Source organism: Tachypleus tridentatus, chromosome 10 (assembly GCF_004210375.1).
Source record: "Tachypleus tridentatus isolate NWPU-2018 chromosome 10, ASM421037v1, whole genome shotgun sequence".
NCBI classification, from domain to species: Eukaryota; Metazoa; Arthropoda; class Merostomata; order Xiphosura; family Limulidae; genus Tachypleus; species Tachypleus tridentatus.
In genome coordinates, this window is record NC_134834.1 from 174,710,487 (window position 1) to 174,782,575 (window position 72,089).

At 33.1% G+C, this 72,089-nt stretch overlaps 1 long non-coding RNA gene across 2 annotated transcripts; it reads left to right on the plus strand.

Annotated features, from left to right (window-relative positions):
* The first annotated feature begins 652 nt into the window (after positions 1–652).
* Positions 653–57,148, plus strand: LOC143230967 (uncharacterized). Of its 2 annotated transcripts, none has more exons than XR_013016719.1 (2): positions 653–952; positions 56,989–57,148. It is a non-coding gene; the product is annotated as an uncharacterized LOC143230967 (long non-coding RNA). The 2 variants fall into 2 exon arrangements; XR_013016718.1 differs by lacking the exon at positions 56,989–57,148 and adding an exon at positions 4,306–4,578.
* Positions 57,149–72,089: the final 14,941 nt, after the last annotated feature.

Below are 72,089 nucleotides of genomic sequence, written 5' to 3' on the forward strand. Positions count from 1 at the left end.
AGGTGGTGTTGACTAGCTGCCTTCCCTCCAATCTATCACTTCAAAGTTAAGGATGGCTAGCACAGGTAAACCTCCAGTTTTATTATAAAAAACCTTTCAGTCATGGACTTCGATTGTTTGTTTGTTATTAAACACTTTGAATAATAGGCTGTCTATACTCTACCAAACGCTGGTATCGAAACCTGATTTTTTTTAGCCTTATTAGCCCTAAGACCTATGGCTGAGCCATCAGTAGGTGTGTGGCAAAGTTAGTATTTCATCAGAAAGAAACTTCACTTGGTAGTCAGAAAAGCTATACTATGCATACATGTTGCGATTAAGAGGTGAAAACAATTTTTTTTTAAATTATTTGTATAGTTTCATGTGCTATGAACGAACGCCATGTCAATATATTTTGTCACGTTTAGACGAATTAAAGCCTCTATATCTTTAGACCTATAAATAAATACTCGTTATTCTAATTGTGGTGTTGAAAAATGCGTTTTATTTAATTTTTGTTTTGTAAGTTACTAGAAAGTACAACACTGACGTTTCAAACCATCCAGAGATCTATTCAGTAAATAACACATACACCAGTTTAAATGTCTTCATTTGTCTTGTATTACAATTAACTCAGAAGATGGCAGCACCCGACAACTCATTAGTTCTGATATTGATAATTGTTAGCATGAGCGTTTTAATTAACAGAGCTGTGTTTCAGTTACCTCATAGGCACGTGACTGGTAACCAGTCAACTTGGCGTTTTCGCGTGAACGCAAATTCAGTGCATACTTAAGGTATTAGTTGTGTTGTCTCGTTCGTGCAGTTTTTAACAATGAACGGGTAACAACGTCAAGAACTTTGAGACTCAAGTAAATCAACAACCTGTTGTAACGTCTACCAACCTTCAACCAGAAATGTTTCAATTAGTAGAGGATGCTGAACCAGTTTAAACATCGACGTGAGACAGATAGTAAGTCGCTCTCGCATGTTACTGTTATATATCGCACACGGTATTAAACGTTAGACTTAGCTGTAGCCGTTTATCGATTTCTTCATACGGCCAAAAATTCTTCATCATATAATGACGGGTATGTGGGTGTGGAATAAGGGTATGAGCAATTGGACTTTGTTGGTGGATATGTGTGAAGTAAGAAATGAATGTTTTAATCTGTATGTATACATGTGTGAAGTAAGAAATGAATGTTTTAATCTGTATGTATACATGTGTGAAGTAAGAAATGAATGTTTTAATCTGTATGTATACATGTGTGAAGTAAGAAATGAATGTTTTAATCTGTTTGTATACATGTGTGAAGTAAGAAATGAATGTTTTAATCTGTTTGTATACATGTGTGAAGTAAGAAATGAATGTTTTAATCTGTTTGTATACATGTGTGAAGTAAGAAATGAATGTTTTAATCTGTTTGTATACATGTGTGAAGTAAGAAATGAATGTTTTAATCTGTTTGTATACATGTGTGAAGTAAGAAATGAATGTTTTAATCTGTTTGTATACATGTGTGAAGTAAGAAATGAATGTTTTAATCTGTTTGTATACATGTGTGAAGTAAGAAATGAATGTTTTAATCTGTTTGTATACATGTGTGAAGTAAGAAATGAATGTTTTAATCTGTTTGTATACATGTGTGAAGTAAGAAATGAATGTTTTAATCTGTTTGTATAGATGTGTGAAGTAAGAAATGAATGTTTTAATCTGTTTGTATACATGTGTGAAGTAAGAAATGAATGTTTTAATCTGTTTGTATACATGTGTGAAGTAAGAAATGAATGTTTTAATCTGTTTGTATACATGTGTGAAGTAAGAAATGAATGTTTTAATCTGTTTGTATACATGTGTGAAGTAAGAAATGAATGTTTTAATCTGTTTGTATACATGTGTGAAGTAAGAAATGAATGTTTTAATCTGTTTGTATACATGTGTGAAGTAAGAAATGAATGTTTTAATCTGTTTGTATACATGTGTGAAGTAAAAATGACGCTTTTAGTCTGTTTATAGATGTTTGTAAAGTAGGAAATGGATGTTTTAGACTGTTTGTAGATATGTGTGAAGTAAAAATAACAATTTTAGTTTGTTTGTATACAAGTGTGAAGTCGAAGATGATAATTTGAGAGTGCTTGTGGTAATTTGTGAAGTGTGCTAGTGAATAACAATGGTAATACTAGAAATGTGTATAAACTCTTTATATGTTTGCACATTTTTTCTTAGACTTAGACAACACTGGCAGCATGAGAATATTTTACTTGGAAATAGTTAGTAGTTTTAAGATGATGCTAATAGAAAGTAGTTTCTTTCAGACCTCCTGCTTTACATCCATATCAGTGTTGTATAGTTTGTAGTTTTAAGATGATGCTAATAGAAAGTAGTTTCTTTCAGACCTCCTGCTTTACATCCATATCAGTGTTGTATAGTTTGTGGTTTTAAGATGATGCTAGTAGAAAGTAGTTTCTTTCAGACCTCCTGCTTTACATCCATATCAGTGTTGTATAGTTTGTAGTTTTAAGACGATGCTAGTAGAAAGTAGTTTCTTTCAGACCTCCTGCTTTACAACCATATCAGTGTTGTATATGGAACTCTCTCAATACTTTTTACAGATCTTACTCAAACAGTCACTGTCTTCCACCACACCTATTTGAAATCTTCTTTAGGACATTCAACCAGATGCTGCTATCTTGAACATCATGTCTTCATCACTTTCTTTAAGAAAATCAACCAGTCACTTTCGTGAACCTGTATAGAAAAGTTATAAACCATTATTTTGATTACTTTTCTTTTATCTCAGTAATCGAACTTAAACGGAACAAAAAAAAATAAAAATTGCTATTAGCAGACTGAATACAAAAGCATTAAAACGTTCAGTCAATACTTTAGTTTGTAAACACTAGTTTTCATCAATGTTTTGACTTCATTTCGTCTTGGTCAAGATGGTTGACAAATCAAAAGACGATATAGCGTCAGTGCCAGATATAAACAACATTTTAAGTCCTGATACATCCATGTTACATTAATGCGTAACAATTTTTACGACAGAAACGAAAGAACATAATTTTCGTATCAAAACATGAAACTACAAAACGTAAGACTATATAATAATATAACAGCACATTAGACCTTAAAGTGCCCAGCACTATATAACAATATAACAGCACATTAGACCTTAAAGTGCCCAGCACTATATAACAATATAACAGCACATCAGACCTTAAGGTGCCCAGCACTATATTACAATATGACAGCACATCAGACCTTAAGGTGCCCAACACTATACGACAATATAACAGCACATCAGACCTTAAGGTGTCAGCACTATAATGCAATATCATAACATATCAATGCTTACATCAGGCAACAATATAATAACATATATATGCCAATAAGAAGCAAGGACTATGTAATAATATAACAGTACATCAAGTCCACAAGGTCTCAACACTGTATAACATTATAACAGCATATACCAAGGTCATAAATACCAGCACTGTGTAACTACATAAATGTTAGCAATATGCAACAATATAACAGCATATTAAAGCCCTAAGGATGTTCATGGATAGGTTATGACAGCTCATAGCTATATTGTTTCCTATAATTTGCTCTGAACTCTGGTTTCTATACAGCAAATAGTTTGTGTTAGTTCACACCTTCAATATTTCCTGTACTTTGTTCTTAAATCCGGATTATCTACAGTAATAACCACCACATTAACTTAACAGACTTATCTGTAAACAGTCTGTGTCAGTTCGCACTTCCAATATTTCCTGTAATATGTTCTTAAATCCAGTTTATCTGGAATATTACCCACAACATTCATAGAAAAATTATCCTTTACCCTCTCTAAAGTAAATGTATTCATTTCGCAGTTAATATTGGATTAGTTTCTCTACAGTATTAACCGTCACATTATACTAGTCCAATATTAACTGCGGAATGAACATGTCTGTTTAGGGTCGAGAATAACTGTTCTGTGAATGTTGTGGATAATGTTCTAGAAAAACTGGATTTAAGAACATATTACAGGAAATATTGGAAGTGTGAGCTGACACAAACTGTTTACAGATAAGCATGTTAAGTTAATGTGGTGGTTATTACTGTAGAAAACCGGGCTTAAAGACATATTATAGGAAATATTGGACGTGTGAACTGACATAAACTGTTTACAGATAAACCTGTTAAGATAATTAGTATAAGTTACTTGATATTTTATATAAAAAGTACTGTGCTGCACAGTTATTTATTTTCAAATACCGTATTTATACACAGTGTATTTTCCCTCTTATTTAATTTTTTTTTTTTTTTTACTCAAGTCGAGTTACGATGAGTTCTCAGTGACATTCCCAGGGATTGCGTCGGCATGCTCTTACCCTTCATGTGGAGGCCGACAGTCTCGCCAAGGGTAGAAGAGAGCTCCTTCACTGTTGTTACCAGTGGCTTTCCAACTGTGTCATTGATACACCATATTGCGTAATTTTGATAGTTTGTCTTCCAGCAGTTTAAATGCCCGAAGAATATCCTCCATGGTTACCGCTTTCACTTTGCTCATATAACTTAATAATAAAGGTTAAGAATATCTATTTTAACATTTTGTGCAATTGATTCAAACCTTAAACATAACGTGAAACATTTTAGTAGCGATGCAAAAGACTTTAGCATACCCATATTGTTAATATAACACTGACGTTTTTTATCCAAACCTTAGACATTTTGTGAATAATTTTCATTTAAATAAACTGAAATTTTATATGTATATTATATATGAAACGAACTCAGATATTAAATATATTGTGAAAATATTTTAACTGAGATGGGTAAAACAAACTAAATTTTTATGGATATGAGAAAATATTTAATCTAATATAGTTGAAACATACTCAAACTTTAAATATATTATGTGGAGATTTAATATAATAAGGATAAAAAAAAACAACTTTTAGATGTATTGTGAAAAGATTTAATCTAATATGAATGAAACAAACTAAATGCCATAAATATTAGAAAAATATTTAATCCAGTATCGGTGAAACAAATTCAATCTTTAGATGTATTATAAATACACTTAATTTAACACTGATTGTTTTATATGTGAAGAAGCAAGGCTACTTTTGTGTGTGTGTGTGTGTGTGTTTTTTTTTTCAAATTATCCTTATAAATAAGTCTTTTCAAATCAGCTTTTGTACTACAGTATGTGCACCACATAAGTCGAAATATTAGTGTAAAGAATCGCCCTTTTCTCAAATTGAAATTAATTTCTTTTTTTTTAAATGTGTGATTTTCTTATAAAACTTTGACTAACTTATCTTCAGACCCAGCTGTATATTTGATACTCAGGTATCAATGTGAGTTCTAAAATTTCACTGCGCTTATTCTCAATGTTATGTTTGTACTGAAGCCAGCAGGATTAAGGATTTCGACTAACAGGACGTTCAGTAGGTTTATAGTAGAGGAATTCGGCTAACAGGACGTTCAGTAGGTTTATAGTAGAGGAATTCGACTAACAGAACGTTCACTAGGTTTATAGTAGAGGAATTCGGCTAACAGGACGTTCAGTAGGTTTATAGTAGAGGAATTCGACTAACAGGACGTTCAGTAGGTTTATAGTAGAGGAATTAGGCTAACAGGACGTTCAGTAGGTTTATAGTAGAGGAATTAGGCTAACAGGACGTTCAGTAGGTTTATAGTAGAGGAATTAGGCTAACAGGACGTTCAGTAGGTTTATAGTAGAGGAATTCGACTAACAGGACGTTCAGTAGGTTTATAGTAGAGGAATTAGGCTAACAGGACGTTCAGTAGGTTTATAGTAGAGGAATTAGGCTAACAGGACGTTCAGTAGGTTTATGGTAAAGGAATAAGGCTAACAGGAATATTATTATGTTTATGGAGTGAAGTTCGATTAAGAATAATCGAATTACCATGAATTCAGGTTAATAGTTAATTTTCGAATTTGTTGACTTTTCTTTTTTGGGAAAGAGAATAGTAAACTATTCGAAAGCGCTTGAGTTTTGGGTATCGTTTTGAAAATTTAACTCTTACTATGTTTACTGTATGGAAGCCAATAGGACGTAAACTTGTTTGTTTGTTTATTTTTGAATTTCGCAGAAAGCTACTCGAGGGCTATCTGTGCTAGCCGTCCCTAATTTAGCAGTGTAAGACTAGAGGGAAGGCAGCTAGTCGTCACCACCCGCCGCCAACTCTTGGGCTACTCTTTTACCAACGAATAGTGGGACTTACCGTCACATTATACCGACCTCACGGCTGGGAGGGCGAGCATGTTTGACGCGACAGGGATGCGAACCCGCGACCCTCGGATTACGAGTCGCACGCCTTAACACGCTTGGCCATGCCGGGCCAGGACGTAAACTACATTTATATTGTGACGATTGAAACTAATACATCTTTTAGTAGGTTTCTGATGTAGTGAGGCTAACAGGACGTTTACTGAGGAGAGAGGTGAGACTGAGGTTAAGAACGCCATTTCTGGGTTAATAGAAGAGAGTAGTTGAAAATTGTACGCCAATCGTTATTTCAGCTCTGAAAATATGTTTTACTAGTGTATTACAGCTATTCAATGTGTTGTCGTATTTGTGTCACATGTATAGATCGTGACACGTCAGTTTAGTACTGTCTTCAGTACTGTATCTCGTGAATAGAACTAGGTTTATAAGTAATGTTTTGAATTTTAAAAAATGTAAAACCTAATATTTTACTCATTGAAATACTTTTTGATGATAATTAAAATCATAAACAAATTGTAATTAAAAAAAAAAGTACAAGATGGTCATCTATACATATAAATCATTTTCGAAAGGAAAACCCGATACACGGCGAAGAAAAATAAACCGAAAGGAATTTCAATGAGACAAACCGATTTCCCGAACATATTCCTGTATAAAAACAAATGCTTGAATACTTACAAATTAAAGTACAGAAGTAGGCTTTATGCTTTTGTTTGTAGATCTTACTTTATCACAGTATTGTATGACCACTGAAACGGTTCTGTGGATTTTAAGCAGAAGATTACGTTTGTTTAGAATTAAGCATAAAGCTACACAACGGGCAACTTGTGCTCTGCCCACCACGGGTATTAAAACCCGGTTTCAGCGGTGTGAGTCCGTAGACATGACGTTGTATCACTGAGGGTGCAGAAGGTGGCAGTGACTTGTAATTTATGCTCCAGTACAACGTAAAATTAAGTTTTCTATGTAAGGGGTCACAGAGGTCATAAGGCATCTGATTTACACTCAGTAGAGAGTTCGAGTTGCTATGAAACCTTTCTAAAGATCCTCTTATAGTTAATCTAGTGGATTTATATTTTACTTGTGTTGTTCTACAGTTAACAATACTGTTGATGTTGTTGTTTTTTTTTTCTTTTGGCATAAAGGCCCGGAATGGCCAGGTGGTTAAGGCACGCGACTCGTAATCTGAGGATTGCGGGTTTGAATCCACTCCCACCAAACATGCTCGCCTCTTTCAGCCATGGGGGCGTTATAATGTGACGGCAAATCTCACTATTCGTTGTAAAAGAGTAGCTCAAGAGTTGGTGGTGGGTGGTGATGATTAGTTCATTTCCCTCTAGTCTTACACTGCAAAATTAGGGACAGTTAGCACGGATAGCCCTCGTGTAGCTTTGTGCGAAATTAAAACAAACAAACAAACTTTAGGCATGAAGTTACAAAGTAACCTCATGCGCTTTTCCCACTGTGGGGAATCTAACCATTATTTTAACACCATAAGTACTAACACTAAAAATGTATTCTTCTTCATCTTTTCCTGTAGTATCAGTTTCGTATTTGTAGATCAAGCAATGAAATCTTTAAAGAGAGATCTTTGCATTCCAAAACACCTCGAGATTGGTATATTAAAGTAACACCACAAGAAAATAATGTGATAATCTGTTTTCTAGCTTGTTTAAAAAACAGCGACAAGGATAGTCTTTTAAAAAATGTATAGCAAGCATCTGACGTTTTTCTATCTATATTCAATTTTCCTTAAAATGATTAACCCTAATTATTTTAAACAAACAGAATAAAATATGTTTTAAGGCTATTATATGATTCATAAATTTTAAGTAAATATTATAATTCTTCTTCATGTTTAAATCTTCTTCACATTTGAAATGTAAACATTAGTGTTTGTCTTTCAGTTTAAACCTTCTTATCGAAGACATGAATACGATATTTGTTATTTAATCCTAATTTTATTATAAAAAGTAACCATTAAGACTATTTAAACTTAATTCTCCATAACATGCTGATTATGTTAATAAATTGATTAGGTAAATATAGAATTATTTAATTATAGCTTCCCATTTAACAAATAGTTAGTATTATGGTTATTTCACTCTATGTTTTCTTAACTTACCCAACAATTAAGTATTAACGTTTTTAACTCTATGTTTTTTATAGGACATGTATTTTTATTAATATTTTAGAACTATTTGTATTGAATTTCAATTCAGTTTTGTTTTACTAAAATTGAATTTTATTAATCGTATGTACTTCTATTAATACTAACTCTAATAAATATCCATGATAGGTGAATGTTAAGATTTTTTTACCTTAAGTTTTCACACCATTTGAAACCTAAGTAACTTAAAGTCTTCCTAATATAGTTAACTGTCTAGGTTCCTTAATGATAGGTTTTCTTGACAAACAAAGCGAGAAAATATTAAGGTTGTTTAATTCTCAGTCTTTTAAATTAGGGAAATGAACGGAAGAATTTTTTTTCAGTGGTTTTTAAGAGCTTATTTTTTATATCGTAGTAGTTTATTAAGAAATTAATGCCCTGGTATTTTTTCGAAACTACACAGCTTAAAAGTGGCCCTACATATTCATTTACTTTTCACACCTTGCAAAGGTTTAAAAAACATATATCTGTGAGTAATTTTCACAGAGGAGATTCTGCTGTTGCAAAAGACATAAGGATGTGAAATAAAAACTGCATCAGGTGCAATGATCGACGATTAAAGTAGTTTCATCAGGCTGTAATAAACTACATTCACTATCAGCATGTGCACTAGAACAGACTGCTGAATATTGTCACGACATGATGAGTATTATGAAGTATCGACAATGCAGGAAACTCTCAATTTCTTAGTTAAAGAACCGCCATTAAAATCTATCAAGGGATCAACTGTGGAGATAAGTGAAAAGGTACAATAATGAGATATATGCATTATTTGTCAGTGTTACGTTTTGCATAATTGCTGTGTCACATTGCTCGGTTTCAAGGCGTACATAATAATTATACATAAACATATAACACTGATTAGCTTGTAGTAGTGCGCAGTAGTTATATATGCATAACATATAGCATTTGTCAGTATATCTGTACAGTAGGTACAATAAGTACATAATTAACGACTGTGGTTGCTTTATAGATATAAAATTATATAGCACTACGTTGTTTGTTGTCCTATACATTTGGTAAATATGTCTTTAATATTGGTTAAGTACGTGCATCTAGCCTAAACGCCAAATTGTTCTGCTACAATTATTGTACGTAAATAATATGTACTCGATTTCGACAGTAAATACATTTTGCTGAAGCAGTTTGAATTAATGTAAATACTACTTGAACTAATATATACTGTTAGAGTATAAAGTGTTACTGTTAGAGTATAGCCAGCTTGATGTTCTAGTTGATAAAGTGCTACTGTTAGAGTACAGCCAGCTTGATGTTCTAGTTGATAAAGTGTTACTGTTAGAGTATATCTAGCTTGATATTCAAGTTGATAAAGTGTTACTGTTAGAGTATAGCTAGCTTGATATTCTAGTTCATAAAGTGTTACTGTTAGAGTATAGCCAGCATGATTTTATAATTGATAACACTGTTGATTGACGTTGTGGTTCAAAATGTTTGTATCTTTTCCGCTTCATGAGCGTAGTTTTTAATGCTGGTTTAAGAAATATAAATTCAAATTTGGAGAAATGAAAATAAACTTATTTTATTTGAGTTACGAAATAAATGACTACTTTTAGTATTACAGATGTATCTATGTGTCTAAAAAAGAACTACAATACATCAGGACAAAGCACCTAGCGACAAAGTAACAAATTCAATGTGAAAATTAAATTCAGAAATGTTCTTAAATACATGATTGGAGAGATGATCAGTTTCGTGCCTACGACACCAAACGAATTCTCAGAGGTACGAGTCAGTCATGTTACGATTGTTTCCACAATGTCGCTCGTTTCGTCTCTAAACCACATTCCAAGGCTGTCAATCTAATGCTGATTTCAGAAATATAAATTAAAACGTAGAGAACTGATTTTTCAAGTGAAATAATTGGAAAAAATTTATTTTTTAAAATAATTTATTTAATTAAATGTATTTTTATTTAAATAAACATATAATTACTTGCTAATTGGTGTAAACTTGATGATTAAACCTCACATAAACTGACTTAAACTAACAAAAATGTTCATTTCTCCAAATTTTAATTTGTGTTACTGAAATCAACATTAAAAGCGACATTAATATATATATTTCCCGTTTGAACATCGTGCAACATACAGACATTTTTAGTGTTGAGTTATATAACCAGCTAATTTACAAACGTCGTGGCATGATAATCTTAAAAAAACGTTTAAAGTAAACTAATTCTGGAAACATGTTTAAAATGATTAGTTGTTTTACATTAGAGATAAGCAGTTACATAACAGGAGTACGAACTTTTTTGAATGCTGTAATGGGGGACATTTTATATCGATCTGTAGCTATATGTATTAGTATGTAAGCGTTCATGGTTGGCTAACAATCTGGGATGCAGTTTCTATTTACTTGTTTTTTCACGTGTTCTAAAAGCTTGGCTTTTCTCTTGACGTAGCCAATTTTGATAGACAACACTTAGAAACAGTAAGAAAAATAAATTAATTTATTATTTTCCTACAGATTTAGTGGAAGCTGTAGTCAGAAAGGTTTTGCTGAATCCTAAAAAAACAACAACAGTAAAAAACGTGAGCCCGAAGCCATTTTGTTGTGAGATCAGTGAGTCACAAGAAAAGGGTTGATAAAGCATGCTGGGGTAGCAGAAAGGGTCTAGTCAGAACAGAGAGGGAGAAAAAGGGCAGGAATTCATCGCGTGCTACACAGCTCAGTCAGTTCAAGAGAACTCGCTTCCATGTTCACGATGTGCGCATGCTCACTCTATCTTTCAAGTCAAGGCGCATGCAAATTAGCTTGGAACTGAGAAGGTTCAGCAGGATGGAGAGCTGCTTGGCTTGATTGTGTAACGCAAGAGTTGCATCAGAGCTAGACGGTCGAGGGAAGAAGTTGGAATAGCTACAGAAAATGTTAATGAACGTATTTCATTCATACCATACATGTATATGTACTAATAAACTATTTAATATGATACAGTAAAACTAATGTAGAACAACGTGCTTAATTAAGAACTGGATCGAACCAGTCAGATAGGAATAATTCGTGTTCTTTACAAACGTATAGTAAATATGTTTCTTACAAAACCAGTGAATCAGTTTAAAAAAAATGTTTAATTTAAAAATATAACGGTTCGGGTTGTTAGACAGAAAGAGAAATAACCAGATCATGAAACACACATGTATACACACACATATATATATATATATCACGTTTTTCTTTGTATCTCATGCATTGTTTACTTGTAGGTAAACTAAAAATTAATGGTCGTGTAGCTAAACTATATACAACCCTCGTACATTACAATAAGTTAAGCCTTTGTTTTAAAACACTACCTACTTATGATGCAACGCCTTTTACTGCTAATGATGATAGTGTAAAACTACCGAAACCTATTGATGGTTATATAAAACTACCGAAACCTAGTGACGGTTTAGTTTTGACGGTAATCGCACAAAGCTACTCGAGGGCTATCTGTGCTAAATTAGCGAGACTAGAGGGAAGGCATAGTCATCACCACCCACCGTGGGCTACTCTTTACCAACGAATAGTGGGATTGACCGTCACATTATACACCCCAAAGCATGTTTAGCACGACGCGGGCGCGAACCCGCGACCGAATACGCGCTAGGCCATGCCGGGCCGAGCTAGTGACGGTAATGTAAAATCGAAACATAGTGACGGTAATGTAAAGCTACCGAATGGTAATGTAAAAGTATCGAAACCTAGTGGTGGTAATGCAAAACTACCGAAACCTAGTGATGGTAATATAAAACTACCGAAACCTAGTGATGGTAATGCAAAATTATCGAAACCCAGTGACGGTAGTGTTAAACTACCGAAACCTAGTGATGGTAATGTAAAGTGAGCGAAAACTAGTGATGATAGTGTAAAACTACCAAAATGTAGTGACGGTAATGCAAAACTACCGAAACCTAGCGACGGTAATGTAAAACTACCGAAACCTAGTGATGGTAATGTAAAATTATCGAAACCTAATGACGGTAATGTAAAACTACAGAAACTTAGTGATGGTAATATAAAATTATCGAAACCTAGTGATGGTAATGCAAAAGTACCGAAACCTAGTAAAGGGAATGTAAAAGTATCGAAACCTAGTGATGGTAATGTAAAATACCGAAACCTATTCATGGTTTTATAAAACTATCGAAACGTAGTGTTACCGTTTCGGTAGTGTAAAACTACAGAAACCTAGCGATGGTAATGTAAAACTATCAAAACCTAGTGATGGTAGTGTAAAAATACCGAAACCTAGTGATGGCTGGTGACCTTAATGATATTTTTATTGTGCATTTTAAACATTGATTGTGTTTATTAAAACTTCCTAGTTTCTTATCGAACTTCTAATTTAATTAAAAAGTGTAAGACATCATTCTGTAGGAATTCTTTCGCTTCGAAATTTTTTGAAGAAATTTATACTCATGTGAAATCTTCATAAACATACTGATGTTTAAGATATTCAAGTATACACATCGTTTCTAAATCGTTTGAAATTCTCTTCCAAATTAACTTATGTAAAACTAATATATAAGTATTTCCAAGAAGAAAAATGTTAATGATACACAAGTGCATCTATCACAGCAATGTGATCACTTGAAAGTTGAATATTCTAATGAGTGCATCTATCACAGCAATGTGATCACTTGAAAGTTGAATATTCTAATGAGTGCATCTAGTCCAGCGATGTCATTACTCGAATATAATAACGAATATGTCTGGTCCAGTACTGTGTTTATTTGAATATACTAATGAATGTGGTTAGTCCAAAGATGAGGTCACTTTAATATGCCAACGAGTGCTACTGTTCAGAGACATGGTGATTTGAATATCTATTTAGGATTAAACAATGTTTAATATTTCATGATTTTACAAAGAAGGAGAGAAATTAAATTAGTTTTATGTTTTATGTTGAATTAGTTGGTATGTTAAGTTCATATCAAACTCTGCTACTCACTAAAGCAAAAAACGTGGACGTATAGGCGTTTTATAGCAATGCACGGGTTCGAAGTAAAGCAGTAACCACTAGCCTAATTCTTCCAATGGGAAGATAAAAATAACATCAACCACGACAACGTCTGTCGTTTTTAATCATGATGACAAGGTTCTTCATGAGGCCAGATGAAGAAAACTCTAATATTCTAACTACAGTATCTAACAGTGTGTTGGGTGTGTGAAGAGAAAATGAAGTGTGTTGAGTGAACGAATGAAAGGGAAGAAGTGTGTTGAGTGAACGAATGAAAAGGAATACACAGGGAAAGTTAAACCCATTTATTCAGTGAGTGATATTGGTAAAAAAAAAAAAAAAGTTTTGATTTCAAATTTTATTTTCGCCATTTCTTACAAGAGACGAAATTCTTTGTCAGAAACAGGATTGAAACCGTTTGGTTCCTGTAAACTAACTTGCAGAACCCAAGATTTGGTTTTGTAACCACAAACTACCTGCTAGAACCTAAGGATTGGTCGTGTAAAGTAGTGTGCAGATCAAGGTGTGATTCCTATAAACTAACTTTTAGAACCTAAGGTTTGATCTTCTAATTAGTGTGCAGATCAAGGTGTGATTGCTATAAACTAACTTGTAGAACCTGAGGTTTGAGTTTTTTAACTGGTGTGGTTCCTATGGACAAAAACGTAGATTTGGTTTTGTACACTAGAATGCAGATCAAAGTGTAGTTCCTATAAAATACCTTGTAGAACCTAAGGTTTGGTCTTGTAACTAGTGTGCAGATCAAGGTATGGTTCCTGTAAACTACCTTGTAGAACCTAAGGTTTGGTCTTGTAAAGTAGCATACAGATCAAGGTGTGGTTTCTATATACTAACCTACTGATCAATATGTGATTCCTATAAACGATATTTACAGAAACTTCTGCTTTACGTCTACACATTTACCTGCTTTTAAGTGTCTGGTGCATTCACAAACAGTATGTATACCTGATGTTATAAGATATTCGATTTCTACAATTTTGATTAAAAGTGAAAGAAGGGTAAAGCCTCAAACAAATATTTTGATCAGATCTGCGTTTCTAACAAACTTGTTAAGTTTATGAAAATTAGAAACACAACAAGAACAATCAGTAAATATATTGAATTCTGTTACACTCTAATTAAAACACGATTTTCTTTTGATAATCACGAAGAGTTGAAACAAATAAATTGGAGAACTATTCTACCTCAGGAAAGATGGTTCCTAAAATTCATTTAAAATCGATTAGAATGAATATAAAGTTGAGAACGATTATTGATCAAATTGTTTGTCTGTAGTTATTATAGTTAATGAAAAATAGCTGTGTTTGTACCAATTCACTTACATAAAATGTAATATACAAATTAAATTTGTTTGGTGAGTTTAATGCTGCATACCGTCTGGAATTGTTTGGTTATTTAGTCCTGCATATGGTACAGAATTGTTAAGTTATTTAGTCCTGCATATGGTATAGAATTGTTTGGTGATTTAGTTCTGCATATCTAGAATTGTTTTGTTATTTAGTTCTGCATATCGTCAAGAATTGTTTGGTTATTTAGTTCTGCATACCGTTTAGAATTGTTTGATGATTCAATCCTTCGTACCGTCTATGGAGAGTTATTTAAACCAGTGCTTTAGTTTTAAACATCACTGAGATATTTCAGAAATCATCTGGCTTTATGCAGAGATATTGATATTTTAGTTATGTTATTGCTTTTACTTTTTTAATACATTTTTTTTATAAATATATATATATATATGTAAGCAAATATGTTTTCTAGTTACCAACTCGGAAAATGAAAAACTTTAGTTACAAAGTTCGTGCACTATTTTATTTATCACTGTGAGTATAAAATAAGAACAACAACAAAAAATGCATTCCTAGGTGTCAGTGTCACGAGAGTGGTGACGTGTACACGCCCCGAGAAAACACGCGCGTAATTGCACTTAATTAAAGACAAGGCCAACAATGACAGCATCCAAGGTGCTGCCGTATCATTGTGTGGCGACGCTGATAATTGCTTAAACTGCGTAAAACTTTGTCAGTAGCTGAGTCTACAGCCAAATAGGTTGTAAAAGATTACAGAACGTTCTCTCCACCAATCAAAGCGCAGAATTTTCTTACCATATCAGATAATAAAACACTCATGTCTGCATAGACAGATTCGAAAACCTTTCTCAAGTGAACGGTTACTTTTATGTTTAAAAATAATAAAATAAGAAATGTACCAGGTTTTAAGCAAACTAGAGTTCATGTTCATGTGTTTTCAAACGTTCTATTTTTATGCATCTACAGGAAGTCCGTAAGATTTTTATGCCCACTGCAAGAATGAACTTTGAATTTTGTCACATATTATGGCCAGGCGTGTTAAGGCGTGCAACTCGTAATCTGAGGGTCACGGGTTCGCATCCCCGTCGCGCCAAACATGCTCGCCCTTTCAGCCGTGGGGGCGTTATAATGTGATGGTCAATCTCACTATTCGTTGGTAGAAGAGAAGCCCAAGAGTTGGCGGTGGGTGGTGATGACTAGCTGCCTTCCCTCTAGTCTTACACTACTAAATTAGGACGGCTAGCACTGATAGCCCTCGAGTAGCTTTGTGCGAAATTCAAAAAACAAACAAAGAAATTTCTGTCAGTTAGCTTATGTTCATAAAATGGTGCGGTAAAGTATTATGTTATAATTTGTAAAGCCCTTATTTTATTTTATTTTTATAATTAAACTAATAGCATTATATTAGAAAATAGGGTTATGGATTATGGAGAGTCAATCACAGTTTCTTGATCACATTAAGGGGTTTGTAACCTACTTAACCTCGAGGATTTGTAGAACATTTCAAACTACTTTCATGGTTACAAGCAGTTTTTAAAACTGTAACCAGTAATAGTTTACACAACTCAAGACTAAATGAGAATTTTGAAGTAATTAAGAAAGCAGTTTTACTGATTTAATTATATATATCTATAGGATTGGGGTGTTGCTTGGCATCAACTGGGGTTTACATTTAACAATCTAAAAATGCTTGCTGCCTTAACAGAAGCTAAAGTGATAACGGTTGAATCATAGAGAAGAGAATCATTTGATTTCAACTGTAGAGGTTATATGTGTAGCGAAATTTATTATTGGTTTTAACTGTAGATGTTATATGTGTAGCTAAATTCATTTTTGGTTTCAACTGTAGAGGTTATATGTATAGTTAAATTCACTTTTGGTTTCAACTATAGAGGTTATATGCATAGTTAAATTCACTTTTGGTTTCAACTGTAGAGGTTATATGTGTAGTTTAATTTTTTTGCTTGTTTGGAATTAAGCAAAAAAGTACACAACAGGCTATCTTTGGATTGCTAGCCAGGAGTATCGAAACCTGGTTTTTAGCGGTGTGAGTCCGCAGACGTACCGCTTTGCTACTAGGGTGGTGCAGTTAAATTAATTATTGGTTTAAACTGAACAGTTAAATATGTAGTTAAATTCATCATTAGGTTTAAATCTTACATTTTAAGGTTGCATTTCTAAATGTAGAGCATAAATTCATTTCTGTAGAGTTAAACTAAGAAAACAAATAAATATAATAAGTTTCAATAAACGAAATTAAAAACCGACATATTAAGTTACCAAAACATCTTATTCCTCCCTACTCATAAACATGTGAGAGTTAACTAATATTTCCATAGATTTCTCGAATAACAAACATAACATACTACAGTATTACGTTCTAAGGAAATTGTGGGACTAATAATCAACGTTTGTTTTATCATTAACGCTTTTCCTAAGTGTGGAAGCGCCAGTTTTTGACGTTATGTTTTGGTTATGTAAATTTAAAAATATTTTTAACTCACTGTATCTATCTACCATATAGCACGTGCACTTCGAAAGATAAATAGTTAAAGGGTTAGGTTTCCCTGTCTGACAGTGAGCTTTCATCGTGTTCTCTTTTTTGTTTACGTTGTAACTCTCTCCCGTTCATCGTCAAACTAAAGCATTGACGCAACTGTTAAGCTATTAGCTTGTGACGTGTACCAGCTAGACAATTAATGTTAATTAGGAAAACGCAGTAGTAGAGGGAAGAGCGGATGTAAAATCCAGGTGGCTGACAATATTTTCCATTCAGTTACGAGGCAACACATAGCAATATAAACCTCATAACCTCTAATAAAAGGGGTAACTGCCTAAACGCCGGTGTCTCGTTACCTCCATGGCGTGTTGATTTTTTTTTTTTTTGCTACATTTGTGCATGGGAACAACCAGGATTCTGCTTGAGTGTTCACCTGATGGTGGGGTAAACGGGGCCTCTTTCGTTCGGAGTGGCGAGAGGTGGGGAGAGAGAAAGGGGATAGCCTTTGTTCCCGTGAATACAAAGAGGTAGAGGTAGAAACCGTACCTTCCCACCAGTCCTTCTCTTTGTTTATATCTCACATCCATTACCTGCCCAACCGTCGAAGAAAAAAATATGTGTATAAAAAACTGTAACAAGACCATAATAATAAAAGAAGGCAATGGTTTTAAAGGAACGCAAGTGAAAGGAATTAGGCTTCCAGTTCCCTGCCCTTCAAGAAGTGAAGTTGTCGTCTGAGAAGCTGGCAGAAAGGCTGAGATTTTTATAGCAGAAAATACCCTTTCACCTCCAACCTAACCCGTTACAGTGTCACAAAGAGGGATTCTGAATGTGACATCTCGTAATCATGTGAACTGTGCTTCGATACTGCGGGTATGGTGATTCAAGCCGTTCTTGGTCGGTTCGTGCATGAACCACAGAAAATATTATGATTGATCTGTTCATTAGTAACTTAATGGTGTTGCTGAAACAGAGGAAAAGTTAAAACTCTAACTAGTTTACGTTATAGACACCAGATGGCTTTAATCGCCTCGTTGAAACCTTGGTGTCACCAACAATACAGAATAATATAAAAATGTAGATATTGCTGATTAACTTAACTTATGAAGTTTATGGATATAGAATGGTATTATTTATAACAATAAGACTCTATCCGGAAAATATACCCTATATAGAAATATGTTAGTACTCTACACATTTTTCAGAAACCGAATTCAGTAAGAAAAACACGAAACGTCTAATAAATGCTTCATCTAATTATGTTCGTGTTTTTCTTTATTATTATATAGAGATTGATCTAAATGCACAACATATTATGTTTCCGGATTACATTTTATTTTTATAGTCTTACTAAACACTAGCAAAATATTTATAGAATATTGATAAGGTTCATTAAGTCCTAAGTAACTCATTAGATGATTATTATCACATGATTTTCCGCTCAGACAGTGTTACATATAACTGTATTGAACGTTCTCTCGCAGTAACGTTTCTACAACCTATACTCACACAATATTAAAACACAACAGTAACGGTACATGAAGAATCGATTTTTGTCTTCCAACTCTTTTTCTTGGATAAACATCGATTGAACATTTTGAACGCAGTATCCAATAAGTCTTCTTCTGACCACAAAACGCTAGAAAATATATATTTGAATAATACGCATGAAGAAAAGCCCTATTCATCAGTGAAAAGATAAAAAAAAACTTTATATGTATTTAACTAAAAGTTTTATGTACCCAACGTACATTAATACAGCTGGTTTCTTTTCCTGCACTAAATTCGAAGTTAACCGCAATGGAAAACCGAGGTAATTGTAATAGCTGTAATGTTTAAACCTACTAGATCATGAAAAAAACGTGATTAGAGTTAACTATTAAGCCATAGTTTTGTACTCGATATGCGATATGTATCGCTGACAACAATTTGAAGGAAACAAAACTGCTGTTTTCACTAATATGAGTCTCTTAGCAATGCGATATTTTTGGGAAGAGCAATCTAATGTCTGGTTTAATACGATTAAATTAGAAAGCATGTCTGGCGAGGCCAATAGCCTAAAATATATATCGTCGAAAAACGTAAAAAAAAAATACATCTTTGACACCAGTTACAATCGGTTCAACAGAAAGAAAATGGCGGACTTTTAAATTTTATTCAGAAGAAGTGTTTTTATGTACAATAAAACAAGTATGGAGTAATATGATTACAATAATTATTTCATGGTTTTTAACACTATAATTATAAAAGAGTTTCATGTCGATTCAAATTATATTCGAATATTTTGATTTTTAAGTTATTTTGTCGAACACGCATAAAAAAGGCTTATGACTGAAAAAATAAATAAAATCGAAGTTTTCTCATCACTTACAGTAATGGTAAAGTCACATTACTGAATTTTACAAGTTTTTCTAAAACGTATTCATGATATATCAATATATCTAAGCTATACGAGTTAAGAAGTGCAGAGTTCAAATTCGGGAGTCATAGGTCAAGAAACTTTTGTGACCATAACTAGGAAGCATGGTATATATTACTGTGAACTGGACTGTTTAAGAAGTATTTTGATATATACAGCTTTCTTTTATTATTGCTTTACAGTAAATCGAAAGTGGGCTATTTGTTGCGTCTTCACCGCAGGGAATAGAACCCCGGATTTTAGCGATACAACTGTGTAAACTTACTGCTGTTCCACCGCCAGAGGACGTTTGATTCTTGTTGCATTTTGTACGATGTTTAAAAAAGATAATCTTGACGGATATCTTTGATGATCATAAACGAATGATCGTTTTATTATTACCCTTATGTTAGAGTACTTTTCATTCGTTGTTTATATATTCAGTTATTTAATTGTTATACAGCTTAAAACAATAAACATTTATTTTTGTATCTTTCGTATATCATGGTCAAAAAGTAGATATTTTTATATTCGTGTATAACAGTCAAACATTAAATAATAACAAAAAAGGCCTACACAGTAGTAATAATTAAGTATTCATTTGAAGCATAATTTATAACCTAAAAGTACTGAGATCAAGTTTACTACATTAGAAATGTAGAATTTCTAAGCGCGCTGACATCTATACATATAAAGGTAAAACATATGTTTATTTTCACCCTAACTCCTCTCACGAATCTCCGTCACACCAAACATGCTTACCCTTTCAGCCGTGGGGTGTTATAAAGTGACGGTCAATCATACTATTCGTTAGTGAAAGAGTAGCCCAATAATTGCAAAAGTAGGGACGGCTAGCGCAGATAACCCTCGTGTAGCTTTGCGCTAAATTCAAAAACAAACAAACAAAACTGCTCTGAACCTGTTGAGCCAACCTCAATTAAAATTTGTATATGAACACTATGAACTATAGGGAATATCCTAAGGGAGCGAAAACTGAACTTAACTGTATTTTTATGAACAACCTGTTATAATTTTAAGATAAAGATTATGTTCTTTATTACTTTGAAATGGTTGCTGTTAAACTCACATGGTTTTAATTAGTGCAAATATTCCCCGTCAGTTGACGCATATTTCAGGTTGTTGGTTTATAAAGATAAAGATAAACTTTGAGAGCTACTGAGAACGTTCTTACAAATTCTGTTATCGATTTTTCGTATCAATCAATGTTACACTGGCTATGTGTTTGATACCGGTAAATTTTTCACACGGTATCACATTTATTTTAAAATAACAGCAATACGCTGAGGGACGAGAGTTTTGTATTAATATAACCCGTACTCTGAATGTTTTGTATTAGTATAACCCGTACTCTGAGAGTTTTGTATTAGTATAACCCGTACTCTGAGAGTTTTGCTTTTAAATAATTGTACACCGAGAGCCGAGATTTTTATTATAATATAACCAGTAGACTGAGAGTTTTAATTTAAAATAACCAGTACACTAAGGGGAGAGAGTTTTATTATAATATGACTAGTAGGCTGAGAGTTTTATTTTCACATAACCAGTACACACAGTAATATAACCAGTAGACTGAGAGTTTTAAGTTAAAATAACCAGTACACTAAGGGGAGAGAGTTTTATTATAATATGACTAGTAGGCTGAGAGTTTTATTTTCACATAACCAGTACACACAGTAATATAACCAGTAGAGTGAGAGTTTTATTTTCACATAACCAGTACACACAGTAATATAACCAGTAGACTGAGAGTTTTAATTTAAAATAACCAGTACACTAAGGGGAGAGAGTTTTATTATAATATAACCAGTAGACTGAGAGTTTTATTTTCACATAACCAGTACACACAGTAATATAACCAGTAGACTGAGAGTTTTATTTTCACATAACCAGTACACTAAGGGGAGAGAGTTTTATTATAATATAACCAGTAGACTGAGAGTTTTATTTTCACATAACCAGTACACACAGTAATATAACCAGTAGGCTGAGAGTTTTATTTTCACATAACCAGTACACACAGTAATATAACCAGTAGACTGAGAGTTTTATTTTCACATAACCAGTACACACAGTAATATAACCAGTAGACTGAGAGTTTTGTTTTCACATAACCAGTACACACAGTAATATAACCAGTAGACTGAGAGTTTTATTTTCACATAACCAGTACACACAGGGGCTACAGACCTTGGAACTGTGGACGAGCTATAACGGTGACGGTAAAATTTCCACTAGTCGATCAGAATAGTTGGTGGTTATCTATCTAGCTGTTTTATCCCTAGTTTGTCTGTTTAAAGTTATTGACGGTTATGAACCACTGCATAGCTTTTGTTTATATTTTTCGGAAATTCGTGAAAGAACCACCCAAGTTGTCTTAATATTGAACGGTAAAATTTGATCGTTGTTGTTATAATGTTTGTACGAATTGCGTTGTTGAAGCAAAAGGACGCGAAGCACAAACCCTCTAATATCGGAGCGTAACAAATCGTTCATACCCAGCTCACCAAATTTTGAAGCAAGCATTTTACGTTAATCACGATAATAGAAGTAGGGTTAAGGTTTGCGTAGTATAAAACTTTCTACTTTCACGGTTTCTGTCTGAAAAATAATTAAAGAAATTGGTCTGTGTGTTTTCCTTATAGCAAAGCCACATCGGGCTATCTGCTGAGGACACCGACGGAAATCGAGCCCCTGATTTTAGCGTTGTAAATCCACAGACATACCGCTGTACTAGCGGGAGACTGGGCTCTGGGGTTCAAAACAGTGTTTAACAATGTTAGTGAAATACAACTTTAGGTTTTTAACAATTATTCTTCGTACATATCAACTGTATTTTTTAATATTTTAGTAAACTGACTGTAAGTAACTGATAACTGATTTTCAACATTGTTTTTAAAATAACTACGTAAGTAATAGTTGATTTACATAATAATATTGTGAATGAAATAACTGTTATAAGACATTATCATGGGGATATGAATTTATTTTAAATAAAGTTGATGATTCTTATTAAATTACTCCTTATTCATAGAAGTGATTGGAAATTTCACTTTTTTGTTATGTTGCGCCACTTTACTTTGTTTGGTTTTGTTCTGAATTTCGCGCAATGCTACACGAGGGCTGTGTGTGCTAGCCGTCCCTAATTCAGCAGTGTAAGACTAGAGGAAAGATAGCTAGTTATCACCACCCATCGCCAATTCTTGGGCTACACTTTTACCAATGAATAGTGGGATTGACCATAACGTTATAACAACCCCCCCCCCGGGTGAAAGGGCGAGCACGTTTGGTGTGGCGGAGATTTGAACCTGCGACCTTCAGATTACAAGTCCAGTGCCTTAACCACCTGGCCATGCCGGAACGCGCCACTTTATCACGATCCATAAACATTTGCAAAATAGATTGATCATGTGATGTGCCAAGTAGTTGCTTGGGATATATAGAAACTGATATATAGTCTTGTCATAAGTACTCTGCCTGACAGTGAGTAAGACCAAAGATCTTCTGACTACTTGATATTAGGTCCCCGTTTATTAGGAGTACCTTTAATAAGTGTTTTTAGTTTGACAAATGTCTATTAACAGTGGCAATTTATCCGTAATACCAAATAAGAAATTCAAAGAATTGTAACCATTCTTATCACACCGAGAAAAAGGAATTTGTTAAGCGCATTACAATAAAGTTAATAAATTTACCAATTTCTTCAATAATAAAGATAACTTCAAGCTTGCTATCCATAATAATAAAACTTTTACACAGTAGTCGAAAACCAGCCCGAAATTATTTGAGGTACGAAGAGGAATACAGTGATGACGGAAATGTAACTTGAGAACACTAAACAACTAGAAGATTCACATGTGGACTGATGGTTATATTTTTTTCTTCGTTTTTTGTATAATGACTTTACCTGTGGTAAGGATATGGAGAAAGGCAAATGAAACATTAAACTTGCATTAGTTTGATGATGTAAGCTGCTAGAGGTGGTGTAATAGTTTTGGAATGTTTTAGTAACAAGAATTGGTTGAAACCTTTGATTAATTTAAAACAAAAGTGATTAGAAATTCACTTCCTTAGCATATAGAACGTTGCATAGAGATATGTAATCTTATCATAATTTCTTCACCAGTGATGACGAGAAAACCCATTTGAAGAGAAAAATATATATATAAAAACGGCTGATATGGATAGAGAAAATTCTATGTAGAGGAGCAAACAACGTTTTGACCTTCTTCGGTTATCGTCAGGTTCACAAAGAAAGAAAGAGGTATCTGACCTATAGCTGACCACATGTTTGAAGGGGTTGTATAACTGAGCGTAGAAATGTAGAGGGCGTGCTTAGATGTTTGATTATATTTATTAATATAGATATAAAGGTGTTTCTTTGTATTGGTTTATTTTGGGCTTGAGTTGTTGTATAAGTAAGGCTTCTTTAATTTTGCGTTTGTTTATGTTTGTTTCTTTATTTATTATTTATTATTTTATGGTTATGTTGTGTTTACTTGATTTGCAGTGTTTGAAAACGTGTAAAGGTGACTTTTCGTGTTCTGTGAATCTGGTTTCCATTTTTCTACTTGTTTCTCTAATATAGAAGTCGTGCAGTTATCACATTTATTTTATAAATAATGTTGGTGTTGTGTTTGTTAGTGGAGTTGTACATAGTATAGACCTTAGTTTTGTACCTGGATTTTGAATAAATTTGGTATTAACTAGAATGTCATATTTTGTTACTAGTTTTTGCCAAATGTTGGTTATTTTTCTGCTGATATAGGGTATATATGGTATGCAGCAGTATATGATTTCGTGATTTTTGATTCGTGAGATATATTTACTTTTGTTGGTTGATTTTGCTTTCTGTCTAGATGTGTGCGTATAATGTTTTCTACGGTTTGTGGAGGAAACTTATTGATGTTGATGAAGTACTGTTTTATTTTGTCTAACGCATCGTTAATTTTATCTGGTGAACATAGTTTTATGGCTGTGTTTATTTGGTTTCTTAGTATGTTGAGTTTTTGTTTTGTTTCATGTGCTGAGTCCCAAGGAATGTATAGTCCAGTATGGGTGATTTTTCGGTGGATTTCTGTTTTAAATTGTGTATCGGTTCTTGTAATTTTGAGGTTAAGAAATGATATTTGATTGCTTTCTTCCTGTTTACATACGAAGTTAATGTTGTGATGTATAGAGTTAATGTGATTGAAAAATTAAGTGTATATTCTGTAGATATGAATCCGCAATCGTGTCGTCTACATATCTGTACCTGAATAGTGGTGGATGTAATGTTGTGTTATTTGCTTGTGTTTCAACTTGTGTCATAAAAATATTGGCTAGAACTGGTGATACTGAGTTGCCCATGCTTAGGCCATTTCTTTGTATATACATTAACCCCTAATAGCCAGTGTAGGTAACAGTGATGATACAGATCTGGTCAAGTATTTTGTCCATAACTTGCTTTATCCGATATTAGGTGAAGTGACCAACTAGTATAGGTAATAATAATGGTACAGATCTGACCGAGTATTTCGTCCATAACTTGCTTAAAATCGCTTTAACTTTCAGTGGGAAATAGATTATAAATATATTCCGTTTTATGAGAATACATTAAATCAATATATTGGAAGAATTATGTGATTATTTTCCTGAAGTTTAATAGAGTCAGTGATCCCACTATAACGTCACAATTAGTGTATAGCGTATTTTTGTAAGGCTCGGAGACTTGGTTCACATATTCATCCTGTCTCTTTTGTGATATAATCACGAAACCCAGTTTAATATCACAGGTTACCGACTAATTTCATGCTTGAACTTGTTCAGAGCTTAAGCCTTTTTTTTAGGCTTCGTTATATTTACAAGTATATGTGTTGCCTGTGCCGGATATGGATTATAAACCGAGTTTACCGCCTACATTATCTGGGAACCGAAGGGAGCGCATCTTCGAGCTTAACTCTGGCGGTATTGTGGCCCTGATCGTAAAGAAGCTAACTAATAACACCCGTGTGTTAATAACATAGTTAGTCGCCGAATATTACGAGAAATAGTTTAGTTCAATGAAGATAATAACCAGGTTGGGGCGCTTCATTGATAGAAGACATGTTCTTAGAGTCTTAAGAGAGGCCTATTTGAAATCATGTACCATGTGGTTTTATTCAAGATGTACTAAAGAAAACATAAGACAGACAGTTCCATTAACAATACCGCCTTGGCAACAGTTACTGTGCTGTAACAATGGAAGACCACACAGTGAGTGTGTGTTTATTTTAATGTATACTTTAATTATGATTGATCCAAACATAAAATTTGTACATCTCATGTATTTCGATTCGTCTTTCCTTGTATGACTTGTTTGAATGAAACTTTTATCTTTTTAAATACTTGGTTTAATTCATATAATTTTTTCTGCAAATCTCACATTAATAAAGAAAATGTTTTAAATAAACACTTCAATCACGTTACTTTTTAGGAATAAAAATATTTAACTTAGAACTTGTAAGTAAGTTTCACCTTTCTCTTTTCTCACAATAATATCTATTAACATATACCGCTATTAGGTTTGTCATCCTGTTTACAGTGGTATGTTACTACTATGGTATAGCCATCTTAGGTTTGTCATCCTGTTTACACTGGTATGTTACTACTATGGTATAACCATCTAAGGTTTATTATACTGTTTACACTGGTATGTTAGTATTATGGTATAGCCATCTTACGTTTATTATACTGTTTACACTGGTATGTTAGTATTATGGTATAGCCATCTTACGTTTATTATACTGTTTACACTGGTATGTTACTACTATGGTATAGCCATCTTAGGTTTATTATACTGTTTACACTGGTATGTTACTACTATGGTATAGCCATCTTAGGTTTGTCATCCTGTTTACACTGGTATGTTACTACTATGGTATAGCCATCTTACGTTTATTATACTGTTTACACTGGTATGTTACTACTATGGTATAACCATCTAAGGTTTATTATACTGTTTACACTGGTATGTTAGTATTATGGTATAGCCGTCTTAGGTTTATTATACTGTTTACACTGGTATGTTAGTATTATGGTATAGCCGTCTTAGGTTTATTATACTGTTTACACTGGTATGTTAGTATTATGGTATAGCCGTCTTAGGTTTATTATACTGTTTACACTGGTATGTTACTACTATGGTATAGCCATCTTAGGTTTATTATACTGTTTACACTGGTATGTTACTACTATGGTATAGCCATCTTAGGTTTATTATACTGTTTACACTGGTATGTTACTACTATGGTATAACCATCTAAGGTTTATTATACTGTTTACACTGGTATGTTAGTATTATGGTATAGCCGTCTTAGGTTTATTATACTGTTTACACTGGTATGTTAGTATTATGGTATAGCCGTCTTAGGTTTATTATACTGTTTACACTGGTATGTTAGTATTATGGTATAGCCGTCTAAGGTTTATTATACTGTTTACACTGGTATGTGATTATTAGAGGAAGGATGAGGCTGGAATATCAATGTTTGGAGAAGAAAAAACGATCATCCTAGTTTTGTGCTTGTAGTTCATTATTTTATGTATTATTTATCTTAGTTTCTAGGGACAACAAAGCTTCCAATAACTTGCTGTAGGTGGTGAACTGAAGTTTTAGATACGTGTTTGAAAACTCGTAACTACTCTTTTTTTAATTTATTTAACGTTTTAGTTAATAATTTTACTTCACTTCTCAATCTTGCAAATAGATGTTGTTTTATTTATGTATCGCCAATTCTGAGTTGGTCCTACTTCCTCAGACATTCTTTTTCAAATGTTACATTTTACGTTGTTAACAGTGTGTAAGTTTATTCTTAATAAACTTTATATGTGATGCTTCTTGTTTTGGTTTTGTTTCTCTGAATTTACTTTACTTTTAAATATCGTCGAAAATAAAGAGACTAATGTTTTAAACTTTCTTTTCAGTAAATAAGAAACGTAGTTGTTTAATAATTAAATTATATTGTTAGTAAACAGTGATCAAAAGGAACATGTACATTATTGAGGTAGTTGTGAATGAAAAGAACCTTGATAAACATTGTTATCTCAAAACATGAACTACATGAAGATATACATGTTGCTTTATTAGGATTGTTAATGTACATGATAATATGTTCTTTTGATATACGTAATGATATATATGTTGCTGTGTTAGAGATCTTAAAGTACATAAAAAACGTCTTTACCTAATGATACACATGTTGCTGTATTAGGATCCTTAATGCACACGTTGAAACATATAGCACCTAATCTGAGTTACCAATTTATATTTTTAGATAGATAAAATTTTTTTGGGTTTTTGGTGTACATCTTAACACGCGATATATACTTCGATTTACATACTTGAAGTACTCGTTTGCACGTGGTACTTCCATTTAGATTCCACTAGATGTAATTCCTTGAATAGTGAGCGGGTGTCAAAGGATTGGAAGTTAGTAAATATCACTCCTCAATCAAGGGAGATAATAAAATATGTCCCAGTAATTATAGGCCCATCAGTTGTAGAAAAAGCTTTGGAAAGTCTGATAAAAGAGGCTTTGTACAGTGAATTAACAAAGTTTATAATTATATTAGATAGTAAGCATGGTTTCACAAAAGGAAAATCTTGTATTACACATCTGTTGGAATTCATTGAAAAGGTTACTGCTTATGTTGATTAGGGTAAGAGATTTAGTGTATCTGGGTTTTTAGAAAGCATAATATGCTTGTAAAAATTGTTTCTATAGGTGTAAGAGAAAAGTTAGGAAGCTGGATAGAAGAGAGCTGGTTGGAAAAAAATGGAAAGGGTTATTTTAAAGTTCAGTCAAACTGGATTAATGTCACAAGTTGGGTACCTCAGGGCTTAGTCTTAAGACCTTTGCTCCTTTTCATATATATGCCAATGATACTGACGAAGAAGTGATCAGTAAATTGCTTTAGTTTGCTGAAGATACTAAGTTCTTGGGTGTTGCTGATTTACAAAATGATTTAGATCATTCAGTGAGTTAGGGAAATAAATGGAAAATTAGTTTTAATTATAATGCAAGATAATGCATGTGGGTTATCATAATTTGAATTATAATTATAATTAGATGAGAATAACCGTGCCATGAAGAAAAGGAATCTTGGTATAATTGTTGAACAGTATCTAAAGCCATCCAAGTGTGCAATTGTTAGTGGTAGGGCAAATAGAATTTTAGGTTGTATCTATAGAAATATTGAATACAAGTCTAGGGAGGTTATAATTTCATTATACAGGTCACTAATTAAGCCACATTTGGAATAATGTGTTCAGTCTTGGGCACTTTATCTTAGGAAAGACATCGAATTGTTGGAAAAGGTTCAGTGGAGGATAACTGAATCACTGGGATGGAGGGGTTGTTATACGAGGAGAGGCTGGGATCTCTAAAACCGGTTTATCTTGAAAAAAACAAAGAGTAACAGGGGATATGGTTGTGATGTTTAAGATGGTAAAGGGACTTGATGCCCTGTTTTTATATTTAACCATGAGAACAGTAGGACTATGGGATACAAGTATAAATTTTGGAAAGGTAGGAGTAATCTTTAGCTAAGACAGTTTAATTTTTTCCAACAGGATGATTGGCCTTTGGAATGAATTGCTTTCGGATGTTGTAGAGGCAAGAAATTTAAGTGGATTTAAGAAAATGCTTGATAAGTATATGAATGATAAAGGTTGGCTTTAAGATATTTTTTCTTTGATTTGTAGTAGTTTAGGAGCTGAGACAGCTGAGATGGACAAATATTGTTCCTTGTTGTCTCTCAAAATATGTTTTCTTACCTCTATTTCGATCCTTGACGTACACGTTAACATGTGATACGTTTTGTTTCTTGACGTACAAATTAACACGTTCTTAACGTAACGCGTGATACTTCCATGTAGATTCTTAATGGATATTTTGATACATCTTCCTTAATTTGTTTTTTAATGTACATGTTAACATATACCCATATTTGGATTATTGTTTGAATATGTTTACACATATAAATATGTTAGCGCACATATTTATTTGGAAGTGAAGTGTTTTACTAAAAATCTGGTTATAGTTTCGTTTACGACGAGAAATGTTTACTCTATAGAGTATAGAAGGTATGGCAAATCTTCTAGGAGTTTTAATAACATTCGAAATAGTTTTATTTATAAAAAAAAATACATGCACATTTTAAAGGTTGCAATCACAATTACAATAATCGCCTCTTCGTCAGGTTTGTAGTAAAGAATGGACCTCTTCCTGTAAATGTCAATCGAACATCTTTCTGTAGATGTCAGTCAAACATCTTGATGTAGATATTTGTTTGTTTTCGTATAGCAAAGCCACGTCGAGCTATCTGCTGTATCCACCGAGGGGAATCGGACACCTGATTTTAGTGTTGTAATTCCAACAATTTACCGCTGTGCCAGCGAGTGACTCTGTAGATGTCAATCAAACAACTTGTAAATGTCAGTCGAACATCCTTCTGTAGATGTTAATCAAACATCATTCTGTAGCTGTCATTCGAACATCTTTTTAATAAATAAAACATAATAAGAAATAAAAACAGAACAATTAAATTAATATTTTAATTTACATCAACACATTTGAGGTCTAGACCTTTTAGACGTTTTCTTTTCAAAGATATTTTTACATGTTTTAGAATAGCCACAAATAGTATCAAAAAGTTGTCTAAAAGAGTAAATTTTTGTATTTATTACAAAATTCAGGCTTTTCTTAATACATTGAAATAAACATAGAACTCTATTAATATAATTTTGTATATACGCAGGGTAATCAAAACCTGTTACTATGTGAACGTGAAAGTCGGTTTTTCACATGGAAATAAGCACAACAGAAGTTAGATCCGGTAGCTAGGGAAATCGGTTTTGAATATCATGCCCGCCGCTGTCTGCGCGCTACAACTGTTCGAAGGTTATCGCACATGAGAATGGTCCTTTTTCAGGTCATATTCAGCAATGTACAAAAGTAGTTTTTTTGTTCAGAAAATATTTAATTTTATTTATATTTAATATAAACATTTAATCTTGTTCATACAAACAGTTCCACAGATAAGGACAGAAAAGTATGCAGTACTATACCTTATACTTACATAAAACCTTCTTTAACTATATCTAGTTACCGGTTTGCCCAGTAGTACATGGTTAAAGGTTACAAAACGAACCTCCTGGATTTAGTGGTAAGAGATACGTAGGTATGTCTATATCACGTACTATAAATTCTTTTCAAGGTTCTTAGTGAAGTATTATTCAAGTATTTTATGGAAGTAACCTATTGGTATGTTTAGTGGTTTGTCTGACAAATGACAAGAGTGTTTTTTTAGTTGTGTTTGTGGATCTGGGCATTCTGTATGTTTTAGTTTTGGACTATGTGTAGTTTGTTTATTTGTGATTTAATTATGTTTAACCATTCTGGGTGAGCATATTCTGCCACCGGACCTATGTAGGTTTTGATTTTTTATGCTGATCGAGATATGAATATTTTAGAGATCGGGGAGGGTCAGGTGCCATGTAGACGCCTTCCTTCTGTAGAGTGTTGTCTTCTTCCTCATCAGGATTCGATCCAGGGTCAGGTTCAACGTTGGTATCTGCTTCTCTGAAAGGAATTGCTGTTTTATTTACACTATTACTTAATCTATGTAGTAACCCTTGTTACATTGTTCTATTATTCACAGTTTTGTTCATTGTCCACAATTTTAATAAACATACCCTATTCGTATCATGTTCATTTCATGGAGTAATATTAACGCATATATATTCACTAGCTTCATTTACATGTGATTGCTCTATTAGTCGGTGTTCACAATACAGTTTCATTTAACAGTCATATATATGTATATACACATAGAATCCTATTTTCACATACAGACCCTTTTAAAACAGGGCTAACTTTGCGCCTTCGATTCAGTCAGTGTAGCACTGTTTCGTCTACAAATATCTTATTCTCGATGTTTTGCTGGGAAAGGTACTTAGAACTTGGTTCATCATGTATTATGTAGCTTCTAGTTTGTTCATCAGCTCATTTTTATTAATATTTTTCTTGCTACACTTAGCCTGAAAGCCAGTTGGAAACCGCGATACTTCCCACGTGACATCAACAACCAATAGGAATGCAACAACGTAGCTATGGCGATGCGTCTTGATTTCCGTAAAGATAAAAGCCGTACGATTGCAATCTTACAAAAAATTAATAATTCGCTTGGCAGAAGTGAAACAAAACAATTGGATGAGTGAACTAAGAAAAGTCTTTCATGAACGAAAATGATATTATAGATGTTATTCAACTAAATATGAACAATATATATATATCACAAAATATATCACATGGTAGGTAAAAGATACATTATAGAGTTAAATATTTGATAATAAATATATGTAATACAACTAAATTTCTCAACGTAAGTAATAAAGATATTATTCAATAAAATATCCTATCATAAGTGATACAGCATTATAAAACTAAATATATCGTAATCAGTGATACAAATAAAGTAGTTTGCATGTCTTAAAAGATTGTATAACAAAAAATAAATTATTCGAAAACATTATGAAATAAACATCAAAAGAGTAAAAGGAAAGAGTCTGTTGGATTTACAGAGATGGAAACTATTAAATAATTCTTAGCTTGTTGATAACTTATTAACATAAACTTGTTTATGAAGAAATACGGTACAAATATTTAGTTGTTTTATTTAAAGAAAGTCCATATAAGATATGTTCTATTCATTTAGGTGTAACTGTTCAAGTAATATATTTCAAGGGGGTATTTTGGAAACGGCTAATGCTGTTTTTTGTCTCTTTTTTTTTTGCCGTGGATAAAACTTGAACTACCTGACTTTGGAAATCAAGTAGCGAAGGGTAGGCAGAGGGGTTCGTCACCCCTTTTACACCAGAAAGCAAGAGGCGTAATAAAAAACAGCAGATGGTCGGTAAGAAGCCTCTGTAGCTTGCATTGACAGTAGCATTCACATGACGTAACGCTTATCAGGGTACGACAACGGTAACAAAGGGTTATATAGAGCTGAGCGCATGTGGTCTCATGTTTCTCTACCACTCATGAAAGGGTTCAAAACAGAAATGCATGCTACGAGTCGGGGCCTAAAATAGGCTTAGAAACGTTGATTTATTCGTTAGATACAAGAGAACAAACACAGTATTCAAATTTACAGGTAATGTTGAATATTTTCGGTTTTTCGGACGTTAAATGATATCTATGTCTATGTATATGGATATAATATGACATTGTTCTATATCTGACTTTTATATGATTCACTTATATGAAGTATTGTTACTGAGTATTAATACCTATATAAGTATGACTTATGACATAAATACATTGCCATGTCTATGAAAATACAATCTTCAATCCGATAATGTTGTTTTGTCTATGAAGCTGTTACCTTCCACAAAATAAAGTTGATTTATTTATAAATTATTTTTCATCGAATAATCTCGAATATGTGTTATTAAGAATAATCTTCCTTTGATAATGATAATGTATGATCTGTTAACTCACATTTCTGACCCATTGTTAGTGAATAAAGCAAAATTCAGTGAATGCTTTCAGTACATTTATAAATTTTGGAAAGGTAGGAGTAATCTTTAGCTAAGACAGTTTAATTTTTTCTAACAGGGTGATTGGCCTTTGGTAATACATATGTGAATGATAAGTTAATAATAGGTAACACATGTGTGGATGGTAAGTTAATAACAAGTAATCTGTTTACCCCTTACAGAGTTTCCGCACTTTCTTCCCATCTCAACTTGCAGTCATGAAACATTTAAGTAGGTCTTTATATTTAGAATATACAAAATCTACACCTAAATTGAGAAAGCTAAAAATGAAGGCTGATATTATGTAAGTTAGATTTTCAAAGAAAATTAGAATATTCTCAATTGCATAAGTATTCAACCCCTTTGCAACTCTAAATCAGTTCAGGTGTGAAAGACTGGCTTGAAAGGTTACAAAGTTACTGTAATGATTTCTGTCTGTGTGTAATCAAAGTGGTTTAACTTGTCTCCAGAGTAAATGTATCTGTTCAAGCAACAACTGGCGTAGTGGTATAGCAAACAAAACATGAAGACCAAGGGGCTTTCTAAACAAGTCATGAATAAAGTAATAGAGAAGCACAGATCGGGAAAAAACTAAAAGAAAATTTCAGAGTCACTGATTATCCTTTTGGGCATGATAATTTCGTCATTAAGAACCAATATATGGTTCAGGTGCTCAGTCACTACTCAGTTCAGGTTTCCCTTCCAAGTTAAGCAGCTAAACAATCAGAAAACTGGTTATGGATTCCAATGGTGACTTTAAAAGATTTACAAAACTCCATATCTGAGATGTGAGCTTGTGTTCATACATTGACAATCTCTTGGTTTTTACACAAAACTTGTCTGTATAGGTGAATGGCAAGAGAGAAGCCATTACAGATAAAGAATAATCTTAACTCTTGTATGGAGTTTATGACATCATAAAGTATGTAAATAATGCTGCAAACATGTAGCACAAGGTTTTATGATAAGATGAGTCAACAGCATTTAAATTATCAAACGTGGTGGCAGCGTCACATAATAACAGGGAAGGTGGGTGGTATACAAGGTACTGGTGAATTCTGAAAAACCTGTTTGAGCCAGCCAAGAATCTAAAACTGGGCCTAAAATTCACATTTCAGCTGGACAGTGATCCGTAGAACAAGTCTAAAACTTCACTTTCAAAAGAAGAAAGGGAATGTTATGGAATGGCCCAGTCAAAGTCTTAACTAGAATCCAATATAAAATGTATAGCAAAGCTTGAATACTGTAGTCCATCAACATACCTCGAATAACTCATCATAATTGAAGAAATTTTGCCAGGAAGAATGGTTAAAAATTACACTATCTGACTGTGTAAAGCTGGTAAAGGTTTATCCAAAAAGACTCACAGCAGCAATTGCTTCCAAAGTACTGACATAGGGGGCTGAATACTTAAACAATCATGAAATTTCAATTTAGGTTGTTTTGTTTTTTTTGCTGGTTTTGTTGACATTCAACCTGCTTCACACATAACAGTTTAATCATATTACAGTTTTGATTTAAAACAAGTTCATTAAAATTATGTTCATTATTGGTATTTTATGATATTTCACATTACTGGTATGAGTTGAACACTTTTGTAACCAATGTAAGTGGGAATGACAAGTTAATAATAGTTAATGTATTAAATGAGAATGACAAGTTAATAATAGTTAATGTATTAAATGAGAATGACAAGTTAATAATAGTTAATGTATTAAATGAGAATGACAAGTTAATAATAGTTAATGTATTAAATGAGAATGACAAGTTAATAATAGTTAATGTATTAAATGAGAATGACAAGTTAGTAATAGTTAATGTATTAAATGAGAATGACAAGTTAGAAATAGTTAATGCATTAAATGAGAATGACAAGTTAATAATAGTTAATGTATTAAATGAGAATGACAAGTTAATAATAGTTAATGTATTAAATGAGAATGACAAGTTAATAATAGTTAATGTATTAAATGAGAATGACAAGTTAATAATAGTTAATGTATTAAATGAGAATGACAAGTTAGTAATAGTTAATGTATTAAATGAGAATGACAAGTTAATAATAGTTAATGTATTAAACGAGAATGACAAGTTAATAATAGTTAATGTATTAAACGAGAACGACAAGTTAGTAATAGTTAATGTATTAAATGAGAATGACAAGTTAGTAATAGTTAATGTATTAAAACGAGAACGACAAGTTAGTAATAGTTAATGTATTAAACGAGAACGACAAGTTAATAATAGTTAATGTATTAAATGAGAATGACAAGTTAATAATAGTTAATGTATTAAATGAGAATGACAAGTTAGTAATAGTTAATGTATTAAATGAGAATGACAAGTTAATAATAGTTAATGTATTAAATGAGAATGACAAGTTAGAAATAGTTAATGTATTAAATGAGAATGACAAGTTAGTAATAGTTAATGTATGAAATGAGAATGACAAGTTAATAATAGTTAATGTATTAAATGAGAATGACAAGTTAATAATAGTTAATGTATTAAATGAGAATGACAAGTTAGTAATAGTTAATGTATGAAATGAGAATGACAAGTTAATAATAGTTAATGTATTAAATGAGAATGACAAGTTAATAATAGTTAATGTATTAAATGGGAATGACAAGTTAATAATAGTTAATGTATTAAATGAGAATGACAAGTTAGTAATAGTTAATGTATGAAATGAGAATGACAAGTTATTAATAGTTAATGTATTAAATGGGAATGACAAGTTAATAATAGTTAATGTATTAAATGAGAATGACAAGTTAGTAATAGTTAATGTATTAAGTGGCAATAACTAATTATTTTTGTTTTCACATTGCTTTCTAGCTACAATATCTTTGCCGTCACTAATTTTGAATTGATAAAGAGATGAGATGTGTTTTCAAAGTGTATGGCGCGAGTTTATAGCAGTCTGACGTAAACCATGAGCTTTCAGGTCCCTAATCAAGCATGTTAACCACTAGGATACTCCACAGTTAGCCAGTTTAACATTTCAGTGTATATACTGAAATACATAAGTTGGTGTTAACCACTAGGATACTCCAGAGTTAGCCAGTTTAACATTTCAGTGTATATATTGAAATACATAAGTTGATGTTAACCACTAGGATACCCAGAGTTAGCCAGTTTAACATTTCAGTGTATATATTGAAATACATAAGTTGCTGTTAACCACTAGGATACTCCAGAGTTAGCCAGTTTAACATTTCAGTGTATATATTGAAATACATAAGTTGATGTTAACCACTAGGATACTCCAGAGTTAGCCAGTTTAACATTTCAGTGTATATATTGAAATACATAAGTTGATGTTAACCACTAGGATACTCCAGAGTTAGCCAGTTTAACATTTCAGTGTATATATTGAAATACATAAGTTGCTGTTAACCACTAGGATACTCCAGAGTTAGCCAGTTTAACATTTCAGTGTATATATTGAAATACATAAGTTGTTGTTAACCACTAGGATACTCCATAGTTAGCCAGTTTAACATTTCAGTGTATATATTGAAATACATAAGTTGATGTTAAGATTTGTCTCTTAATTCTTCCGAAATATGTTTAAATTCATCGCCTGAAATAGTTTCAAAATTTCCCATTTGTTACCCGAGTGTGTACGTTTTCAACTAATGATTGAGTAGTAAGTTTACGGACTTAACCCTAAATTCTGAAGTTCGATTCTACGTGGTAGATATAGCGAAACTAGCCTATTGTGTAATTTTGCGCTATATATTGTTTCTATATTTAAGTCCCATAGTCTTTGATATGTGGACATTTCTCAGTTTATACTAAACTGGGTGTATGTGTTGACTTTACTTGTCGGTTTTAGTCTATGATGTTTACCTATGTATATAATTAATCACTAGGCTAATTTATTGAGAAGTAAACATACCTACGTCATATATTTAATTCAATAATGCATTACCTCGTTCTGAAAAAATAAGCAGCTAAAGCTAAATATTTAACCGTTTACTTTTATTTTAGATAATTATAGAGTATGATTTTTTGTTAATGTATGAAACGTACGGATGTAATCAGCTCTATTCTAAAAATTAGCTCTGAATTTCACAGAAGTAACTTTACAAAAGTTATATTTAGGAGTGTGCAGGTACTGAAAATATTTACAGAAGTTTTCTTTTGTAACTGTAAGTTCTAGCACTGAAGATGGAAACAAGAGGTCGAACTGTCTTATAAAACTAAGACAAGTTACAAATAATACATTAAACGTGCTTAGCAGTTAACTTCCTTCAAGTTTCAGAACGATCATTAGGTAACATCACAACAGATATAACACTCAACTCTTAACTCCATAATATATGTAACACCTGACAATTAACTCCACAACACACAGAACACTCGCTAGTTAGCTCCATAATAGACAAAACACTTGCTAATTAACTCCATCACACAGAGAACGATCAGTAATTAACACCAACATATAGAACGATCAGTAATTAACACCAACATATAGAACGATCAGTAGGTAACTCCACAACAAACAGATGAGTAGTTAACTCCACAACAAGCAGAACGATCAGTAATTAACTCTACAACAAACAAAACGATCAGTAGTTAACAGCACAATAAACAGAACGATCAGTAGTTAACTTCATAATAAACAAAATAACTAATAGTTAACTTCACAAAAAACAGAAAATCAACGACTATACATTGCTCTTGCAAACGAAAGAGGAGAATGCTTACTGATTTATTTAGTATTATCAGAGCGCCATCTATACGATTCGTTTTTAAACGAATACAGTAAAAATAATGTTCGCCGGCCATCTTCTTGTCCCATTTGTGATCCTCATTTGAGTCGGATGCAGTGAAATAATCAATACCAAGGCTACGTGTCAATAACCGTATTTTAACATTCGCTTTGTATTGCATGAAGAAAAAGATATCAACAACAATAATAATCAAACTGCTGGGTTGTTGAAGATGAATTACATAGTGTTTGTATAATAGAAATTATAGTTTATTATACGTTACAGTCTCTAAGTTTGTTTTCTGTGTAATCTAACTTCTAACGCCTTAAGAATCTAAACGTTTTAAAGTCTGTTTTTTAGTTTTTGTCTATGAAAAGAGTCTTCCCATTGATCTTTGCGAAAGATCTTAAGAAAGTGTAAGAAAGGAAGTGACTTCTCACTGTACAACATATATAATTATGTTACAAGTTATTTCTTTTGTTCATTCACACTTTTATTCTGTTAAATTCAATATTCACAATTTCTTCAGTCTTTCATATGCCAGTATGTTAACTATGTTTGTGGAATACAGATTAAAATGTTAGGTATAAGTTAGGTGGTGTAGAGGTGAAGTTGTAACTACCCTGTCTGGTTTAGGTTAGTCAGGTGGTGTAGAGGTGAAGTTGTAACTACCCTGTCTGGTTTAGGTTAGTCAGGTGGTGTAGAGGTGAAGTTGTAACTACCCTGTCTGGTTTAGGTTAGTCAGGTGGTGTAGAGGTGAAGTTGTAACTACCCTGTCTGGTTTAGGTTAGTCAGGTGGTGTAGAGGTGAAGTTGTAACTACCCTGTCTGGTTTAGGTTAGTCAGGTGGTGTAGAGGTGAAGTTGTAACTACCCTGTCTGGTTTAGGTTAGTCAGGTGGTGTAGAGGTGAAGTTGTAACTACTCTGTCTGGTTTAGATTAGTTAGGTGGTGTAGAGGTGAAGTTGTAACTACCCTGTCTGGTTTATATTAGTCAGGTGGTGTAGAGGTGAAGTTGTAACTACTCTGTCTGGTTTAGGTTAGTCAGGTGGTGTAGAGGTGAAGTTGTAACTACCCTGTCTGGTTCAGGTTAGTCAGGTAGTGTAGAGGTGAAGTTGTAACTACCCTGTGTGGTTTATATTAGTCAGGTGGTGTAGAGGTGAAGTTGTAACTACCCTGTCTGGTTTATATTAGTCAGGTAGTGTAGAGGTGAAGTTGTAACTACCCTGTCTGGTTTAGGTTAGTCAGGTGGTGTAGAGGTGAAGTTGTAACTACCCTGTCTGGTTTAGGTTAGTCAGGTGGTGTAGAGGTGAAGTTGTAACTACCCTGTCTGGTTTAGGTTAGTCAGGTGGTGTAAAGGTGAAGTTGTAACTACCCTGTCTGGTTTAGGTTAGTCAGGTAGTGTAGAGGTGAAGTTGTAACTACCCTGTCTGGTTTATATTAGTCAGGTAGTGTAGAGGTGAAGTTGTAATTACCCTGTCTGGTTTATATTAGTCAGGTAGTGTAGAGGTGAAGTTGTAACTACCCTGTCTGGTTTATATTAGTCAGGTGGTGTAGAGGTGAAGTTGTAACTACCCTGTCTGATTTAGGTTAGTCAGGTAGTGTAGAGGTGAAGTTGTAACTACCCTGTCTGGTTTAGGTTAGTCAGGTGGTATAGAGGTGAAGTTGTAACTACCCTGTCTGGTTTATATTAGTCAGGTGGTGTAGAGGTGAAGTTGTAACTACTCTGTCTGGTTTAGATTAGTTAGGTGGTGTAGAGGTGAAGTTGTAACCACCCTGTCTGGTTTATATTAGTCAGGTGGTGTAGAGGTGAAGTTGTAACTACTCTGTCTGGTTTAGGTTAGTCAGGTGGTGTAGAGGTGAAGTTGTAACTACCCTGTCTGGTTCAGGTTAGTCAGGTAGTGTAGAGGTGAAGTTGTAACTACCCTGTGTGGTTTATATTAGTCAGGTGGTGTAGAGGTGAAGTTGTAATTACCCTGTCTGGTTTATATTAGTCAGGTAGTGTAGAGGTGAAGTTGTAACTACCCTGTCTGGTTTAGGTTAGTCAGGTGGTGTAGAGGTGAAGTTGTAACTACCCTGTCTGGTTTAGGTTAGTCAGGTGGTGTAGAGGTGAAGTTGTAACTACCCTGTCTGGTTTATATTAGTCAGGTGGTGTAGAGGTGAAGTTGTAACTACCCTGTCTGGTTTATATTAGTCAGGTGGTGTAGAGGTGAAGTTGTAACTACCCTGTCTGGTTTATATTAGTCAGGTGGTGTAGAGGTGAAGTTGTAACTACCCTGTCTGGTTTATATTAGTCAGGTAGTGTAGAGGTGAAGTTGTAACTACCCTGTCTGGTTCAGGTTAGTCAGGTAGTGTAGAGGTGAAGTTGTAACTACCCTGTGTGGTTTATATTAGTCAGGTGGTGTAGAGGTGAAGTTGTAACTACCCTGTCTGGTTTATATTAGTCAGGTAGTGTAGAGGTGAAGTTGTAACTACCCTGTCTGGTTTAGGTTAGTCAGGTGGTGTAGAGGTGAAGTTGTAACTACCCTGTCTGGTTTAGGTTAGTCAGGTGGTGTAGAGGTGAAGTTGTAACTACCCTGTCTGGTTTAGGTTAGTCAGGTGGTGTAAAGGTGAAGTTGTAACTACCCTGTCTGGTTTAGGTTAGTCAGGTAGTGTAGAGGTGAAGTTGTAACTACCCTGTCTGGTTTATATTAGTCAGGTAGTGTAGAGGTGAAGTTGTAATTACCCTGTCTGGTTTATATTAGTCAGGTAGTGTAGAGGTGAAGTTGTAACTACCCTGTCTGGTTTATATTAGTCAGGTGGTGTAGAGGTGAAGTTGTAACTACCCTGTCTGATTTAGGTTAGTCAGGTAGTGTAGAGGTGAAGTTGTAACTACCCTGTCTGGTTTAGGTTAGTCAGGTGGTATAGAGGTGAAGTTGTAACTACCCTGTCTGGTTTATATTAGTCAGGTGGTGTAGAGGTGAAGTTGTAACTACTCTGTCTGGTTTAGATTAGTTAGGTGGTGTAGAGGTGAAGTTGTAACTACCCTGTCTGGTTTATATTAGTCAGGTGGTGTAGAGGTGAAGTTGTAACTACTCTGTCTGGTTTAGGTTAGTCAGGTGGTGTAGAGGTGAAGTTGTAACTACCCTGTCTGGTTCAGGTTAGTCAGGTAGTGTAGAGGTGAAGTTGTAACTACCCTGTGTGGTTTATATTAGTCAGGTGGTGTAGAGGTGAAGTTGTAATTACCCTGTCTGGTTTATATTAGTCAGGTAGTGTAGAGGTGAAGTTGTAACTACCCTGTCTGGTTTAGGTTAGTCAGGTGGTGTAGAGGTGAAGTTGTAACTACCCTGTCTGGTTTAGGTTAGTCAGGTGGTGTAGAGGTGAAGTTGTAACTACCCTGTCTGGTTTATATTAGTCAGGTGGTGTAGAGGTGAAGTTGTAACTACCCTGTCTGGTTTATATTAGTCAGGTGGTGTAGAGGTGAAGTTGTAACTACCCTGTCTGGTTTATATTAGTCAGGTGGTGTAGAGGTGAAGTTGTAACTACCCTGTCTGGTTTATATTAGTCAGGTAGTGTAGAGGTGAAGTTGTAACTACCCTGTCTGATTTAGGTTAGTCAGGTGGTGTAGAGGTGAAGTTGTAACTACCCTGTCTGGTTTAGGTTAGTTAAGGTGTGTAGAAGTGAAAATTTATAAACTCTAAACATTTCTTTTGACTGGAGACTCATTTCAGCCTCCCTTTCTGTTAGAAATGGATCTAGCTATGTGGATGGAGGTGTAGTCTCTACCAATGAATATTGTAATTGACCGATACATTGTAACCCCACATAATTGACAGAGCTGGTACGTTTTATAATGGAATTCGAATCTGCAACACATATATTGCAAGCCAAACATTTTAATCATTGAGCTAGTTCAAGCCTGTGTAAATCACCACAGATAATGACACTTCTCAATCGACTTTATATGGAAACTTCTGTTAGATTTATTTACATGTGTAGCTGCCATAGAAAAGCCACCAAGTTAGATGTATAAAGAGAATCGTAAGATACAATATGGATTAGGTTTCGATCAGTTGGAAGGTCCTGCCTATGAATAAATGGATTAGCAAATTCCACACGATTCTATGTAATAGGACCCGTACAGATAGATCCTTCAATTATTCATTTTAGAATACTGTACATTGAATCTGAGATATTTCATTAGCTCATGATAAAATGTCTTGGATCAAAAGGACTATTTTGTTTTCTATCACAGTCACTCTGTTCAATATCTTTACACAAAATAACAGTGATGTCGAGAAAACCCACTTGTAGAGAAAAATATATATGTAAAAACCGCTCGTTTGGGTTGAGAAAATATTTTACGTAGAGGAGCGAACAATGTTTTGACCTTCTTCGGTCATCGAAAGAAAGAAAGAGGTAACTGACCGGAAGCTAATCACATGTTTGAAAGGGGTTGTGTAACTGAGTGTCGGAATGTAGAGGGCGGTGTTAGATGTTTGAATATATAATTTTATATTATTTATTTTATTATTTTTAATATAGGTATAAAGGTATTCCTTTGTATTGGTTTATTTTGGGTTTAAGTTGTTGTATAAGTAAGGCTTCTTTAATTTTGCGTTTGTTTATGTTTGTTTTTTTTATTTAGTATTTGAGTGTTTTTTATTGTTATGTTGTGTTTATTTGATCTGCAGTGTTCGAAAACGTGTGAAGGTGACTTTTTACGTTCTTTGAATCTGGTTTCCATTTTTCTACTTGTTTCTCCAATACAGAAGTTGTGGCAGTTATCACATTGTATTTTATAAATAATGTTGGTGTTGTGTTTGTCAGTGTGGTTTTTACATAGTATAGACCTTAGTTTTGTGCCTGATTTTTGAATAAATTTGGTATTAACTGGAATGTCATATTTTGTTACTAGTTTTTGCCAAATGTTGGTTATTTTTCTGCTGATATAGGGAATATACGGTATGCAGCAGTATATGGTTTCGTTATTTTTGATTCGTGAGATATATTTACTTTTGTTGGTTGATTTTGCTTTCTGTCTAGGTGTGTGCGTATAATGTTTTCTACGGTTTATGGAGGAAACTTATTGATGTTGATGAAGTATTGTTTTATTTTGTCTAATTCGTTGTTAATTTTATCTGGTGAGCATAGTTTTATGGCTGTGTTTATTTGGTTTCTTAGTATGTTGAGTTTTTGTTTTGTTTCATGTGCTGAGTCCCAAGAAATCTGTAGTCCAGTATAGGTGATTTTTCGGTGGATTTCTGTTTTAAATTGTGTATCGGTTCTTGTAATTTTGAGGTTAAGAAATGATATTTGATTGCTTTCTTCCTGTTCACATGTAAAGTTAATGTTGAGATATATAGAGTTAATGTGATTGAAGGTATTAAGTGTGTGTTCTGTAGATCTGAATCTTGCAACAGTGTCATCTACATATCTGTACCAGTATAGTGGTGGACGTAATGCTGTGTTAATTGCTTGTGTTTCAACTTGTATCATAAAAATATTGGCTAGAACTGGTGATACTGGGTTGCCCATGCTTAGGCCATTTCTTTGTATATAGTTGTGGTTGTTGAATATGAAGTTTGTCTTTATCGTGGTGAATTCTATGAGGGTTGCTAATTGATTGCTCGGAATGCCTATTGATGGGTTAGGGTCTCGAATATAGAGTTCTAAGGCTATCTTGCAGGCTTCAGTGGTTGAAACTTCTATAAAGAGGGATATAACATTGAAACTGGCCATTTAGGCTTTATGATTAAGTTGATTTAGATTAGACTTGAAATTAAAAGAGTCTTTGATGAATGATGTCTGGCTGATGTTACATATTTGGAGAATGCCCATGCTATGTATTTACCAAGATTGTAATTAAACGATTCACATGTAGACAAAAGTAAATATATTTCACGAATCAAAAAATCACGAAACCATATATTGCTGCATACCATATATTCCCGACATCAGCAGAAAAATAACCAACATTTAAAACTAGTAACAAAATATGACATTCCAGTTAATACCAAATTTATTCAAAAGCCAGGCACAAAACTGAGGTCTATTATATGTAAAAACTACACTGACACACACAACACCAACATTATTTATAAAATACAATGTGATAACTGCCACGACTTCTATGTTGGAGAAACAAGTAGAAAAATGGAAACCAGATTCAAAGAACGTAAAAAGTCACCTTCACACGTTTTCGAACACTGCAAGTGAAATAAACACAACATAACCATAGAAAACACTCAGATACTAAATAAAGAAACAAAAATAAAGAAACGCAAAATTAAAGAAGCCTTACTTATACAACAACTTAAACCCAAAATAAACCAATACAAAGGAACACCTTTATACCTATATTAAAAATAATAAAATAAATAATATAAATTATATATTCAAACATCTAACACCGCCCTCTACGTTCGGACACTCAGCTACACAACCCCTTTCTAACGTGTTGGCAGCTTCAGGTCAGTTTCCTCTTTCTTTGTGAACCTGACGATGACCGAAGAAGGTCGAAACGTTGTTCGCTCCTCTGCGTAAAATATTTTCTCAACCCAAACGAGCCGTTTTTACATATATATTTTACACAAAATAGTTTAGCTGTAGATTTAGACTGGATCAACATGGATAGTGTGTAATGAGTCACAGTAATTTTGTTCAATGTTTTTTTCTACATAAAACAGTTTAACAGTAGACTTAAACTGGATCAACTTTAATATATTCCAAGAATTTAACCACATCTAACTCATTTTAAGGTGCATAAGACCTTTTTTAGTATATTAACTGTATGAAACGTCAAGGAATAAAGATGTTATGCATCTGGCTAATATTCATAGTTTTTTTTTCTTGAGAAGATAGCACACTTCAGGCTGATTTTACTGGTAAATCAGCTGTGGTACATATTAGGGTGTTTTGTGATATCAATTTAGGTTTAATATAACATCGATTGACGTTGACAGACCATGAGAAAGCGACCTGACTTTAGTCAAGCTCTTAAGAGATCAGGGAATAATATTATTTTAAGTCATTAGAAAATGGTTTAAGGGAACGGGTATAGAGGTCACTTTTCTAATTTCGACCAGTATGAAGGCTGAAAGACTTCAGATGATTATGAAACTTTATAAAACTGAAATACGGGAACAGGTGCAACGCTTAAAGAGAAGGAGAATGATTTTACGTGTGGATTAAGAAAGGAATATAACAGAGAGGTGTTCAATGGAAGACCTGTAAGAGTGAGTGAAAACGAATAAACCCAAAACCGAGAGAGGCGAAGGAAGAAAGTAATATGCTTCCAGTAAGAAACAAAACCTATTTCTAAATCTGTATGTGGTTGATTACCAATAATAAACAACAGTTTGAATAATACATAACTTACAATCAATTTGTTAGTATATCAGTTATGGACGATACTTTGGTTTTAATCTTTTGATTTGTGAATTGTAAATGATAATTAGCCTCCAGCCTATTGGTTTATCAGCTAGTAATGGTACTTCCCCTCCAACTGATAGGAAGGATAAACTGTTATACTATTACAGATTTTTGAATATGATTTGATGTTAATGTTATTACTTGTAGTAGTTTGGATTAAAGAAAAATCGAATAACTGCTTTAAGTAAAACTGGTAAGTAAAAATAGTTAGATTTTAAGTTAGGGCTTATTAATGTAATTTATGCCACAACGTTAGATTAATCGTAGGACATGTAACGGTACTTTTAGACTTATCTGTAACTCTTCTTACTGGTAAATTGTAAAACAGGTTAAATACAATATAAAGACTAACTAACTGTCTCTTCATGGTTTAATGATTATTTTGTTTAAATTGAGTTTATAGGTACGTTATAAATCATAATAAACACATTAAATTATTGTATTTATTAATTATAATAATATTAATACTAGATAGACATCAAAGAAGGTAAAGACTGGCTATTTGTCACTTCTATAAAATTATTTTCCTTAGTGTGAACCTAAAGTAGTGATAAAAACTATAATATATTTGACTCTAAAACTTTAGGCTTAAGAGTAGTGCAATGTGGTATTTAGATTTAGCATTGAGAACTTATTTTCAGGCTACAAATATAATGGTTAAGACTACTGTTTACGCTAAACGTTTAGAATTTCTCCAGTGTGATTGGTGCAATGAGTGGATTTTATTTAGAAACTCGGAACTGGTACATACTTTTAAGGAAACTAGCAGTAATAGTGAAGATGTTCAATTTGTATATATAGTTTATTGATTGGAACAGAAGTTTGGAGACTTTGCTGACTAAAGCATAGGCAGTTGACAAAGAGAAGTGTAGACTGGCAGCAGGATTTCATGGATACATCTACTAACAATGATTTTCAGGACTTTATAAAGAGTACTGTTGGAGCTAAAAATAGAAGTTTAATTGTAATGATCTGTCTATTGAGCAACAAATTTAATTCCTAGGTTTGTGCAGATAAGGAACTGTTGGATTTGGAGGGAAGGAAAACAAGGAGCAAGAAAAGAGTGTGGATGAGATACAGTTATAGGCGATACACTGACAAGGCATGTGAATAGAATATTTTGTGGGGCAAAAAGGGAAGAAGAATCATATTGCTTTACCTTGGGCTACAGGTGGAGGATATAACTAACAGAGCAGGAGATATAATAAAGGGGGCTAGCAGAGGTGCAGTTTATATTGTGCATGTAGGGGCTAATCTTGTAGGGGAAGGTAGGTCAAAGGAGCTAATTAATGAGCACAAGGGCGTTTAAAGGAAAAGGTTATATCTTAATTTTGTCAGAGATACTGCCGATAATTAACTGTGCGAATGAAGTTATAAGGTCACTAAGGCTAAATGCTAGGTTTAGGTTGATATGTATGGATGAACAAATTGGCTAAAAACCCATTTCTAATACAAGTTTTCCATACAAGGACAAATATCTATGATATAAATTAATTTTTAAAACATTTAAGGCTAAAGCTTCAGGTGTTTTTGTGAAAAAAATTGTTTTAATTTTCGATATAAGTGTGTACTTTAATGTAGCATTAAAGTGTAATTTCAGATAACCTAAAGATCTGTGGTAAACTAAAAGGTTTAGAGAATTAGAGTTTAATCAAAACAAAATATTTTTCCCCAAATCCATATTTCCTTAAACAACAAGCTAAGTAAAATAAACACCAAAATTTTCTAATAGTTTCTTTTCTCTGTAGATGTAGCGTGAAATCGAAGATGGACAAAGTTTTCATGAAAGATGAAGCTTAAATATGCGAATTTTCACAGTAAAACTCTGTTTTTGTAAAGTCCATATTGAGTGCATGATCTCCCTTGATTAAAACGTAAATCTTTGCTACAGAAATATTTTCCAAAAAACAGAGGCCTTAGGGATTAATTGTGGGAATGAAATTATGAGTAGGTCACTAGGGTTAAATGTTAGACTTAGGTCAGTGTGTAAGGATGAGCAGATAGACTAGTTGGACGTATGGAATAAATGCAATGAAAAAGGGAGTTTTTTAGAATGGATGGTTTGTATATAAATGTAGAAGGGTATGTATTGTTTACAACAGCCATTAACTCGCCTGTAAGGGAAGTTTTAAATTAAAACTAGACAGTGGTCAGTGACATGATAAACTACATGTAGAAAAGATAGGAGGTAGAGAATAGTTTAGCATATAAAATGAATATAGATGTCGTTATGTGTGTGTTTTCATATAGTAAAGCCAGATCGGGCTGTCTGCTGAGTCCACCGAGGGAAATTGAACCCTGATTTTTGCGTTGTAAATCCATAGACTTACCGCTGTATCGGTGGGAGAAAGATGTTGTTATAAGAATAAACTTAATTGTTATTGTTGTAATGCTAGAACTATTAGAAATAAAGCAGGTGAGTTTAGAACAATGATAGAAATGGAAAATTTTGATGCAGTGAAAATAACTGAAATATAATTAAATCTAGATGATTTTGATGACAGAAATTTCTTTGAAATACAAGATTTCAGGCTATTTAATAGGGATAGAGTAGGAAAGAATGTAAAACGTAAGTTCGATCCTGTTGGAATTGATGATATCAGTGATAATAGCAAAGATCCATTTGGGTTTATATTAGTGGATTTAAAGGGAAAAGCTTTTAGTGAAAATTTATTTCAGATCACCAAATGATAATGATGAAATTAATTAGAAATTTTACAATGAAATTAAGATTTCATCTGTTAATCTTGTCATAATTATAGATGAATAAATCTATTAGGAAGAAAGTTTATTTCAAGGCGGTTTTCATCAATAGTTTTTCAAGGAACCTACAAGAAACAATTCTATTTTAGATTTATTGTTAATTTCTAAAGTAGAAATTGTTGAGAGGGTGGAATGGGAACATCGGGATTAGGTTCAATGTTTTACTGCATCTGGAGAAAGGGAATAATGATATTTTGGTTACAAAATTCAAAACAGGAAATTTTGAAAAGATGCGACAAAAATTATCTGTAATGAAATGAGAAGCTTAATTATTTGTAAACTGATCAGATGTAGAAAATTTATAAAGATAAGTCTTTAAATATTGAAGATAAACATGTTCCTTTTGAAAGAAAAGGATGGTTACAACGAAAGAACTTGGTTGGCTCACAAAGGATATAAGAGACAAGTCCCCCCAGTGGTACAGCGGTTTGTCTGCGGACTTAAAATGAAATTGGGTTTCAATACCCGTAATGGGCAGAGCACAGATAGCTCATTGTGTAGTTTTGGGCTTAGCTTCAAATAAAAAAACAATATAAGAGACAAAATTAAAGAAAAGCATCATAAGTTTAAGAAATATACATTTATTGATATGACAGGAGACTTAGAAGACTATAGAAGATTGAGAAAGTTGGCCAAACAGGAAAATAAAACATAAAAAAATAATGTATGAAAACATTTGGCTGTAAATGTAAAACTTGACAGTAAGTATTTCTTTAAGTACATTAAAGATAACCAAATATTAGGATGATAAATGGAGACTTGTATCTAATGATTGTGAAATGGCTGGGTTATTCTTGTTTTTCTTCTGTTATCCAGTGAATATTTAGGCAGTATTCATCATATTGAACAATTGATAGATTGTTTCATTAATTCCGAACTTGTTAAGAATAATTGGAGAAATTTTAGAAATGATAAAGTTTCTGGACTGGACAATAATATCCCAAAGGGTTTTCAAGAAGGTTAAGAATTAGATATACAATTCATTTGCTTCTGTTTTTGTCAGTTCGTGAATAGGGGGCAGTTAGAGTGGATGGAATTTAGTTGATGTCACTTCTATAATAAAATTGTCCCAGTAATTATATACATATTTATCTGTTGTGGGAAACGTTTTAGAAAGACTGATAAAAAATGTTTTGCAAATTCATTTAACAAAGTTTAGAATTACATTATATAGTCAGCATGGTTTCACTAAGGGCAAATATTACCCTGCAAATCTTTTTACATTGTTCGAAGTGGTTACTAGTTAAGTAAATGAAGGTAAAGATGCAGATTTGGTGTATCTGGATTTTCAGAAAGCATTTGTCAAGGCGCTACAGTTCAATCAAACTGGATTAATGTCACGAGTGGAGCTCTTTAAGGCTCAGTCTTACTAAGTTTGCTCATTTTGATTTATGTCAATTGTATAGATGAAGGAATGGTCAATAAATTACTTAAATCTGCTGATGACATTAAGGTATTGGGTGTTGCTAATTATGAAGAGGATACTGCTGATTTACAAAAGGATTTAAATCATTTTGTGAGGTGGGCAAATAAACATAAAACAGGTTTTAATTATAATAAATGCATGTGGGTTATCATAATTTGAACTACAAATATAATTTAGATGGAAATACCCTTAAAAGTGTCATGACGGAAAGAAATCTTGGCGTAGTGGTTGATCAGTCTCTCAAGCCATACATACAGTTTGCAGCTAATGGTAGGGCAAATAGGATTTTAGGTTACATCTACTGAAATATTGAATACAAGTCTAAAGAGATCATAATTTTATTGTATAGATCACTGGCTAGTCCAGATTTAGAGTATTGTGTTCAGTGTTGTGCTCTTTACCTTAGGAGAAGCTTTGAATTGTTGGAAAGGGTGTCTGGAATTGTGTGTGTGTTTTCTTATAGCAAAGCCACATCGGGCTATCTGCTGAGTCTACCGAGGGGAATCGAACCCATGATTTTAGCTTTGTAAATACGTATACTTACCGCTGTACAAGCAGTGGGCGCCTGGACTGGAGGGTTTGTGATGTGAAGAGAGTTAAGGTATCTAAAATGGTTTCTCTTGGAAACAGGAGTCAGAGTGGATCTAATTGAGGTCTTTAAACTTATAAAGGGAATTGATAGTGTTGATGTATAATATTTTTTCATGTTTAACAGTGAGAACAGTAGTACAAGGGGGCACAAACATACATTTTGGTAAGGTAGGAGTCATCTTCAGCTAAAACATTTTTATTTTTCTATCAGAGTGGTTGGTCTTTGGAAAGGGTTGCCTTCGGATGTTGTGGAAGCAGAAAATTTAAGTTAATTTAAAGGAAAACCTGATAGGTATATAAATGATAAAGGTTGGTTTTAAGACTTCTTTCCTTAATAGCTTTAGTTTAGTTTATAGGATGGAACAGTTGAGATGAATCAGTAGGTTTATTGTTGTCCCTAAATGTTATGTTAATATGCTTGTATATCAGATACGGATGCTACTTCGCTTCCAATTCGTCGGTATGTCATTTGTGTTCTGAGGGTCGCGAGTTCGATTCCCCGTCACACCGAATGTGCTCGCTCTTTCAGTTGTGGGGGCGTTATAATGTGACGTTCAATTCCACTATTCGTTGGCAAAAGAGTAGCTCTAAAGTTGGCGGTGAGTGGTGATGACTAGCTGCCTTACCTCTAGTCTTACACTGCTAAATTAGGGACGGATAGCGCAGATAGCCCTCGAGTAGCTTTGCGCGAAATGAAAACAATCATATATGTTGTTTGTTTTACGGTCATTCGCCTGTTATATTTTTTTTTGTTATTTTTCTCTTGCAAAGGAATAATCGTCTACTATATTAAGAATCATTGGCAGTTTTTTACAATGCAAGACAACTGTGGGCTAGTAATGTAAATATTTTTAAATTGCTGTTCAACGTCTGACACACCAAAAGCAAGAATAAAAACATTCACTGTTCATTTGTTCCACGGGTGAAAGAGAAAGTATGTTCAGTGACGTAGATTTGAACCCGTAGACTGCGAGTGGAGCGCCCTAATCGCCAGGTCATGCCAGGCCCTGAAGTTAGAAATGAGTAGATTTGAAATGACGTCAGACCATCGCTGATAAACATGTCTAAAATTTTCTCTTGATACACATCTGAACTTGAGCTAACAACAATACAGAGTCGTTACTGTTAATTATACACGATTGTTTAAGGTTAATGGAAGTGTTATGATATAGATATTCTTATAGTTTGGCACAATGTTAAATTTAGTTATTTTTAGAAGCGATAATTTATTGCAGGTTTATTTACGTAACTCGGTACATAGTGTAGGTACATTGTTGTGATTTGTAGTTCGTATTATTACTTCATGGTAGTAGAAAGTTTTGAGATTTTCTTATTTTGACGTCATTATTACATCATAAGATTTCGTAGTGTGTAGAAAGTTCTAGGTCTTGATTAGGGTATTAACACGCGAACAAAATGTAGTTCGATTCAGTAAGAGAAAGCCACTTAATTAGATAGCTAGAGATAGATTTTATGTTTGTAAATATAGCCGTACAGAATGCATAGTGGTACTTACTTGATAAAGTGAAATTATCGCAGGTTTATTATAATAACGGATTAGAGACTTTTTTTCAAATTTGTTCTAACGTAACTAAACAATACCGGGTGAATTTTGAATTTTTAGTAAACAGTTCCTTAGATGGTTTTAATAAACAGCGCTAAATCGTGTTAGTAAGCGGTACTGTAAATGGTTTTAGTTAACCGCAAATAGTATGATATTATCGTTGAGTTCATTGATACAAACAAATAAATATTTGTAAAATGCGACTTAAAAATGCTGTTAAAAGCTTTTATGCGTTTGCTAAACGTCAACTAGCGTAGCGGTTCGACGTTACGTTTGAAGGCTCATGCTGCTAGAAACTGGATTTAGAAGCGAGAGACGGGCAGATCACAGATAACACGTTAGATAACTTGTTTGAACAACAAAGAAATTTTTACTACATTGTGGTGTCGATTACGAAACACAGTAATTTAAGATACTGTTAGAAGTTTCACAAAATACACACTGTGTTGATTAAGGAAGCAAAATACGAATTTTTAATAAAATAAAGAAAAAAATTTATAGTTTACGTTCCGTACATTTATCATGCTTTGAGAAATAACTTGTGTTTAGTGTTAAAAATCACCCTTAAACTGTCAACTGTCATACTAAACTAGACTGTTATATGTCGCACTAAACTAGACTGTCATCTGTCGCACTAAACTAAACTGTCAACTGTCATTCCGAACTAGATTGTGAAATCTCGCACTAAACTAGACTGTCAACCGTCATACTAAACTAGACTGTCAACTGTCGAACAATACTAGACTATAAATTGTCGTATTAAACCAGACTGTAAACTTTTGTACTAAACTAGACTGTGAATTGTCGTACTAAATTAGACCGTCAACTGTCTTACTAAATTAAACTGTCAACTGTCGTACCAGAGTAGGCCAAAGAACTCTGTTGTTTGTATTTGATATTTGCTTTTCGCTGCAAAAACTGTTCGTCATAGTGTTTGTTAAAAGTATGACCACTTAAAAAATTACAATAAGTCTATCCGGGTTATTTTAATACCCAAACTATATAGTGGGCCATCCGTTCAAAGTCCACTACAGGGTTAGAGAACAATTCTAACGTTAAAAGGTGTCAAGCTTCCGCTGATCCATCGGTGGACAAAAAATAAAGTGTTTCTTATTGAAACCAAAAATACTTTTGATTTAGTGTCGTGCTTTTGATATGTTAAAATATCCTTAAATAAATTACGAGACAAAATCGTCACAAGTTCTAAGAGAAAGGAAGGCCGCAAGAAGTCCTGAATTAAACAGAAGTAGGCTCCAACACACTATGAATTTGTTTGTTTGAAGTTAAGCACAAAGCTATACTATGGGCTATCTGTGCTCTGCCCACCACGGGTATCCAAACACGATTTCTAGAGTTGTAATTCTGCAGATATGCTGCTGTGCCAATGGTAGGAGTGAATTATGGAAAGTACTGGTAGAAATGTTTAAGGAAACTGTTTGTTGTTAAGCACAAAACTACACTATGTGCCCCCTACGAGTGTTGAAACTTGAATTTTAGCTGCGTGAACCCTCAGACCTTCCGGAGGGTGAAGGTGTAATGAAACTAAATAATGCTCACAAAAAAAAAAGAAGAGAAATAATCAACAGAAATTCTTAAGAGAGTGAATATGAGCTGACAACAGATTATGGGAAAAATAGGTGCCAGAACTGTTGAAGAGAACGAAGAAGTGTTCGCATAAGCATCTAGTCTGTCAGAACTAACAGTTTATTTGTCGTATCTAAAAATCTGATATTGATACAAACGTTTCAGTGTTTCAAATAAATTAAAACAAAGATCCCTTTGCTTTCGCTTCTGTCATGTGTTTTCTTTTGTCATTTAATTAAAGGGAAATTATCACACGTTGTATTGTAACAGCAGAGTAGATTTTTTTTGTTTGAAATTTATTATAACGTAACTGAAGAAAACTATGAGAATTTTGATGAAAGAGAAAATTATTTAACGCTCTGGATGCAGCTGTGGTAATTAACCATGTAACGAACCTTTTCATATACATTTGACTGGTTTTAATTGTATATTTAAAACACGTGGACTGTGTGCTCTTTATTTATTGTTGAAATTTATTGCCTAAAAGTTACAGACACCTTCTATAAAGAGGTTGATTCATCCACACATAAACCCTGACAATAATAATTTCGTGTAAAAGTAACAAAATGTAGTGCAACCGACTGAAAGTTAAAGCTCATTATCCGACGATGACAAACCTAAGTCCGTCTCGTACCTTACTTTTCATTTTTATTTTTAAGGATTTTCGGAAATAATAAAACAGTATTAAAAGCTTGATTTTGTTGTACAAAGTAAAACATGGGCAAATCCTTAGTTATTTCTAGTTTTAAGGTAAATTTAAGAAGTAGCGATAGTGAGTTTTCCTTTTACTAAACGCAACTCCAGATCTGATGTGCGACTGTAATTATTTCTAGTTTGAAACTAGTGTTAAGATTAAGTATTAGAATTGTTTTCATTTATTAAAAACAACTTCAGATCAACATCGTGTGAACCTTTAGTTATTATCAGCTTTATGTGAAAAGATATAAAAACATTATTAGTTTCTTCTGATTTTCGCGCAAGGCTACACGAGGGCTATCTGTGCTAGCTATCCCTAATTTTGCAGTGTAAGACTAGAGGGAAGGCAGCTAGTTATCATCATCCACCACTAACTATTGGGCAACAACTTTTCGTACGAATAGTGGAATTGACCGCACATTATAACGCTCCTACGGCTGAAAGGGCGAACATGTTTGGTGTGATAGGGATTCGAATTAGCAACTTTCAGATTACTAGTCGAGTGCCTTAAGTTACCACCTGGCAATGCCGAGCCTAACATTATTAGAAATTAGCTAATGATAAATCGTTTTTCCATTTTAATTAATAACACCAGAAATGGTTTTAGTGAATGGTGCCCTAAATGGTTTTAATAAACAGTGCTCAAAATAGTTTTAGTAAGTAGTTCCCTAAATGATTTTAATAAAGAGCATTTTCAATTATGTTAGTAAGCGGTACCCTAACTGGTTTTATTATAAATGTTCTAATGCTATCTTTGGAGTTACTTGTTACAAACAAATAAATATTTGTGAAATACAACTAAAATGTTGCTAAAAGCTTTTATTCGTTTGCTGTTAAGCACAAAACTACACAATATGCCCACTACGAGTGTCGAAACTCAAATTTTAGCAGTGTGAGTCTTCATACTTGCCGGGAAGTGGGGGCTTAAGGAAACGAAAGTACGCTCAAAAAAAATTATGGAAATAACCAGCAGAAATTCTTAAGAGTGAATACCAGTTGACAACAGATTATGGGGAAATATAAGTGCCAGAAATGTTGAAAAGAACGGAGAAGTGTTCACATAAGCATCTATTAGTAAGAACTAACATTTTACTTGTTCATATAAGTGTCTAGTCTCTAAGAACAAACTTTTACTGGCCACCTCTGAAAATCTGATATCATTGTTACAAACGTTTGAGTGTTTGAGTTAAGTTAAAACAAAGACCCTTTTTCTTTCACTTCTGTCATGTGGTTGTTTTTTTTTTCTCCATTCTATTAAATGAGAACCAGATACAAACATGGACCACATGGTTGTTGTTTTTCTAATTCTCACACTTTTGTTCATGATACACGTATTCTCTAATATGAAAGAATTGTTTTTACTGCTTCAGTAAATGGATTATAAATCTACTTTACTTTTCACGTCAGACCATGCCTTTCTATTCTTTGGAATATTACTTTAATGGGTAATTATTTACGCGGTCCTGAAAGAGAAAGTAAAGTTTTAGTGGTTACAGTTTCTTGTATGAAAAATAATGTAAATCCTTTAGTAGCAGCGAAGTTCTGTTAACAAGCCGCACGCATTGCTTGATACATAGTGGTAACATCATTTTCAGTTATAATTAAAACTAATGAGCTTTGGTTAGTATTCATAGTTCTTTTGCGACTACAACTATGTGCAGAATATTATGTCAAGCATAATGACTAATGAGTGTGAAAACAGTTAAATTCAATAATGTACTTCCGGTACAATTTTACTTTCTGCTAATATTAATTCATTACGTTTTCGCTAGATCTTGTACTTTTTCATTTTGTTTATCAAAATGTTAAAAAAAATCGTTCATGGTCTTCGATTAGCAGGACCTTTACATCATTGTGTTGTGTGATGATGGTACTGAAGCTTTTATTTATACGCCTAATATATAGGGGTAATTCTTGATAACATACGTACAAGTATAGAGAAAAAAGCAGAATGGAGTTTTATATTAATTAAAAATTAGTTGGTTTACAAATCATTTTAACGTACTTCTACGTGGAACCTTTAGTCGTCTTATATTCTCCATATAACAAATATGAAAAGACGATATTGATTTAGCGAAATCAGCTTTTGGTTAGTGTGAGGTGTATCAAAAGAAACACTGTCTTAGTAGTCTTTATAAAAAAGAAACACTGTCTTAGTGGTCTTTATAAAAAAGAAACACTGTCTTAGTAGTCTTTATATAAAAGAAACACTGTCTTACTTGTTTTTATAAAAAAGAAACAGTCTTACTAGGTTTTTATAAAAAAGAAACACTGTTTTACTTGTTTTATGTAAAAAGAAACACTGTTTTACTAGTTTTGCTGCTCTGGAGATCCTTGTTTGTTTCTAGTTTATAAACTAAAATGCTGACTTTGCTCTTTAATTTTTGTTGATATTTGGATATTGTAAGTCGATTTTAAACCGAACAGAATTTCGTTACCTCAACATAACAGTCTTCTTTCAACTAATACAGATTTTCTCTTTGTAATTAAAACTCTTGCCAAAACAATCTCTCCTTGAACGAGAAGATGTACTCGTTTTTGGACTCCAGTCTACAATACACATGCATGTATAAACGACAAAACACTCGAAACCGATAAGCCTACAATTTATAATAAAAATCACGTACACCACGAATGTTCACTTTTCTTCCAATTCCTTTTCGGTGATGACTTGTAGTAGATAAAAGATACATCTGAAATGTGCCTTTAATTTTGAATACTCTGTAACAAGTCATTTCCAATTTCGCTCACATCACTCTGTGGGTAATAACACATAATTTAACATAAATCACCACTACCATCTGATGAAGCTCTAATGGTGAAAGTTAGTTCAATCAAGTAAACTAGCTTTAGCGTTTCTATTTACTTATATAAGTAATCTAAAACACTCCAGTAAGTACTAAAAGGTCTAGAAAAGGAGAATTTATTCAGATTGACAAACACGAGATATCCTCTAATTGTTAGTTTTACTCCTTTCTCTCCTTATGATTATACATTTTGTCACATTCGACTGGACATATGACATATTTCCAGATCTCTAAGTGTATGCTCTTTATCCCAATAGATATCTACCCAGCGGTGAAGACCACACGCTCCTTTGAACAACAGGAACGTGAAACTTGTGTCTAATAAACAACTACTTATCCTGTACATGAAGTTTTTCTAGTGCTCATCCTTGAGAACTACACCCTTGTATATAAAATAAATAGGTTTTCAAATATGTTTACCTTGACTTATGTACTTCCTGTTGGAACACTGGAATAGTTATCCACACAAGCGGCCAGCGTTCCTTCATCTTATGGATTCACTGACAAAACATGGGAATAATTCTCCACACAAACGACCAGTGGTTCTTTATCTTATAGATACACTGACAAAATATCAATAGGATTCTAGAGCTGTTGTGAGGAGCTCTGAATACCACATAGTATCCCTCTGTGTAATTCGTGATATCAGAAAAACATGTAGTTTCAAGAAGTCTTAATATAGAATGATGAAACCCTATAACCCGAGCGCTTTCGAAAGATGGACCTATCTTCTTCAGTTCACTCGGGTTATAAGGTTTTTGTGTGTTCTTTATAATTATATATTTATTCAGGTAAAAATGTTTCCTTTTTAATTTAAGTAACCGTATCTTTGTAGCGCTTCTCTTCATTCTGTCAGATCATTCTTTAAATGCATAAATTTTGTTTAATCTTTGAAACTATCCATTATCATAAGAAACCAAATTCACGAAGCTAAAAGCAAGTTTATTATATTTAATTTAATATATGTACTTCCATCCCTTATTGTGTAATTTAACTTAGTGATATAATAAGTTTCTAAGATAAAGGTAACATTTATTGTGTATCGATGAAATACTATCAAATTATTAAATAGTGTTATATTTTACTTCCAGTAGTTAAACAATGATTATTTACTGTAAGTAGAACAATGGCGTAGTGTCTCTGTTACAGCATTACAATAGTTAAACAATGGTTATTGAAATGTTAAATAGATCAATGGACTAGCGTTTCATCAGATTACACCAAAACAACAATTTTCAGATGGTACACATAACAACAGAGTAGTCAGGCGGTAATAAAAGTTTTCAATGCGATTTACTGTATAGGGTGTTCCAAGTTTAAATTGCATTGAAAACTTTTATTACCGCCTGACTACTCTGTTGTTATGTGTACCATCTGAAAATTGTTGTTTTGGTGTAATCTGATGAAACGCTAGTCCATTGATCTATTTAACATTTCAATAACCATTGTTTAACTATTGTAATGCTGTAACAGAGACACTACGCCATTGTTCTACTTACAGTAAATAATCATTGTTTAACTACTGGAAGTAAAATATAACACTATTTAATAATTTGATAGTATTTCATCGATACACAATAAATGTTACCTTTATCTTAGAAACTTATTATATCACTAAGTTAAATTACACAATAAGGGATGGAAGTACATATATTAAAACTCTCATCTAATCTACCGATTTTGGCATAAGAGGTTGTTTATGTGAGCATTTTTTTATTATATCGAGGTACGCATTTTTATTGGATGGTTATGTTCGTGAAGTAGCCACTCCACCTTTCTATGCTTCATAGAAAGCTTCTAGACATTAGATCAACACTTGTGTGATGTCCCGTTTATCACAAAGCTTCTGAATGTCCGATCTCCTTCCATAAAAACTATCATTTTTCTGATAAAGCATAAATTAATTAGTTTTGTAGAGTTTAGTTTGATAAGTTAGAAAGTTTTATAAAGTTTAGTTTTCCAGATATTCAGCAGAATAATTTCTGAAGAAATAAGTTTGGAGTTGACAAGTTGTGAACATTGAAAACAATCCATTCCAAGGATTATCTTACCTTCTTATCAACACGAGAGTAAATAAGCTTATCTTTCAGTACGCGTATTGAAAATGTACAAAGTATTATTTAAAAATACATGTGGAACTGAGCTAGCAAACTTTAGAAGAATAATAATTTAACGCCATTTCTGAAATGCTTCAAATGTGTCATAGAAATTGGTTTAGATTTGAAAACGTCAATAAGTGATATAAGCCTTGCGTGAAAAGACTGGATTCAAGCGTATAAGAATAATTTTAAAAACTGTTTAAGATATCTAAAAAGATAACATGACAAATGATGATAACGTTATTGAACTTTCGGGCATAAACCTTTATTCAAAACATTTAATCTCATAAACACACAAACAACTAAGAAAACTGTTTTTATTTTTCGGATCAACTGTTGTGTTGTCTAATTAATTCTTAAACAGTTTTTATCGTAATATGTTTTCGAGTCAACACTTAATTATAAGGTATTGTTGGGCAACAGTATGTGTGTGTTATTATTTGGATAAATAATAACAAAGAATAAACTTACCCGTTGAAATAAAACGTTATTTAGTTTATTTTTTACGAATTTTCAAGCATACTACTTCTTCAGACAGTAAATAGGGGCATCCGTTCCAAACGTCGCAGAAAATAAACCAGAAACGTGTTCATTTTGTTCTTTATTATTATTTATCTAAGTTTTTTTTTCTCACGTCTTGTGGGACAACACTCGTTCATGATTCATTATTGTTTTTCTTGAGATAATAAAAAACACAACATATTGTTGTAATGTATTTGTTGAACGTTTGCATAGTAAAGCAAGACAATAACTAAGCCTAGAACGTTTTGCGTGGAAATTGTAGAAAAATGTCCTGGAAATAGTTAAACTTTGTAGTAAATAAATATAAGGAAAGTGTTGCATTATATTTATTCAGAGGAAACTAGTGTTATCTCGTAGCGAATAATTTTCGATAGCCCGTAAGGAAAAATAATTTTTTTAAAATATATTACACACTAGTTAAGCGTTCAACAAACTTGATATCTTCCACATGTATGTACAATTTAAATTACATAACTCGTGTAAGATAGAGAGCAGGCCTAATGAAACCATTTTTTTGGTCAAATTAACTTTTTTTATAGAAGCCAGAAAAAGTGTAACGTTACAAAGCACTGTGATAAGTTTATAAAATATTTCGCAACTGAGTTTAGTACAATTCGAATACTAATACCTACAGTAGATGTTTTTTGTTTTGTTTTTAACAATCAGATAGTCCTGAATGAGCGTTTCTTCAGTACACGATAATGTCAGTCAGAGGTAATATTCGTTCGTCAGATGCAATATGTGTGTCTGTGAATAAGTGGAATTTTTTTTGTGCATGGTCGCTTCCTTTCATGCGCGAGAACTTACACTGCTAGTTGTATATTTGTTTTTTAAGAAACTATTACTGATGACCGAATGTACGTCATCTCTTACAGGTAACAAATATTATCACATTGCAGAGTTTCGATTATGGCACATCTTTCTTCAGCTGTATACAGCGATTAAAGGAAAGAATAAACCTCTTCTACACAACGATGACCTCGCAGGAACCATTGGTACGTCACTCTGTACCAGTGACCAGTTATAAGTCTACCCTTACTGGAGCTAACGGTGTACCAAGTCTCACTGGTGCCCAGTTATATGTCGTCCGTCAGGCCTGACCAATAGTACATCATTCGAACCCACATTTACACAACTACGTCATCTATGAGGTGGAGTAATATGTCACCCATCAGTTGTGACCAATAGTACGTCATCTGTGAGATGGTGACGAATGCCGCTTTATATACGGATGTGTATTTCATAAACAATTATTAAAGCTACAGATGTAATAAACTCGAGTGGATTAAAAGTACAACCATAGATACAACACTAAGTAATCTCCTGAATGTTACATTTTTAAACACTTTACTACCAAAGAAGGTCATGTCTTCGTGAAAATTCGACAGAATACATAGAGAGTTGCGGTATTTCATTCAACTCGCATTCTTACGTAACCACACAAAGTCAGCTGTTTGCCCACTAAGGTGCGCTATTTGTAAAAGTTCATTTAAAATTAAAAATCGTCTTTGACAACGTTGATGTTATGAGTGTTCACCCCATCTTTCACAGTTTTAACTAGTCTTCCTGAAGCAGTCATAGGTGTTTTTCAGAGTTATCAGAACTCAACAGAACATTTGGTTTGTAAACAAAATTTTACAAATGTACGCAACGTATCTATTCGAAACTTAAGCAAAAACAAAACGTTTGTTACATGTGCATTTTCCTTAAAATATAAATACGTAATATATTGTTATTAACATAAAACAACATGAATAAAACTCTGAAAAACTAATTTAAAAAAACAATACTTTAATGCTGCAGCATTACATCAAAATTATGATATAAACAACTTCGCCCCAGGCACTCGACTTGTATTCTGAGGATAGTGGGTTCGAATCCCCGTTGTACCAAACATACTCGCCATTTCAACCTTGGGAACGTTATAATATTCGTTGATAAACGAGTAGCCCAAGAGTTGGCGGTAAGTGGTGATGACTAGCTGCCTTCTTTCAACTCTTACACTACTAAATTAGGTATGGCTAGCGCATATAGTCCGCGTGTAACTTTGCGTGAAATTAAAAAAAAATAAACAACAAACAATAAACAGCTTCCAGTACAGAAGGTTTTTCTGTGAAACTTTAACAACACGTAAATTACCAGGCTTTCGCATCAATCGTTTTTAGTAGGCCTTACCTCTTTACTTATAATAGTTTTTTTGCATATTTCTTTTTCTCTTCTTCCTTTGTATTCATACGCAATGGACGAACAGACATCCGTTTTCCAAGTAATATTATTTACCTTATAGAACATGTTGACATTTGATAAAATATCCAGAGTTGTTGCATGTTAAGCCACGATCTGAAACTTAGGGCTGTCAAATTCCGATTAAAAAAATATATACACAATTTTCTTAGGGAAAATAACTTGAATATTTGCACCTTCAGGGACATAAATTATCAACCAATCAAATAGCAATACCCTGGATAATAATATGCAAGGCCGCTAACTGTAGTAAAATAATTAGTTCAGCTAATTGCAAACCAACGAGCAGACACGATACCTCGAAAGATATTTTGTTAAAGTACTTAAAGTAACACGTGACTGGGTATTCCAGGTGCTAAACATCATCCATAGTAAATGTTTTATTTTATAATCTGACACAGTTAAACTTCATACTACTGTTAGGAATTATGTTATAAGACTTCTGGAACACCACAGTTAAAACATCTTACGTAAGTCTGTAGAACCCTCCAGAAATCCACTCTCAGGATATATTAAAAAAAAAAACCAAGACACCATCTTCTGTAAGGGTACACAACCTACTATAATACCACCCTTAGAAAACATTCCATAAGAGTGTATAATCCACTAGGACACCATCCTTAGGAAATATTCCATAAGGATGCACAACATATTATAATACTATCCTTAGGAAGTATTCCACTATAGTGTACAACCCACCAGGACATATCCTTAGGTAGTATAACCTACTAGAACAAACCGTGTATACTCGTGTAATAGTCGACCCACGATATTTTATCTCCTGAAACAACTTAATATTTCATATATCTCGTGTAAAATCCGAACTAGTTTTTAGTAAACCTAAGAAAGCAACCGCTATTCAGGGCCAGGTTACACTTAATTATACCAAAACGCACTCGAACACATAACCATTTTTATTTGTACATATTATTATTGCTATAACTAGAAAATGTAACATTAAGCTTCATTTGTTTATCACAAATAGCTTTAAAATCGTAACACTGTACATCTGTTTACAATTACATTTTATTGTTTTATAGCCCTTTTAAGCGGGATTAACTACTTACTATTCTCGCCATTATAGGTTGTTAATCACTGGCGAACGTGCGTCTCACGGAACTCCTTCGAACTAAACTACTCGTTTGCTGCTTGCATGTGTGGTCACGTGAAAATTTTCTATTATTATTATTACTAAACCTAATCTAACCTTAAATAATTTTAAAAGTTTCCTATTTTTCATTTTAGTTACTTTTAAAATAATATTAATTTTTCTTGTTGTATCTCAATCAGAGTATTTTAGCTTTAAAGAAATTAATGTACTCTACATATATATAACAGTTTATTGTTTTCTTTCGAACCGGCATGGCCGGATGGTTAGGAGGCTCGACTTGTAGTCTGAGGGTCGCGAGGTTAAATCCCTGTCATACCAAATATGTTCGCCCTTTCAGCGATGGGGGTAGTTATAATGTAACGGTCAATCCCACTATTCGTTGGTAAAAGAGTTGCCCAAGAGCTGGCAGTGGGTGGTGATGACAACCTGTCTTCTCTCTAGTCTTACTCTGCTAAATTAGAGACTTTGCGTGAAATTCACACAAAACTCTCTCAGAATGATTTAACAATTTCTATGACAACAAGAACAGTTAGCAACCAACACCAAGTGTTCACACATCATTATCATGTTAATAAACACTCGATTCTTTATTAACAGCAGTACCAAATGGAGCTGCTTGTATAATATTGAAATATTTCCATTAGAAGTGAAATAGTGCTATCAAATTGTGCAAAGTGGTAAAATTAGGACAGTTAATACCACAGAATATATATCTGATTAACATGAAAAAGCTAGTGTAGCTAATAATGCTGGGTGCATATCTGTGTAACGTGGAAAGGTAGTACAGCTAATAACGAAGGATGTTTACCAGAGTTAGGTGATAAAACTAGGCTAGTTAGTAATGGAAGATGTGTATCTGTGTAACATGCTAAAACTATGATAGTTAATAACGCAGGATGTTTATCCTTATAACATTTATCAGTATGTTGTGTACAAGTATAATAACATTAATCAGTATGTTGTGTACAAGCATACTAACATTAATCAGTATGTTGTGTACAAGTATAATAACATTAATCAGTGTGTTGTGTACAAGTATAATAACATTAATCAGTATGTTGTGTACAAGTATAATAAAAGAATACTGCGCTATTGTATGTTGTGTACCGTGATAAAGCTAATAATGGAGGAAAGTATATATGTAAAAACGACTGGTATGGATAGAGAAAATTTTATGTAGAGGAGCGAACGACCTTTCGACCTTTTTTGGTCATCATTAAGCTCACACGATGACCGAAGAAGATCGAAACGTTGTTTGCTCCTCTACATAGATTTTTCTCAATCCATACCAGTCGTTTTTACATATATATTTTTCTCTACAAGTGGGTTTTCTCGTCATCACGAAATAATAATAGAGGATAATTATTCATGTAACATGATAAACTAGGATAGCTAATAATAGAGGATATTTACAATAGTGATAGTAGAAAGATTCAGATATGAAATGATATGAAATACAGCGTGATCGTTCGAAACGGGCATTTCATAATGTCTCCGTTCTTTACAAGGAGAACTTGTAAAAACTCCGTTCTTTTTTTCACTGTATAAAATTATCATGTGAAAAATGGGATTTTCTCCTCCAGGGATATATAGTCCAGTCTCGGTAAAAATATCACTCAGTTATGGATGAAAAAGTGCCCCATTCCATCGCTTTAAGGACTTTCGCATAGTGTCATCCAATTGCAATGAAGAATACTAATAATGGGTACTGCTACTGCTGCCCTCTGTTGCTAACAATGTCACATATTTCACAGGCTGGTTCGTGTATCAATATAAGCTATACATTCCTTTAATTTCTTAAATACCTGTTTTAACATCATTTATAGTAACATATTACTCGTTCGATTTGAGTAGAAACAATAAAAAGTTAAATAATTTAAAAACGACACTTCATAAGATGGTGTCATACAAGCATTGAAACATAGGTAGAGTCTTGTAGGACAAGTCCCTGTTTTTAATAATTATTTACTGTGTAACAGTTTAACTTTCTATTGGTTTAAACTGTGGAAAAATAAAAAGTTCAAGTCGAATCCTAAATATAAAAATAAATATTTTATTTGTCGGTTAGTTACAGGCCTCTAGTGATTCTCTGATGCTCATTTGTGTTGTAACTAAAGTTTTGTTATGATACAGATGATACTGATTTAAATTATGATTGACATGGGCTGAGAATAAGTTGTACTTTGGGGTAAGGTCAAAACAGTGATTTCAAGGCACGTGCCACTTTTCTAGATCGTCTTCATTACAATGCGTGGAGAATTAACGTCTGATATATACAATAGATATAATATATAGTGAGAAAGTGGGTGGTATAATTCCATGTGACTTTATTTCAATAATTTACAGCTTAAGGTGTGAGGCTTTTACAAAACAATATTATATATAAACATGGACACGAATTATTATTATGTATAGTGCTTCTTTTGGAATAACAAAGTTTACGTAAATAAATGTTTTTATCTGGGAGAAACAGATGTATATAAATACTGGTTAGCATGTTTTATTGAGAAGAAAAGTAACATTAATCACTATAGTGTGTAGAATTACTGTAACATTAAACACCATACTGTGTACAAGTATAATAACATTAATCAGTATGTTGTGTACAAGTATAACATTAATCAGTATGTTGTGTACAAGTATAATAACATTAATCAGTGTGTTGTGTACAAGCATAATAACATTAATCAGTATGTTGTGTACAAGTGTAAAAACAATAATCAGTATGTTGTGTACAAGTGTAATAACATTAATCAGTATGTTGTGTACAAGTATAATAACATTAATAAGTATGTTGTGTACAAGTATAACATTAATCAGTATGTTGTGTACAAGTATAATAACATTAATCAGTGTGTTGTGTACAAGCATAATAACATTAATCAGTATGTTGTGTACAAGTGTAATAACAATAATCAGTATGTTGTGTACAAGTGTAATAACATTAATCAGTATGTTGTGTACAAGTATAATAACATTAATAAGTATGTTGTGTACAAGTAATAAATAAAGTATGATCAAGCATTTATAAATTAAAGATAGCTATGTTTGAAACTTGAAATTAACAGAAACCGCTGGAAGGAAAACCTGATATTATCAGCTACCAAATACGAATGATAAAATCTACAGCATGTCGAACAGTTTGAAACGTTACATCACCGTAATACCAGATTTCACTCAGTTGATAAATACATTTGCCATCACTGTTTCACCAGGTTTCACTTGGTTGATAAATATGACATTTTTCATCAATGTATTACCAGGTTCCGCTGATTTGATAAGTATGACACACCTTACTACTATTCAAAACTATGACGACCTTCGGTATGTCCAACACTGTCCTTTACACTGTCCTTTCTTGGTCCTTGATCTTCTCTTAGCACTCATACCTTACGTGTTCTTGGATTACATATGCCATTATTTAATTGCTCTATTTCATTGGTACGTGATAGATTTGTCAAAAGTTGTATGTGCAAGAATGATGACAACGTTCACATAGTATATACACAACTACTGACAACGCTTGTCAGTTATGAATAATCGTAATGACATCACTCACTCATTGTATTCAGGAGGAATGGAAACACTAATAAGGTTTTACAATAATATCGCCTACACTGACAAAGTTGTGCAAGAATAACTGCAACACTAACAAGGTTTTACAAGAACAACGGCAACACTAATAAGGTTTCACAATAATATCGCCTACACTGACAAAGTTGTACAAGAATAACTGCAACACTAACAAGGTTTTACAAGAATAACGGCAACACTAATAAGGTTTTAGAATAATATCGCCAACACTAACAAAATTGTACAAGAATAACGGCAACACTAATAAGGTATTACAATGATATCCCCGACACTAACAAAGTTGTACAAGAATAACAGCAACACTAATAAGGTTTTACAATAATATCGCCAACACTAACAAAATTGTACAAGAATAACTGCAACACTAACAAGGTTTTACAAGAATAACGGCAACACTAATAAGGTTTTACAATAATATCGGCTACACTAACAAAGTTGTACAAGAATAACGGCAACACTAATAAGGTTGTACAATAATATCGCCAACACTAACAAAGTTGTACAAGAATAACGGCAACACTAACAAGGTTGTACAAAAATAACGGCAACACTAACAAGGTTTTACAATAATATCACCAACACAAACAAAGTTGTACTAGAATAACGGCAACACTAACAAGGTTTTACAAGAACAATGGCAAAACTAACAAGGTTGTTCAAGAATAACGGCAACACTAGCAAGGTTGTATAAGGTTGAAAAAATAAACAAATCTTTACGAACAGTACCATACTTAACTAAGCTTTAATAACAAGATTCTAAAGACGAAGCTGTAGCAACAAAAAGTTAATAAATTAAGCTTTTAAAACAATACACACATGAACTAAATTTTAACAATAATATGCTACCACATTGACTTTACTATAAAACACTAATTGATTGTGATTAACTGTACACTAAGAAACGTCAATATTACTACAAAATAATGTCATCAGAACATTTGGGTCGGTAAATAAATTATAATATTTAGATAATTTTGGATCAATATTTGAAGAGAGAGTAAGCAGATATTTTATAATAAATTTAGGTGTTTTTTTACGTTCCTTATATATAATAAATCTAGGTGTTTTTCACGTTTCTTATATCCCTTAGGAGCAACAAAGATGTTGTTTTCAATTAAGCACAAAATCTACGGGCATCGAAACCTGGTTTGTAGCGTTATAACTCCTCAGGCATACCGCTGTGTTACTGGGAGACACAACGAAACTGCATTTTGTTCTCTCATAAATTTCACTGACTCTTTTGAACTTGAAAAGAAGATAATTTATGCGACAAAACTTATCCCTGTTAGAATTACCGATTTAGTACATGAATTAATGTGTTTGACGGAAAAAATGAATCACCTAACAATTATGCTCTGAAGTTAGTATTAAAACACTTGGGTATTTTGAACTTTAAATGAATCACAGTAGAGCTATTTCTATTTATTTCAAGTTCGCCTAAAGTTACACGAGGACATATCTGTGCCAGATGTCTCTAATCTTCAACTAATAGATTACAGGGAAGACAGCTATTGAACACCAATCACTGATAACTCATGGCTATTCCCTATCAATGAAAAGTTGGACTGATTATCACTTTATGAAGCCTACGTGGCTGAAAGAGCGATCTCGTTAGATAAAAAAGATCAAATCTTCGACCATAAGAACGCTAGTCGAGTGCCTTAACCACCAGGTAAGGCAATGATAACATCTGGATTCTGTTAACAAAGAAAACTTTGTTAAAACTGCTGGTTTCAAAGATGTTTAAAATGTTCACTACCAGAACATAATTTTCAATTAAATATGAAATTAAAAGATAGTTTTATTTAATTGGACCTATTTTATGAATACTGAGACCCCGCAGAGATTTACAACTATTGTAGATTTGTCTTCGGTGAATTTATAATTTTTTTATCATGGTTACATTTGGTAGCAGAAATATATTGGATTAATTATTACAAGTCATTCGTCTTTACCATCAAGCATTAGGCATTTAAAAGTTTAAAAACATTGAGCAGCTGTCAAAGGTAAATATATTATGAAAAGAACTGAGGTTTAGAAAAACCACTTAAAACAAGCTATTTTCCGTATATATATATACGTAATGTTCGAAAATACTGGACATTATTAAGTTTTACGAAAAGTTGTGACAGCCATGTTGAAGTAGGGTTTTAACAGGTTAAGTATCCAAAACAGAAACTTGAGAAGAAGGAATTTATTAAACATGATTTATACATCATCTTTAATATATCGTGTTTTGTACATCATGTTTTATATATCATGTTTTGTACATCATGTTTAATATATCGTGTTTTGTACATCATCTTTAATATATCGTGTTTTGTACATCATGTTTTATATATCATGTTTTATGCATCATGTTTTATATATCGTGTTTTGTACATCATGTTTTATGTGTCGTGTTTTATGCATCATGTTTTATATATCGTGTTTTGTACATCATGTTTTATATATCGTGTTTTATGTATCATGTTTTCTAAGATATCTCTTTTATTCTGATCTTATGTGAAGTAAAGTGTTTTAGATTTTAAGGTATTATTTTATATTTGAATTAAAATATTCCGTGATGACGAGAAAACCCATTTGTAGAGAAAATATATATGTAAAAACGGCTGATATGGGTTGAGAAAATTTTTTATGTAGAGGAGCGAACGATGTTGTTCTCAATCCATACCAGTCGTTTTTACATTATATATGAATTAAAGTATGTTCATAATAATACACCAGAAGGCCCACCTTGCTCAAGTTGCAGTTGAAATATTGTAAATGCTCGATATACCTTCCCACAGCTACTTCGTATGTAAAACACGTCCTTCAACAAAATTCTACATCTTCCCGTACTTACTCATATGATACATACATTTTTTCGTTTCATATGGTACATTACACTCAGCTTATAACAAACTTTAGACAAATTGTTCCAACCCATCTGGCACATTAAATAAATTAAATTTTTATATATTATATTTATACATATAATATATCAACACATATTATAAAAATACACTCATATGTATATGACAGAGCGATCTAACTGATTTAATACATTAGAAGCATTTCTCTAGTTTGTCTAACACAATATACACATTTCTCTAGCTTCTCTAACACAATATACACATTTCTCTAGCTTGTCTAACACAATATACACATTTCTCTAGCGTGTCTAACACAATATACACATTTCTCTAGGTTGTATAACACATCTATTTCTCTGGGTTGTATAACACATCTATTTCTCTAGTGTTTCCTGTTGATGCTATGGCCAGCTATAACTCACACACCGTGTTTCTGGTTTTAAAAGTGTTCTGGTTTGTATTCTTCATATTTCGTCCTATGCTGCATCGTATATAATTATCACCAAGATCGAATATATCCTAGATTTTTAGTCCAATCCCTGCCACTTAAGACTGAAAGATAGATGCTGTGTTAATAAACCGGCTTTAAATATAAAACAGTTTTGCTTCCAAACTATGAGTACTATAGTCGTTGTTTATTCAAATATTCATATATATTAAATATTTTAAGTTGTTTTGACAAAAACTGTCTTTTAACAAGTTTAAAAAACGATATTATGTTATTGTTCAGCGTTAGGGTTATATTTCATATCAGTGCTTTATTCATAAAATACATAGATATTTATTTAAACATTTGAAAATTTAAGTCAATTAATCCATTGTTTAATTTCTATTGTCCAGGTGTCACCCGATGGTTGGGATCACAGATTAGAATCATGTCTCCTTTCAGCTATGAGGCGTTTTAATGGCGTTATTCCATTATTCGTTGGTAAAGAGAAATCCAAAAATTTGCGGAAGGCGGATTAGTTAGTTGTCTTCCCTCTAGTCCATGGCTTCAAAATTAGGGAGGACTAGTGCAGACGGTCCCCCGAGTAGCTTAATAAAAAAATTCAACAAAGAAAACTGGTTATTTGTATCACTAATTTTTCAAGTTGAAATGCTTAGAAAAAAAAATCAGTGTATATTTTTGTTTTCACTTCAAAACACTAAACGCCCAAAAAAAGTTGAATTATCATTATTGTTTTACACAGAATCTAATCAACATTAACATTCTACAATAAGTTAAAGCTTATGAGTTTTCGATTCTCTTTAGTTACTTGAGACGAAGCCTTTAACAACATCAACAATGCTAAACTCTTAAAAAATGTTTCGTACATGAAAAAAACAACATTCCTGCTCATCATTTACGTGTGTTAATGGTACGAAAAAAAACCAAAAACAGTTTAACTTAGGAATGCAAGTCAAACAGAAGCTAATATTGTTGGAAGCCGTGCTTTCTGAACATTACCGCTTACTTTTATGAATACCATACAAACAGAGGAGTCGTTAGGTATACAAAACGTTTGAAGCTCGAGCTTATAGATGCGGGAATGTTTGACGTTTCGCTGTGATATCAACCATTGTTTGTTTGTTTGGAATTTCGCGCAAAGCTACTCGAGGGCTATCTGCGCCAGCTATCCCTAATTTTAAACAAGAGGGAAGGCAGCTAGTTATCACTACCCACCGCCCGAACTTGGGCAACTTTTCTACCGTATAATAATGTGATTGGCTGTAACTTTATAACACTCCTGCGGCTTAAAGGGCGAGCATGTTTGGTGATATTTGGATTCGAACCCACGACCCTCATACTACAAGTCAAGCGACCTAACAACTTGGCTATACTAGGTCAATATCGATAATTCTATTCTGATTTCCCAAACACCAGCTGGAGATTCGAGACACGGTCCCCGTGCGCCAGTGTCCAGCGATGCCTCTACCGTAAAGTAACCGTTAATGGATAGCGAAACTAACAACCCAGGTGATTCTGGTAATAATTATATATTGTAATCCATTAGTGTACATTAGCATGTTTTAAACTACTGGAGACAGGCCGGGCAACAGAATAACACTGCACAACACACGGAGACGTTTTCGCACTGTCATTGATACATATAACACTCACTAAAAGTTTCAAGAAACTACACCTTGATACGATGACAATATTAAACACATCCATCGGAAATCCTTTGATAAATGACATTAGGTGATTGCCATGAAGAAGGGAACATTAAATGCTGACAGTGAAACTTGTGTAGTTGGTGTGGAAACAACCGAGAATGGATTAGTCTTTGATCTAAATATGAACCTCTGCTGGATCAAACATTTAATGTGCCCTTTTCTCACCAGTTGGTACACATCATCAATTTTTATAATTTTATAATGCATCTTATGCTCACCAGGTGTCATGCAGATAATCATCAGAAATATTATGCGTTAGAATCTTTCTATTAATTTAAAATAAATCATATAGTTTTCCACATTATTTTTACATATTAATCACCTTGAGAATGTTAAATAAATTCTGTCATCCCAGACTTAAAATTGTTTTTTGAGAGAATTATTTCACGGTGAACAATTTTATGTTACTTCAGTAACAATGTTAAACATTGTTTAACAGTTTAGTTAATGTTGAATCATTTCATGTTACTTCAAATAACATTATTTTTAGTTAATTAATGTTCAATCACTTCATATTACTCCAGTTAACATTATTTGATAGTTAATTTCAATCATTTCAAGTTACTTAAATTAACATTCAGTAATATATTTAGATATATATATAATATATATGTAAGATAATATATTTAAACGATGGTGAATCATTTCGAGTTGCTTCAGTTAACATTTATTAACAGAAACACTTAATTTTGAATCATTTTATGTTACTTCAATAGAAATTCTTGGGAACGTGTAACAACAACAAAATGATTCAGAACGCTTTACCAAATTTCTGC